Source organism: Boleophthalmus pectinirostris, unplaced genomic scaffold (assembly GCF_026225935.1).
Source record: "Boleophthalmus pectinirostris isolate CB_2022bp ecotype Guang Dong unplaced genomic scaffold, ASM2622593v1 HiC_scaffold_16, whole genome shotgun sequence".
In the NCBI taxonomy this organism is placed as follows: Eukaryota; Metazoa; Chordata; class Actinopteri; order Gobiiformes; family Gobiidae; genus Boleophthalmus; species Boleophthalmus pectinirostris.
Window position 1 is genome coordinate 8,560,964 of NW_026571095.1, and position 72,089 is coordinate 8,633,052.

General features: G+C 38.4%; 5 protein-coding genes across 5 annotated transcripts; 4 read left to right on the forward strand and 1 right to left on the reverse strand.

The window, feature by feature from the left end:
- The first annotated feature begins 7,590 nt into the window (after nt 1–7,590).
- On the forward strand, nt 7,591–9,237 carry LOC110159864 (5-beta-cholestane-3-alpha,7-alpha-diol 12-alpha-hydroxylase-like). Its single transcript, XM_020924471.2, has one exon. It carries the CDS (start codon nt 7,591–7,593, stop codon nt 9,124–9,126), a length of 1,536 nt encoding a protein of 511 aa, XP_020780130.2. The 3' UTR covers nt 9,127–9,237.
- Nucleotides 9,238–25,995: 16,758 nt separating this feature from the next.
- On the forward strand, nt 25,996–27,243 carry gjc2 (gap junction protein gamma 2). Its single transcript, XM_020922865.2, has one exon. The coding sequence runs from the start codon at nt 25,996–25,998 to the stop codon at nt 27,241–27,243; it is 1,248 nt and encodes a 415-aa protein (XP_020778524.1).
- A 2,297-nt stretch (nt 27,244–29,540) lies between these two features.
- On the forward strand, nt 29,541–40,441 carry iba57 (iron-sulfur cluster assembly factor IBA57). Its single transcript, XM_020923323.2, has 3 exons — nt 29,541–29,966; nt 31,462–31,790; nt 39,287–40,441. Exons 1-3 carry the CDS (start codon nt 29,641–29,643, stop codon nt 39,667–39,669), a joined length of 1,038 nt encoding a protein of 345 aa, XP_020778982.2. The 5' UTR covers nt 29,541–29,640; the 3' UTR covers nt 39,670–40,441.
- A 550-nt stretch (nt 40,442–40,991) lies between these two features.
- On the reverse strand, nt 40,992–45,585 carry jmjd4 (jumonji domain containing 4). The gene is made up of 6 exons (XM_020923668.2): nt 44,931–45,585; nt 44,693–44,858; nt 44,487–44,612; nt 43,515–43,782; nt 43,117–43,263; nt 40,992–42,050 (listed from the first exon to the last, which is right to left on the reverse strand). The coding sequence occupies exons 1-6, from the start codon at nt 45,181–45,183 to the stop codon at nt 41,712–41,714; spliced, it is 1,299 nt and encodes a 432-aa protein (XP_020779327.1). The 5' UTR covers nt 45,184–45,585; the 3' UTR covers nt 40,992–41,711.
- A 61-nt stretch (nt 45,586–45,646) lies between these two features.
- Nucleotides 45,647–58,974, forward strand: snap47 (synaptosome associated protein 47). Its single transcript, XM_055152163.1, has 5 exons — nt 45,647–45,887; nt 46,597–47,103; nt 49,061–49,563; nt 50,393–50,517; nt 57,040–58,974. The coding sequence occupies exons 2-5, from the start codon at nt 46,607–46,609 to the stop codon at nt 57,184–57,186; spliced, it is 1,272 nt and encodes a 423-aa protein (XP_055008138.1). The 5' UTR covers nt 45,647–45,887; nt 46,597–46,606; the 3' UTR covers nt 57,187–58,974.
- The last annotated feature ends 13,115 nt before the right edge of the window (nt 58,975–72,089 follow it).

Below are 72,089 nucleotides of genomic sequence, written 5' to 3' on the forward strand. Positions count from 1 at the left end.
TTGAGTGTCTCCAGAATGCAGGACCAACAGTAAATCCAGCCAAGTGTGCCATTGCCAAAAAAGAAACTCAATATCTGGGGTTTGTCATTGGAGGCGGAGTGGTGAAGCCACAAGTTCAGAAAGTGGAGGCCATCCAGTCCTGTCCCCTCCCACAGACAAGAACACAACTCCGGTCCTTCCTGGGAATGTCAGGTTGGTACCATAAGTTTATACCTAACTATTCTGCCAGAGCTTCTTTGCTTACAGACATGACCAGTCTCAGAGGCCCAAACAAACTGTTGTGGTCGGAGGAAGCCAAAGAGGCATTTAAAGACATCCAGCAGGCTCTGAGTGAAGACCCTGTGCTCCACTGTCCTGACTTCCAGCAGGAGTTTGTGCTACAGACGGATGCATCAGACAAGGGGCTTGGTGCTGTGCTGCTTCAGGGGCCCCCACAAGACCGCCATCCCATTGCCTTCATCAGTCGCAAACTCTTCCCTAGAGAAACTCGCTATTACACCATTGAGAAGGAATGCCTGGCAATTAAATGGGCTCTTGATTCACTACGCTATTACCTCCTGGGAAGACAGTTTGTCCTTGAAACTGACCACAAAGCACTCAAATGGCTGGAGAGGATGAAGGACACAAATGGCAGAATAACCCGCTGGTACCTGGCCATGCAACCCTACAAGTTCGAGGTGCAGCACATCCCGGGCAAGCAGAATGCCATTGCTGACTACTTGTCCCGCTGTGCGAGTGAGCCTTCAGAGGAGGGGGAGTGTGTGGTGGATACCTCTGCCACCACTCCATAGTGTCAGTATTATTTAATTTTCATTATTATTTACATTAAGTTAATTACACTACACATAATTTAATTCCGTTATTTAGACTTATGTTCTAATTTGAGTGCATGCATTTTAGTTAATATAAGTCTAATTTACTTACACTTATTCTTTTTGTTTTTTTGAGCACCGGACGGAGGACCCTGGGAGAGACCATCAGAACTCAGCAAAGGGGGGGAGCACTATTTAGTTAATTTGTTTAGTTTGTGTTAAGGTCACATTATTATCACTTATTTTCTGTATTATAATTATTTGCTTTTTTGTTTACTTTGATTAAGTTATTGGTTTAGTTAGTTAGTGTAATTCCTCCCTCTTGTGTTTAGCTTTAGTTGGTCCTCAGGTATTTAAACACACCTGTTCCTTTGTCTGGTTGGGTTAGTTTTGTTCTGTTCAGTTTGATTTTGAGTTACCCCAGTTGGGCCCAGCTTTTTTGTTAATAATTTGCCTAATTTGAGCCTTTGTTAAATTATATCTTTTTGGCTTTATTAAATTTAAATTTATTTTTATACCTTGTCTTTGCCTTTCTGTTTGGTCCACTACAACTTCATTAACAAATTCTTCGATTAGCAACAAATCTGAATTAAATTTCCAATAGCTTTTGTTGTGGCTGGATTTGAAATTAGGTTTTAGAACTAATTTCATTAGACAGTGGTCTGTTAAAGGAGCTGCAGCTATTTCTACTGTCTCAATGAAATTTAATATTTCAGGTGATGATAACCAAAAGTCAGTTCTTGACCTTGCCCCACCATTAAGTTTTATCCATGTAAATTGACAAGCATGTGGGTTTTTTTCTCTCCATACATCTGTAAGAGATTGACCGTCTATAAATTCTTTAAACACAGCATTATAATGGTGGTCATTATAGAATGAAGGGGATCTGTCAAGCCATTCGTCCGGTGCAATATTAAAATCCCCACCTAATAAAGTGAAATCTATATTGTAGGTTTGTTTGAAATTATGAATTATGTCTGCAATATCATTCAACAGCTGTTTGTTTTGTTGTAAATTATTGTAGCCATAAATGTTTAATAAAATTGCCAGTGACCCTTCCAAGCTAACAAGGAGTATAAGCCAATGTCCATTTTTGTCACATTTAGAGGTTACCACATCTCCTGGGAATCTTTGTAAGCAAATGGCCACACCTCCAGACTGATTGGTGCCATGTGAAAAGTAAATCTTCTCTCCCCACTGGTTTCTCCAAAACGATTCATCCTCTTCACAGGAGTGTGTCTCTTGTAAAAAAAACACAATGTGCTTTAAGTCCTTTGCAATACAGAAAAATAGCTTTACGTTTTACATTGTCTTTAAGACCTCTTGCATTTAGTGAAATAAACAAAAATTCAGATTTTAAATGAAGCATAAATAAAACAAGATATTTACCTCAACCAGGTAAAGAACAGTTTTTATAAACAGTAAATGAGTGTGTGTGTGTGTGTGGTTGAACCTTTTAAACATTTGAACCGTTCCTCTAAGTTTTAACCAACTTTCCCTTTAATGATGTTAAGCCCTGTGTTCCTTTGCGTGTTCATTTAGATCTTCTGACCGTCTATGAACCCGAATGGCCCTCGAAAGTACGCCTTCTTGCCAGCTTTTTTCGCTTCTTGAATCTTCGGCCACAGCACTTCTCTTGCCTGTCTGGCCGCTACCGTTAAATCTTCCGTAAAGTGAACCCCGGCCTCTTTACAGATAGTAGATTCCTTGGTCAGTTTCCAGATGCCAACTTGGTGCTGTCGCTTCACGAATTGGATGATTACCGGGCGCGTCCTCTTTTCCTCCTTCCTCCCGTTGCGGTGAACAGTGTCCACAGCCTCTTCCATGATCCGCGCCCAGTGCGGTGCCACTTTCTGTAGAAGGTTGACCACCTTCTCTCGTATATTTTCATTCGGCTTTTCTTTCATTCCCTTTATTCTTAAGTTCCAGTGCCTGCTGTAACTTTCTTGTTCTGTTGTTGTTTGACGCAAAACCAGATTTTCCTTTTCCAATATCTCCACTTTTGTTTCTAGCGCGGACACTTGGCCTTTACAGTCTTTTAGCTCCGCGGCGTGAAATTCGAGTGACTTAGCCAGACTACTGACGATGATGCTGTTCTCTCTCAAAGCTTCTTCTTGCTTCTCAAAACGAACAGTCAGCTGAGTTATTGCCGACATTATGGCTTCAAATGATGAGTTTTCATTGGGTTTTGTCCTTTTGCCCAGAGCACCTTTGAGTGGTGGAGATTCAAGTTGCCGCTTTTCTGGTCCGGCGCAAGTGGTTTCCATGGCAGCGTAGTCGTGATGGGCAAGCCCGCAGCTAGCTTTTTCGGATCCGTTACGTCTCTTTTTTTAAAAAGTCTTTTAAGCGTCAAACCAATCTTTTCTGTTGAGAAAGTCCGTTCTTTGATATAGCTATTTTGAGGAACTTTGTTCAGAGCTTTGAAAGGTCCCCCGCTCAGTCCGCCATCTTGCCGGAAGTTTTGATGGCTAATAAAATTAACGTTTAAACAATTATTTACATTTAAATCCTCAGACAACAAGTGGGTGCTGCTTCTTTCCTTTCAGGACCCAATAATAAGTCAATGGTGTGTCCGCACAGCGAATCCAAACCGGTTTAGCCGCGGATCAATGCATTGATCGTACAAATTTAACAAGTGTTGTTTTAAAAGTACGGATCTAAGATTATTTAACTGCAGATTCTCTCTGTAACAGCAGGCTACCCAAGGGGTTAGGTTTAGCAACAGTCAGAAAGTGAATACGGAACAAATACGCAGCAATTCCACAAAGCTGGTGGACTACGGTGCGGATTTGGTGGACCGATAGCAGATCTGCTGCAGATCCTGATGCTAGTAGGGTAATTATTTGGACATATCTGCAAGTATCTACAAGATGCCATGTTACATGGTCCCTCTCTGGACTATATGAAGCCTAGAGGAGCGGCCATTGTGGAATTTGCTTAAAGATAATGTAACACCTAACTTGGACTGGCAATATGTGCAACCAGGCCAGGCCCCCCCCCCCCTCCCGGTCTTCAACTTCTACTGACCCAAAATGCGTGATTGTAACACCTCCCTGTACGAGCCTGGGCCCACCCAAATGTTAACAAGCCCAACCAACCCCCCCTTCTCCAAAATGCTCCCGTTCATATCATATAATACATCCATCAAGAATTTCAGACTTCCGGTCATTGCGCAGTGCATACTGGGAAGGATTTTCCCAGTATGCATCATCAAACCACCATATTTGTCTTTTCTAGTCTTTTGAACCCTGTCACTTTTGTTTCTGGTTTCAATATTATCATATTTTAGTTTTGGGATTCGGACATTGTAATTGTGTGGTTGTTAGATGTCCTAATACTGGAAAACGGCTCGAGAAATTTGTTTGTGAACTCCATGAATGCAAAAGGGAATCAGATCTATGTGACTGCAAACCTCCGTTCAAACTGTTTCCCTTCAACAGCCATTGCTTGCCTGGCAAGTTGATAATATCACTCTGATACATTGGCTCACACACAGACTAGCTCCGCTTGCAAACTAACCACGCTTGTGCTAATTCAACAAACTCTAACTTTATTTTGTATAGAAGTCCGGTGGTATTCTGAGTCGGGGATGTAATATTATATGTCTGACATGTAGCAGGGGAACTTAAATGAAATTTGACATCCTATATAGCAAAATCAGCCGTTTTATTCAGCGCGTCATCTTTTCAACTTAAATCGACAGTGGCACCTAGAGGGTTAAGTTCCGCTGTGCGTAAAAGTGAAGCTGTACCGGAACTTTTCACATGTACCTTAAGAAGAAACAATAAAATCCAGACAGATGTATTTGCAGTTTGACAGGGAGCAAGAGACGAGGGAATGATGAACCCACTGAAAACAAGTTTATTGTCATCTTTCAAAAAAAAAAAAAAATAAAAAATGTGTGACCACCCTGCAGTAACTCCACAACCCCCCTGCTGACAACCTCTGCTCTAATATGGACATCTGAGTTGGTCTGAGGTTGTTTGGAAACCAGCAAGGCAATGACTCAGTCTGCCTTCAAATGACAAAAAAAAATCTCTAATATGTACATCTTGGGTTGTTTGAGGTTGTTTGGAGACGTTCCCAGCAAGTTTTGAGCAATTTTAAGTGAGGGATATACACATGTAACATGAGCTTTGACCACCAGAGGGAGACAGAGTGAGCCATGAGTAAGTATATACAGTATGTGTATGTATGTATGTATGTATGTATGATTATTATTATTGTACATAATGCTGATAATAATTGCATTCTGTTGGAAACTTGAGCCACTTTTAATTAAAACAAAGAAAATCTGTTATTGGAAATTGAAAATATATAAATTATAACATTGACTGATGACACTGCCACAACAAGGGGCAGAGCACCAGGCAAGTACTGCAAGTTGTGACATGAGCACAGATGTCAGAAGCAAGAGACTTTGCTTTGACTAGGACATGTTGTCATGTTGTGGTGAGATTCTATCATACACATGCGTCTCATGGTAACATTTCCTCATACACATTAGCTGTAGGAGAAAGAGGGAATCATTCTGATTCATCTTTTGCACAAGAACACTTGACCAATAAGTTAAATAAATAAGACAAAATTTAAACTTGAGCTATAAGTTGTATAATAAGAGACTAGCTTAATTTCTCACACACACACACGCATGCACGCACACACACACCTCTTCTGTTAATGAAATTAATTCAACATTTACTGATTCATCATCAATGAAAGCTGTTGAAAAATGTATCTTGGTTTATGGCTTGACGCCTCACTCTCATTCAGCACTCATATACATACAATTACCATTTTAGTGGAGAGGAGATTGGCGCGATCCAAGCAACCAGAGCGTAGCAGAGCTGAATTGAAGTCAATTTTATACAGATGTGAGGCATTTGCCTGACCAGTCAGTCCGTTCTACTGTATGTTCTATTTGAATGAGACGGTTCAATCAAAGCCACTAATTTGTGTCATGTGTCTCTCAAATCTGAAGGACATCTCCTTTTAACATTCAGAACAAAATATAGAACTTATTTTACCTGAGTTAAATAATAGTTTGGTGCTATGATTTTTGATTTTGAGCAAATCCTTTATGTTGTTTTATTCGTATGTCTGACTCCTTTTATGTTTTTTTTTCTCCTTATCTTTTAGCAGCCATATTGTTTTTTGACGTGAATGGAGCACACTACAGATTAACTAATATATCCAACCAATATATCAAGCTAATATTTGGACTTTTTAGCATGTCGGCCTTGAATCTCCAGCACAGGCTAATATTTTGTTCTGGTGACCAGCAGCCTAGAACTACCCATATAGCTTTATTTGAACAGAGATAACTGCTGAAAATGTGACTACGCCGCTCTCTTACGGGTTTGTGGTGAAATCCTGTCGGTGAGTTTTTAGTGTATTTAAATTAAATATTTTGGAGGAAAATTTTTGACCATACATATTGGCCCAAAAATATTGGCCGAGCTTATCTGTTAACTTTGTAAAATGAAGCCCTGTTCTGACATTTCAGGCTCTGTGATTGGATGAGCTAAAGTGCCTCTCGTGTACGTCACTCGTGTTTTAAAAAATCCAACTGAAATGCACGTGGCAGGTGGCAATACCTTGCAAAGATGGCAAATGAATGAGGCCCTGTCTGCCCACACATGCCACTCACCCGCACCTTAAAAGTGCTGTGTGCCTGCTTGTCCACTTGACTGGACTTCAGTGCAGTTTTGCCTTGCCTAGATTTAGATGCATGTCTCTCTTGTGTATCCTCTTCATTTGTGTAATTGGTAGTTGAGACACTAGAGGTCACCTTTTGGCAATTTTTGGTGACTGCCAACTTGGTTTGGCCTTATGCATTTATATACACACACACACACACACACACACACACACACACACACACACACACACACACACACACACACATATATATATGGGTCTGTTACTCATAGTGGGAAAATAAGGCAGACTCTTTTTTGAGACTGGTGAGAAATCAAAGCTGCTTGTGATTACCTGCACAGATTCACGGAAGAACATGCAAATCTCACACCAATATGATGTCAGCAGTGAGAACAATGCATTCATGGTTTTGTGCAAAATCATTGCTTGCTCTGATGTAGAGTGCATAATATCCTTTAACTGAATAAATTATGTTTAACTTAACATCAGTGCCTCTGTTAGTGCAAGTCTCTGTTAGTGCTAAATATTTAGTCATAAGCTTACTCACTCAGTAAAATATATTATTCAAGTAGGGCATCTGAAACTTACTCTGAGAAGGTACAATTTTATTAAAAGGTTAATTGAGAAAAGTAATTCAGTACTATCCACCTCTGCATTGCTTTCACAAAGCAAAGATTACGGTCAAAACATACATAATTTAAAAAGTTAAATAAATTCCATAATATGCATGTAAATACCTAACCATGTTTTAGTTTTTATTTTGATCTCCATTAGTTGTGTAAGCACAGAGAAACTACAGAGAAAATACTAATAATACCAACAACAAATACATAACAACGCCCAGCACCTATTTTGATATTACTGCTAGACTAGAGAGAGAATAGTGTAATGGTGCAATAACAACCCCTTGCAGGAAATTTCCACAATAAATACATAAATTGAAACTTCAATATACTTTTCAGGCATCTTGGATTCTACAGAAAGTGTATGACAATGTAACAATGACTCAAGTTTCCAGGAAGCCAGTACCTCATGCAGCGGGAGGAGCTATTAGTTGTTATATGTATGTGCCTCATCCTCAGACCAAGTAACTCTGTGCTAACAAGAGCTATCAATCATGGGTCTGCTGCTGCCTTTGCTTCTGTGTTTTCTTGCCTGTATTTTTGGTGGATTGTACATTCTGGGGGTTTTTAGACAAAGACGTCCAGGAGAGCCTCCCCTAGATAAAGGTTGGATGCCTTGGCTGGGTCATGTCCTGGAGTTCCGGAGGGACACTGCCAAATTTATACAGAGAATGAGGCAAAAACATGGTGATGTTTTTACAATACAGCTTTGTGGCTTTTATGTGACCTTTCTTCAAGACCCTTTGTCATTTGGAGCATTTGTGAAAGAAAGCAGAGAAAAACTGAACTTTAATGCATTTGCTAAACAGTTAGTTTTCAGAGTGTTTGGCTATAAGGCTTCTGATAATGATCGCACAATTAATGACATAAATAGTCAGAAGCACCTCAAAGGTCACGGACTGCAGATGATGACAGAATCTATGATGAGTAATTTGCAGAATCTCATGCTGCACAATCTTGGCTCTGCTGCAAACCAAAAAACCTGGACAGAAGATGGACTTTTTAATTATTGCTACAACATTTTGTTTAGAGCTGGTTACCTGTCTCTGTACGGAAACGCAACATCAGAGACCGAAGGAGATAATGAGAAAGCCAAGGCTAAAGACAGAATTGAATCGGAAGCCTTGTTTAATGAATTTCGTAAATATGACCAGCTTTTTCCTAATTTAGCTTATGGTGTCCTACCCCCAAGTGGAAGAAAAGAGGCTTTCAGATTGATGCATTACTTTTGGGACGCTCTATCCGTTAAAAAAATGAGAAGCAAAGACAACATTAGTGGCTGGATACGGGACACTTACAGTCTGCGTAGGGAGGAAGGTATGACAGATTCAATGATAGACAGATACATGTTTACACTACTTTGGGCATCTCAGGGCAACACTGGGCCTTCATCATTTTGGCTTCTTCTCTACCTTATGAAGGACCCAGTTGCAATGGAGGCTTTGAGGAAAGAAGTAGATAAAGTTCTTAAGGAGTCTGGGCAGGAGGTCCGACCTGGTGGCCCTCCAGTCGACCTAACCTACGAAATGCTCACAAAAACCCCAGTTCTAGACAGTGCTGTTGAAGAAACTCTTCGTCTTGTTGCAGCACCAATGCTCACCAGAGCTATCCTTCAAGATATGACCCTGAAAATGGCTGATGGTCGTGAGTTTTTACTCCGCAAAGGAGACCGCATGTCTGTTTTTCCATATGTTTCTGTTCACGTTGACCCTGAAATCCACCCTGACCCATACACCTTCAAGTATGACCGGTTCCTCACTCCAGAAGGTACCAAGAAAACAGATTTCTACAGAGGGGGAAAGAGGGTCAAGTACTACAGCATGCCTTGGGGGTCTGGGGTGTCCATGTGCCCTGGTCGCTTCTTTGCCACCAATGAGCTCAAGCAGTTTATTTTTCTCATGCTGGTCTACTTTGACATTGAGCTGATCAATCCAGATGAGAAGATACCACAAATCGATCACAGGCGGTGGGGATTTGGAAGCATGCAACCAGACAGAGAAGTCAAGTTTCGTTACAGGCTTAGGTACTAAATGCTGCATATATTTCTCATATTTTTTCAGTAGGGGTTGATTTACATAAAGTATTGTCTAATAGTAGTTTAAGACAATTGTTAACAGCAACACATTTGTACAAAGTACACAACAATTAGTTAGCCAACTCAAACTTGTACATGCTTATGTTGCATATTCATTTCATGGTTGTACATTTTGTATTTGCCCTGTGATACAACAATTCTGATTTGTTCTTGTACGTTTTGTCAACTGGATTGATTTTTAAAATAACCTGAAAGAAATGTCTAAAATTATCCTTGTATTATCAAAGCATATCCTGTTGGAATTGTATGTAATACTACTGCATGTCATTTTTTTCCAGCAACACACTGTTGAAGAGTAGACTGCCAAGTTTACATTGATTTTGTTTTTTCATTTAAGGTATGACTCTTCTTTACATACTTTTGGAAACAAAATTATAAAATTACATATCTAAGCGTATTGTACAGCAGTAAGCTGGGGTTTTCTAAACAAAGTTCTATCATGATCCACTAATCTATGGAACACTTACATGGATCAGTATTGGATTATGGAAGATAGGTTTCAGGCTATCATGCTGACATGATTTCCAGTCACTATGTTTATGTCAAACTATGAATCTAAAAATAAATTCTCAAAACCTTATTCAATAAAGTGACAGTTCTTGGAGATTTACAAATGTTTTGCACTAGAATTTGACTATGCTTGCTTATTTTTTCCTCATATTAAAGTTACATATTTGCGTCATATTGCCAAAGCATATTCCTTGTTTGTGAAGCTTTGTTCACCAACAATGTCAATAAAGCCTTTCCGATTCTTCTTCTGTTTCTGAATGGGGAGTGTGGCTACAATTTTTTTTTTTTTTCAATTAGTGTCCTTTGTTAGATATGGAGTGATATGTAAATCCTTTATAACCTTCTGCATATCCTTCCGTGACGTTATGCTTATGGAACCAAAGCCTGTACAGTGAATGTGTTAATGTAATAAGCATGCCCTGACCGTACACCCAGGTTTGAAATGCCACCCATGTGCCGTTTAGCCTTGAACATAACCTTTGTATTCTGTAAAGATAGGCCTTGTAAATACAAAACCCCCCTCATGCCCTGCTACTTGACTGACCCACTTTTACTGTACATTATCAGACACACAGATCATCAAATGTTTACGTATGTACATATGCACAGTACTATAACCAGGAAAAGTGTCAGTTCAGGCCATGTTGCATATATATGTATACATTTTACGATATTAAAAGTTTGCTCTGAAACATACCTGGATGCCTGAGGAATTACACAAATATTAGGAGATGATGCCTATTATATTATTTAGCACACAATTAAAATTAAAAAGTTTATTTTGCAAGTATTGATAAATAGTATGTTTTGTAACTTTCTATCTAAGGTGGGAATCATAGCCATTCATACCCATTCCATGGGCATGGCAATCCAAGCGAATGGAAAACAATAGGGCCTTTGGAGCTAGGATGTTGGTGTCCTGTCTGTACTTGGTAGTGATGAAAATGAGTCATTGTGTGACTGCTGAGCAGAGAAGCACGGAGGACATTTTTGTCAATTAATTACAGGAAGAAATTGTAATATACTAAAAGATACCATCAACTGGTAAGCTAAAAAGTATGTTTTCTCTTTAATAATCCTCTGAACATGGCTGGATGTAAGTGTCAAAAATTGTGTGAATGTGCCGTGCACTTATACAAGCAATGATTATGACTAAAACTGCCAAACTGTTTTAGAAGGAAAATGTATGATTGAGACAAAGTCATTTAGTTAAGTTAATTTCATGTGTTTATTTCCAAACCATTGCTAGCCTGTTCAACCAATAATGTGGCAAGGAGTATGAGACAATTAGATTAGTGAAATGGAATGCTCTTTTACAATGAATCCAGTCAGGCTGTATCAACAATATAACTGATATTATAGTTTGATAATAACACCTTTCAGTTATGCCATATCGTCAGCGCATCTTCATCTAAATCTAAATGTTTTTCTCTGTATTATATATGAGAACTGTATAATCCATGAAGCCTTGTTGTGGTTTTCACTTGTTAATACAGTATTGCAAGATGCAAACATCTTGATTTAAGTTTGGTCTTGATATAATTTCAGTCTTGCTTTTCAGTCAGCAAGCACAGAAACATTTACAAACCATCCACGAACAAGAGTTGTTTTTGTCCATGTAATCAAATAGAGTTCTCTAAACTTTTTAACCATGTTATAATGTTCACTCACCAATGTCATGTCATTTGAATTGATTCATGCATGTTTGAGTAGTCCTTTATTTTCCTGCATTTCAGGCTTGAGTCCCGTTTCTATTATTAAGGGGTTTCAATCTTGTGGTTTACTAAGAGAAACATGTAAAATCATGATCTACTCATGTTATAGTTTCAAATATGTCTTCTGTAACATCATCAATCCAGGCTCCCTGGAATCTCACATTACAATAAGTTAATGATGGATTTAGTTCTATATAGAGCCTTCCACTGTTTATAAACAGGATGGCTGCATTTTAAAGGCTGGTACCATTCTTAGACCCCAGGCTGAGCCTCATGCTTCGCTGCTTCTGGTGCTCTGTGTTGTGGTGCCCTCCAGCTGAGCTGTGGGTGGGTGCTCCTCTGGTGGTCGACTCGGGTGTCTCGTACTTTGTCCGGGGGCCATGGCGCTCCGTGCCCACTGCCCAGCTGCTCTCTCTCCACATCCTCTCTGCGCCCAGTGCTCTGTGCTCTCCATGTCCTCTACGGGTAGCCTGAGGCTCCATGTCATGGCCACTCTACCTTTCATGCCCGTTTCTCCATGCTCTCCTCAAAAACTCCCTGACAGTTTGTCCCTCTTCATTTTGTCTGTATCATTTTTCTCACTAAGACCCAGGTGTGCTGATTACTTGGCACATGGCATTGTACCTAACACCTAAACAGGACCGTGAACATTTGTATTGATCACAGATGTGTTGTTTTCAGATGATCTTAAAACTTTTTTGTCTGTTTGTTAATGTGTGCATTGTTTCACCATAAAAATTGCTGAACATTATGCCAATAGAAATGCATTAGAACACTCCCAGCATGATGCTGATTAAAGGTTGTATGGAGGATTTTTTTTGTTTCAAATTGTCAATGATAGATTATAGAGGTGCAGTAGCCTTGTAATTATGATGACCAAAAAAAAGAGAATAAAAATTCATCAACTCTGGACATGGTGGGGCTAAACATTTGCCAATAGATAACGACACTGCCTCGTTATCTGTTAGCTGACAGGCTGTCAATCAAACTCCCTACGTTTCTAGCGTAAGTGACTTGCCTGCGCGCTGCCGTTACGTGGTTTACGTACGACTGTCACACAGTCCACAGACGCAAGACGCACAGACGCTGTTTACTCCACCAACGCAACAGTTCTTAGCGGCTTTTTTTTTTACCTATATCTTCCTCGCAGTTAGCACAAAGTTTGTTGCAATGGCGACAAGAATCCAGTTAGCCACAAAAGAAAGTCCGTTTTTTTAGGTCGCTGAAAGAAGAAGACAAGGGGAAAAGCAGCGAAGCCAAACTAAGGTGATTCTTGGAGATTCATTCCAGCGATGGCGCGACTGAAGCAGTCGGTCTAAGACTGACGCACTGGTCGCCAAATTACTCCTGGACAGGAAACTTCTGCTTATTATGAAAATGTACTTTATTTCCAAGAGCTAGACAAACGTTTTTCAGGACACGAAAGCGATATCCTATGTCTGAAAACGTAATTTTCAAGGCAAAGAAAGAGTCCGCTTGCTGCTGCGTGTTGTAGCTAGTTCATTCGCACTGAATCTCCGCACACTCTTCTCTGCACCCCTTTCCTGTCCCCACTGCCGGTTCCGCTCTTCCCCCTGCTCCTCACTTCTGTGCGCACTGAATCTCCGCGCACCGCTCCCCTCTCCTCTCCCCTCTCCCTGCTCCCTGCTCCGCTCTTCTCCCTGCTCCTCACTTCTTGTTCGCGAACGAAATGTCCGCACACCCGCTCCCCCCGCTCCTCACTTCTCCGTCTTGCCTAACCAACACTGTAGTTAGTTGTTTACAAGTCATGTGCAGCGCACCGGCTGTAAACAAACCTGTTTCTGGCGTAAGGAGGAGGCGGGAGGAGACGTTTCTACGTAGGAGCTGTAGGGGAGGGGGGGTGGTTTCACACATGCGCAACATTTGAAAAAGGACAAACAGTCGCTGGATTTTTCGTTCCTTGGAAAATCCTCTATACAACCTTTAAGTATCAATTAAACTCCCGGACATTTGACAGCATGATTCAAAACCTTAGTTCTGCAGAGCATTACTACAGTAGTTAGTTTTGTAGTGTGTAGTTGTGCATTCTTCTAATTGTTGGCTTGATCCCTCAATCGAAACAATGAAATAGCCCTGTTACTGCAGCCACTTGTGATGTCAGAGGGAGGAGAGGTCAGGCCAGGTAGATGAACCCATAATTTTGGAGCATGTGCTTTACACACCCTTTCCCCAACACAACAAACTGTCACAGGTTTGCCTATTGTTTACATGTTTATCCCCAATTCAACTCCATTTCCCAGCCTGACCTAGCCCAGCTATTGCTTCTTCCCTGTTTTTTCCTGCAGCTGCCACTCATTCCCTAATCATAGGGAAGTCTATATAAACTCCTTCTGCCCATTCAGTCTTTGCTAGATTGCAGACCAATCAAGAGACACTATCCAGCCCTGTATCTGAACAAATCCCGTTGTTGCTGTAAGCTGTACCAAATGAACTAATGAAATATGAATGGTGCACGCACCCAGGAATCTAGGAGGAAAGAAGGTGTAAGAAATTGAGACCACAGTTTGAATAAGAAAAGTGAACAAAGCTGACATTTATTGAACAGGGTCAACACCCCCAAACATTACTGTTTCACCCCTATGTGAATCAGTCCCCCATTCAAATCAAAATAAATTGTCCCTTTAAAATAAAAGTTTCAGAGTTCTGAAAAAAATTATTGTGTTGCATTTACCCGGGTATTTTGAATTTTTAATAAAAAAATGTTGGTGGCCTTAACAAGGCCTTCAGCTGTATTACGATGAAAGCCAGGTCCACCATGGAAAGATGTTAAGGCATCCAGGAACTCCTTCAGGCCTGGATCCAGTGATTCCAGCGTCACACCAAAACAGTCCCAAGTTGAATCAGGTCAACAACAACAGCATCAGCAGGGTAATAGTTATATAATTCTTATAAAACAAAAATCAGACCTGAGTCAAATAATTTCAAACTACATCTAACTGGATTACAGTAGATTGCAGGTTCTTAAACAATGTGCAGTATTCAACATGTGCACTAGCTGTGCACATGGTAGTGTAACAACCCCTTTAAAATTTGTTTCTGTAAATAAGTTCTGCTTTGTACATAGTTACACATTGGTTCTTATAGTATGTCCACAGAATCATGTAAATAACAAATTTTCACAGAATCATGAAATCAAGGTCAATGTATAAGTAAGCAATTACTGGGGGGTTGAGTTCTCTCACAACACACTGAAAAGCTCTGCCACTGGTCTTGCTTAATTTCAGTGTGCTTATGGGTACCAGCCACCCTTGTTTCCATCTCAGGAGAAGGAAGCACTATGTCTTTCTTTTCAGGTCTTGATCAGTTTTGGTTGTGAACTAAGGCTACGTTCAGACTGCAGGGCTTAATGCTCAATTCCGATTTTTTTGTGAAATCCGATGTTTTTGCGAGGTCGTTCACATTTCCAATTAAATGCGACTTGTCTGTGACTTCAGTGTGAACGTTAAACGGCCCGAAAGTGTCCCGCATGCGCACTGGAGGACACGATGATGTCAACCCCATGCGTCAACCGCAGCGAGCGTGCTCTGTGTTTACGGAAGTTGTCCAAACATGGACGCGAGCATTGAGCACCTGGCGATTTTACAGTTCCGGTTTCCGCCTGCTTCAGCGCAGAATAGTGACGTTTGTCGCTTGTTGATGACGTGTAGGTCGGATGGATGCGCTTTGGCCGTTCAGACTGAAGTCGCAAGTCAAAAGATCGGATATGTATCGGATTCAGGAGCACATATCCAAGTGGCCTGGGTCGCATTTGAAAAATTCGGATCTGTGCCGTTCAGGCTGTCATTAAAAGATCAGCTACAGGTCACATAGAAGCCAAAAATCGGATTTGGATCACTTCAGGCTGCAGTCTGAACGCAGCCTAAGAATCTTCCACTTCGGGATGACTGCAAGAAGCTGGCACCAGAATTAATCTGGCCCTTCGAAATAAACAAAATGGTCAATCCAGTGGCTGCCCACGTCAAACTGTCCAGAGCCATGCACATAAATCCAATATTGCATGTGTGGAAGTTGAAACCTGTCTGTGAAAGCCCTCTTGCTCCTGTCTTGCCTCTACCACTACTGACTCACCTGACTGATGGGGAACCTGCATATACTATGTGACATCTCCTGCGGTCCAGACACTGTGGTCAAAATCTCCAACACTTAGTTTATTGGAAAGGCTGGTCGGGAGAAGTGTTCATGCGTGCCTGCCAGCTTCATCCTAGACCCTCTTTTTAAGGCCTTCCATGAGCAACATCCTGACCAACCTTCTGTACTAGTAATAATTACGGCTGGGTATCATTAAGAAATTGACGATACATATCTCGATACATAGGCCACGATACGATACATATCTCAATATATTCCACTTTCAATTCAGTACGATATATTTCAAATCAATTCGATACAGTTTAATAAAAAATAATGGCTAAATCATGGCTGTGATACTAAAAGTCTTTGTTCACATGGTCTTTGTGAGTGTTTGGCTTTGACTAGAAATATAGTTTTGGGGCCCCACTCAACAAATGTTGAGAAATGGTATCAATCTAGTATAATCAATTAAGTTCATCAAGTAATTAATTAATTAAACAATTGTTCTGAAAGTTTCCAAATTCTTGTCCATATCAGTGACCCATATCTGGAAATAGCATCACTATTCACCAAATCAAATTGTGGTTTATGAATATTTATTGACCAAGATAAACAGAAGCATTTAGATATGAAATATGCAAATGAGCGTAGGCTACTCTAGATTGTTGTCTAAAGATGGGAGTGTTCATGAGGTCTGCACTGGTCACAGATTAAGGCCAGTTAAATCAAAACACTATTGACTACAAAAATGCAAATATTTAAATTTGGAAAAATATGGAAGCTTCACTTCCGATCAAATCAGCTACAGTAATTTGATCAAAACACATCAAAAGACTGGCACAAATTTGGAAAAGAGAACTGGAAGTTTTAACTTCTGGGGCGTTGTCTCTCTAGAATGCTCTTTGTCCAGTAGAAAAGATAAGGAGCTGCTCTGTGTTTCCCTGTTTCTCTGTCCTCTTTGGTGAAGGGTCCAATGTGAACTGTTTCCTTGAACTGTCGTTGAACTGCTTGGGGTCTCCTCAGTACCAATCTAAATCCTGTTGTAACCACTCACTTAGGTTTTAGCAGGAAAGGCTTGGTTAAAGTTGTGTGGGGGATGAGGAGAGGTCTGTGAGGTTCCTCTCACATTTGCATTATGAACCATTAACAGTTTTAGTATAAGCACGAGTTTATACAGTCCTTTACCTGATCCACAATATCCCCATGAGTATTAAAGGGGCCCGGTCAAGCAGAAGTAAACAGCAAGGCCAAAAATTCAATCTGATATAAAAATGGATTCAACAGATAGCATATGTACTCTAGTTCATGAAACTGTTTACATTTTTTCTGTACCATTTTTAGTTCTAAAGTTACATACGTTTTAAACAGACCATTTATGAAAGATGGAACAAAAATTATTTCCCAAATTTCAAAGACCTGCAAATCATGTAAATAAATTGATGTATTTCATCATATCTTCTGTTATTCGATCTTTGAACTGTTGATGAAGGTACATGATTTTTCAAAAAAAAAAAAAAAAAGTATTTAAAATGATAAAAAATTGCTTTGAAGGACTGACATATTTTATAGAAATAGTTTCCTTTCATTTTGAAGTAATATTAAAGTATTCGGAAGAAAAAGGCTGACAAATAATGCAAACTCTTGCACCTTCTACTTGCTTGCACAATTTTCCCTCCGTTACTTTTCCCTCCGTTACCATGACCTTTCTTAATAAAAAATCTCATTACTCAAAAAGTAAGAGGTTTTTCAACTTAATCTTGTACCATATGGTAGAAACTATATGAAGCAAATATTCAAACCAGTTTGTTAAGGATATGTAAGTGAGAACCAAGAGTTATTGCTGTTTGTATTTATTGCCCAAAAGATTTCATTCCCTCCGTTACCGACATGATTTTTTTAATTTTTTGTCAACAACTTGAAAGAATATCACAGGTTTAACTTTACCCTGTTAGAGTGTTAACTCTTTCCTACATTCTAATACTTTACTTATTTCAATATTCCCTCTAGTTTCTGAATAAGAGCTATTTGAATGTAAAAAATCTGCCCCCGTTTCCCTCTGTTACTGCTTAACCGGACTCAAAGATGAAATGAATGGAAAGAGTCCAAATATGGAAAGAATGAGGGAGTGATTGTTCCAGACAGCAAAAACACAAACACTCAAAACTACTAAAAGTTGCGCTAGCAGAGAGTGAGTCCTGATTGGTTGAGAAGTGAGGAGGAGTGATAACTGATTGGTTGAGACAGAGGCTGTTGCTGAGGCTTGAATGTCAGAATAATAACGTAAAGATGAAATAGTGAAAACTCAATAACTAAACTAACAACTTAATGACAGATTACAAACAACACACAATATGCATAAAAGTACACTCTTGTTAACATACACCACTCCTCTTCTTTGTGTGAAGAAAGTCCTTTAGCTGAGATTGTTTGATCAGACAGTGGTGACTTTTATTTGTGTCTTGGTTATCGCTAGTTTCAGAATTTACTTCAGTCAGTTGGTTTCTTTGTAGAAGAAACTTAGTAGATCTTGTAGATCTCTTTGAGGAGAAGTAAGAGATTGTCTGTCCTTGCAAAACACAAGTCTCTTATCTTAATTTAAGTGACAGTTTCAGTGTCCAGAGAGCTGAAGGGAAGCAGGGGATGAAAATTTCCTTCTTAAAGTTCTGATACCATAGCAACAGTGAAGCAGGTGCTTCTCACAGTTTCTTGGGTCAGCCTGTAATACTACACTTCAGAGGGCTCTTAAGGTTCTCTTAAGTTTCTCCTTGATTCCTGTCTTGATTCTGCAGGAAATGGGTGAGGAAGTCCCACCCACAGAGGAGACACAGGGAGGAGAAATAATATAAACTCCTCACTGAGACCAGAAAAGATTGATTATTTGATCTGATGTCTGTCTCCTGAAGCCTCCCTCAGGTTTACTCCTTCATTCAGTGGTTTTCTTTTGGACACTTAATATGACTCATTTGATTGACAGCTGAAAAATGGAAGATTGGGGAGAGGAATCAAGAAGAAGGAAGCGAGGAAAGAGAAATGAGATGCGGCTGTGGAGCTGGTGAAGTTGTCGGCATCATGCTTTAGGCCTTTTCTCATCTCAGACGCTTCAGTGGAGTGCAGCTTTAGTCAAACTGGCACGGGACGCACTGGGCCTCGGGGTAGGATAGACTAGTGTAGGAACTGGGAGGAAACATGAACAAATGAGATGGGACTGACACAACTCTGAGGCAGCCTAGCAGACAAGCCCCGACTGCCACACTCCTAACAGGGCTTTAATGATGGCAGCTCAGGCCCAAAACACAAGCAGCACGTTGTCTTGGTCTGGTGTCTTTTCTCAGAGGGAGGTGAGAGCAGGGCTGGGCCCACAGAGCCACGTGGTCTAGGGTTGATCTCTTACATAAACGCAGACCTCCACAGCCCCCCTCCAGTCTGCTTGCATCAACTTTGTTCAGTACAACATGCGTATGCAAAATCTGCCCGCCATGACATTAGTGTTGGCCAAGGAGAGCTGTCGAGATGTTTGGCTCTCTGCATTACATCACTTCAACAGCAAAAAACCCTGCAGCTGCCACTGACCTCCTAAATGCAACTATGACATGAAAGAGTTCAATACATGTCAAACAGAACGTAATACACAACTTTGGTAGACATACTTTAAAGGTACACTATTTAACATTTTTATTGGGGGTCCATTTGGCATGTTGCCTATATGACCTGTAACTGGTTTTGACTCCATGAAGACAGAAAGGTTGCACCTTTGCACAATGCACCTTTAAGCTCCCCTTGTCTTTTGTATATTAGAGACATAAAAAAAAAATAAAAAAAAATTGAAATATGACATAATTTGTAAGCTTTACATTTATAAGCTTGTTATACTAATAATCATGTTATAACAGTGTTCTGTCACCGTAAATTTACTCAGAGTTAGATTCTTGCATGTTGTGTAATTCAGCATTGTTCTGTATTTGAGGCTTGGTTGCAGATTGTGTTACTATAACGACACTTTGAAGAGGTAGCACCTGATAGTTTTGTAGTTATGAACAAGAAGTCAATGAACCTGTGCTTATTGTTAGTCTGGTTTAGACCAATATTATTACAATAAACAAAATGTAAACATAATGATTTACATATGTTATATTTTATATTAAATACCACAAAAAGCACAATATGTCACCTTTAAAAGTGACATATTATGAAGTAAAGCTCGGTTTAAATGGTGTAAATACCGAAGAGAAAAATACATTTTTATTTATAGTTTTCTTATTAGTGATTTTCTTCTTTTCTTTTTTTTAAAATAAAAAATAAAAGTTAAAACTTAATTAAATAAAAATAAAAGTAAAAATATCATGATCATATGTACATGCAATGAATCCAAACATATCTTAAATATGTTTTTGGAGATTGCTATTGTTGTTGTAAAAAAAAATATTGTAAAACAATTGTTTTTCTTATTCTACATGGCCAATAAGCATTTTAAATGTGACTTTTGAAATTTGAGAATGACATCTAAACATAATCTCAACATAATGAATATTAAATATCTCAGAATGCCAGTCCTTGCTACAATAGCAATGTCAGACTGTGTCTCACAGGGTGATGGCTCTGGGCTCTCCAATCAATATTTATCATCATGAAGCACAGTTACCCACAGCAAGGACCGCCCCAAATGTCTGAGGACACAGGGACACAGGGACACAGGGCACAAAACTACACCCACCAGATCTGTCAATGAAAGGAGATTCAACAGAGCTAGAAGAAAGCTACACAGATTTCTGAGATGAACAGCACATAATTCATTGTTTCAATGCAAATCATGATGGGCATGTCAGACTAAGAGCAAAAAGTGAATGTGAGAGAATCAAGTTAAATCATTTACAGGACTATTTCAGCCTACACAGACTAAATCAGATGATCCACATCTGTGACTATTTTATCTCAACACTTTGTAAAGTGAGGAGTGTTTTGTAGACACGTGCTTATTGGTCCCTAAGGCTTAGCACATGTCTAAAGCCAAAATGGCTCTCTCCAGCAGCCCCCCTCTCTGTGCTGTATTTACTGCTATGCTACATCTCCTCTGTGCCACACACAGGCTGAGCTTATGTGTGCATCCTGTGGTCCCATAGACCTTTAGGCCCCTACAGCCTATTCAAACAAAAGAAGCTGAAAATGCAGACATGCATAGTATATGTTTTGAAATGTCAAGTAAAAAAATAAAACATTGTATTAATATGGACATGACTGGATAACACCATGGCAAATATCTTATAACTTATAACTGCAAAAATCCTAAATAGCATGTCTTCTTTGGGGAGGCCCTTCTCTCTGCACTGCATGTAAAAGTGAATATTATTATCACTGCAATAAAAGCCAGGTCAGCATGAGACCCTTTCTCTTATCTGTCCACCAACAGAAAGAATTGTCTCTCTGACCTAACAGCCTTGTTTCCTTTGGTGATGGGACCTTTGTTTATGACATGACTCTTAAATGGTACCATCTTATCTATCCATTGTCTTTGACGTCCCTGACAGTTACACAAGGACAATCATGGGTGACAGAAGCTCAGCTGATAAAGTTTGTCCACTGATCTGAATGTTGGCAGTTCCAATCCTGCTCTTAACATAAACATTACTGGCACGCTTTACTGTATCAACTGCAAAAGATCAAAACACATTTAAATAGAGCTCAGACTGACTTGACATATTGGAAATGCTTCTTCTTAAAATGTACCTCAGCAGATCATATTGCAGAATCAAACCTATAGCTGTAAGTATTAAAGTGGAAGGGATTCGTCCCTACCTGCCCACTGCTGTAATTTGGACACAAGCCTGAACCTCACTGTTAAATATTATGACAGAGAGAAGATGGAGTGTACCTGTCGGACAAACGGATCTGCTCTCAGGTCCCCTGGCTTCTGTCTAAGTGACACCTCTGTCCTTAATGTCTGAATTATGTAACTGATAGCGATACTGCATTTAAGGGTGCATTGTGTAACCTTTCTGGTGGTGAGTCTGTCAAATGTTTCTTCCATGGAGATGTTATTGATTTGTCTGTAATGGCAGTATGGCATTAATCTTTTTCTATCTTCATTAATCTTTTCTATCTTCATGGAAATCAAATCAGGCCAATTTACAGGTCAGAGCTGTGGAGAGACAACCCCACTCAGTCAGAATATCTGTTTTTTTCATTTTAATTAAATGTAAGGTAGAGCTGTTTCATGTCATACTGTAGCACATTCCAGGCAGAGCAATGACATATCCATAAAAACAAGCCGGTGACGGTCCTCCATCTGAAAAGTTACACAGTCTACCTTAATGTACAGCATCTAAAAAGCTCTTTGGTTACTTGTCTATATCCTGTTGTGATAATGCCTATATTGAATAGTCTGTACAGATTTGTGTTAAACTTGATTTCAGTACTAACAAAAAGACTGACCAATCTCTACTGAACTAAAGGTCAAAGGCAGCTGTTAACTTGAAAACTACAGATTCATGACATCACAAGGTGGAACAGAGGACTGTGAGCTGTGGAGATGTTAACAGACTAATAATAAAGGATTACTGAAACATGTGGGGATTAAACAAAACCCAACTCTGGTTATTTTTTGGATGAGGTAACAACATTATAACATGAACAAGAGTCAATTTTGTAATATAGGACCTTTAAGAGGTATCAAACATTGATCTGTAGCTACAAGCACACTGTTATTTAATAGACTTGAATAGATTTAATGGCTATTAGTTGCACCAAGTCTTTGACCCGAATTCAATTTCTCACACATACTTCGATCAAGCAATCAATACATAAATAAATAAACACAACTATGAGTAAACTAATGATGACGGGACACTGTTTTTAAAAAAAGCTTATGAAGTTTTATTTTACATGCCCTCTTTTAAAGTGCATATGACAGATTGATGATTCAGATTTTGATTTCTTTTGGTTCAAGATGCATTGATGCTTTTCTGGAAGAGGATCCGCCACCTGCTTTTCCCCGTGATGAATATGTCATTGCTTTGCCTAAATGTTCATAGTCTTGCAATCAACTTCTCTATCTCCATGGAGACAAGCAAGCAATACCACCGGTCCAAGTTATGGGTCAGATCTGTGGAAAGGCAAGCCCACCCTCAAGTATGAATGTATGTTTTTCAATGCATTTCTGAGCAATAAAAACACACATATTACTGAATAAATATATGGTATGTTTAATGCCATACTTTGGAATATTCCTGGCAATCCTAATTTTTGGTTGGGTTCTGCTTGTTTCTACGGATATGTCATTGCTCTGCCTGGAGAGTTCCCCAGTTTGACATTAAACAGCTCTTCCTTACATTTATTCAATTACAAGTGGTTTTATAGCTCAAACATACCTAGAAAAACAGGCGTTCTGACTGTGACTGGGGTCGCCTCTACATGTAACTTGGTCTGGTTTGGTCTCCATGAAGATAGAAATTTAATGAACTTAACTGTGTTTTGGTCAAATGAGTAGTCTAATCTGTCATAGGCACTTTAAACTTGGATAATGCAATTTTTTTTTAAAGTTCTTGCTACTTGCTTCACACAGCACACTTCACAGCAGTGCATATATGTTACTAATGGTGCACATGACTGTAAAAGGGGGGTGGGGGTGTACTGTTATTCACATGCTCCCCGAGTCAAGTCTTCATTTCACTGCTCGCTGCTCAAGTCTGAACTCTGAGATCAGGGTCATTCGTGGCTAGAGGAAGTTTTTTTTTTTACCCTCCCCACTACTCCGACACAGGGCTGGGGTCGTAAAAGACAGACTTGAATCAGATTGTAAGCTTTACAGAGCAGAGGGACCGCAGTTTATGAGAGTGGGAAAAACACAGAGGGGGAAAAAAAAGACAGGAAGTCAATAATGGAGGTAATGGTTGATGAATTGGTCTGGAGAAGATATGGATGGAGATACTGAATTAAAGTGGAAAGTGTTCAGGTAAGAACATTTAATCAAGTTTTGGTTTGGATGAAAATTTGTACAGATTCTTGAAGGATTTGTGTAGTATTAAGTAAGAATTAAGTGCAATATCAGTTATGTTTTCAAAAATGTTATTTGTTATGTATAATGGCATAGATTTACCAGAGCTCATTTTGGCTTATAGGGTACTTTCATATTTTTACCACATATATTTTTACCAAGTGTAGTTTACAGTATTACATAATGTTCTTTCGATGTAAGAAATTTCCCATCCTCAGTTCAAACGTTGTAGGGTAAGTCAAGCATATATAAACTAGATTTGGTGCTATTTTACTATTTTATATTTTTATATCTGTATTTATTTATTTATTTGTATTATTTATGAAGATATTTTAAGTATTGCATGTAATAGTGTATAATTTGATAATAGATCATGTTCCATTTAAAAAAAAAAAAAAAAAAATTCTAAGTTCCATTCTAAGTTAGTCCATGATACATACATAGTATATTTAAGAGGGACAGCTTTTCTGTGTGGAGTTTGCATGTTCTCTCCATGCCTGCATTGGTTTCCTTTGGGTGCTCCAGTTTCCCCTACCTCTTAAAACAAAACAAGAAATAGGCTTCTGTTGGGGACCAGGACTTCCCTGAAATGGAGATTCCAAATCCCAGCACTATCCTGGTTAAATACAAATAAATAAATAAATAAAATAATAATAATAATAATAATAATAAAAAACACACACATAGAAAAGATTAATTTTGCATTTATTCCAATTGTGTTGACTCCATTTAGTAAACAAGTGTACCCTTAAACCCTTTGCATTTTGAGCTTGCTATTGCATATAATGTTTTCACATTAATAGACAGTGAACTTTGAGTAAAGGCTGATTTGGATGGACGCTGGTGAATAACATTGGCACTGGAATGTTATTCCAACTCCCTTTTGGTCTCTAACTGTTGTACGCTCAGTCTATATAAACATAATATGCCCATGGAATTATTACCCAGGCATCATACTGACATGGTGACAGCAGAGAATATGTTGATAAATTAACAGACATGACTAGAGGCTTATAGTCCTTGCCATAGTTCAACAAAGCTCTGATGCTGTCTTCCCCCTGATGACACATCCTTGGCTGAGGAACACTAGTCTGCCAGTCCTGTCCATGAGATCAGCCTGCAGCAGCCCTATCTGTGCTATGGCAGTGAATGAGAAGCCCATGCAGCCTAATTCACATTACACAGGCCCTGATGACTAGCACACTGCTGATCGGACAAGGCTGTGGTGCCATGAGATACACAGCAGGTTCCTCTGGTGCTTCTCTCACAATGGGCTTTTCATTCATTCAAGCACCGGCGCCACTATAGTTTGGTAAAAGACACTGACCTGCATCATTCTGTTTCTCAAGAGAATTAGACATATTGTTACATGTTTACATGGCTTATTATTGTGATGTAAAAGGCATAAATTAAAGTATATGAACTATGTTTCCTCATCATTCGCTTCTTTAAACTTGAATTTTGATGTTGTTGATGATGTATGAGTAATGTGGTGCATTGTCCTGCATTTGAGGCTTGACTGCCTATCTATATCTGTCCATCTACTTGAAGTTGCTGTACTAAAGGAAATACCAAGTTTATGGTATAAAAAGTAGAACAATAAAGAGCCAAGAAGATCTTAATCTTTAACAAAAACATAAACATATGAACATAAACATGTTGATTACCACATCTACACTTTCCAATTATGAGGCCTAATGTGAGGTTTGAATAAAAGACATTTCAAGGTCATATATCATATCAGTCATATCAATAATGACAATAAAACACTGGAGGTCACTTGCGCTATTTAATAGTCATAAAGATCTAGATAAAAATAAAATATAAATCACTGCACTGTAATTGAACTCAAATAATCTCTGAAACTGAGATTAGATTAGATTTGTGTTTGCGTAGTCACGTCTCAATGACAACAACAGTACATCATTGTGCTCTACTTTCTATTGTCCTGTTGTTTCCTAGACAACTCTCTGACCCATGTTGTGATTGGCCACAGACAAATCATGTAATCACACCAATGTTTTTCACTATTATTTCACAATAATACAACTATGAAATACATAAATATATTCATCATATTAATTATCTATTATAGTTTACTATTCCTCTATTCGCAGCATAATCATACCATCTTTCTATGTATTCTAGCTTTTATCCACCTCTTCGGGACAGTCTATCATTGAGTAATATTCACCATATTTGGAACACATAATCAGCATTTTCTAATAAAACAAAGGACTGTGAGAATTAAATATATTTTGTAATTTGTAATTTGTTTTTGCAGGGTCATCAAACGTGGTGGGAAAGAAACTTAAGCACAAGTAGACAGGAACTAATGGGGCCATCTTACACTCAAGACAGCTCTCTGTGCAATGATGTAACTTCCCCAAGCTTCTGGTAGGTGTTGACTGTTACTGAACTTTTTTGAATCTGACAAAAATGGGCTTGAATTTATTTTTTCACTTTTTCAGATCCTTGTTATAAATATTCCTGGAGCAAGATGAGCTGGAGTTTCCTCACTCGTCTCCTGGAAGAAATCCACAACCACTCCACCTTTGTGGGGAAAGTTTGGCTCACTGTGTTGATCATCTTCCGTATAGTGTTGACTGCAGTGGGTGGAGAGTCTATATATTCTGATGAACAGACCAAATTCACCTGCAACACCAAACAACCGGGCTGTGACAATGTTTGCTATGACGCCTTTGCTCCGCTCTCACATGTCCGCTTCTGGGTTTTCCAAATTATCATGATCTCCACCCCGTCCGTCATGTACATGGGATATGCAATTCATAAGATCGCTCGGACCTCAGAAGAAGAACGGCAAAAAAGGCAAAGAATGGAGCAGCGCAAAAAGCCACCTCCTCATTCACGATGGAGAGACAATCAACATATAGAAGAGATCATGGAGGAACATGTTGATAGTGAGGCTGAACCAATGATTTTTGAAGATGCACTTGAGATGAAAGACTTGAGGCCTGAGTGTGCAATAGGAAAAGTGCAAGCCAAATATGATGGCCGCCGGAGAATTGTTCAAGAAGGTCTTATGAGAATTTACATCCTTCAGCTTACGTCAAGAGCTGTTTTTGAGGTTGCGTTCTTAGCAGGACAATACCTCCTTTATGGCTTCAAGGTTAATCCCTCATACGTATGCAACAGGATTCCATGCCCGCACAGAGTTGACTGCTTCATTTCACGACCTACGGAGAAAACCATCTTCCTTCTTATCATGTATATTGTAAGCTGCCTCTGTCTCATCCTGAATGTGTGCGAGATGCTACACATAGCAATTGGCACGTTCCGAGATTCCTTGTGTCAACGGAAAAGCCGAGGGACCTTAACGCCATACCACTACCCGTTCCCTCGAAACATCCCATCATCTCCTCCTGGCTACAACCTCGTCATCAAGTCCGACAAACCTGGACAGATTCCTAATAGCATCATTCCTCATGAGCAAAACATGGCCAACTCTGTCCATGAGCAGCATTGTGGGAGTCCGGATGAAAATATACCTTCCGATTTGGCGAGCCTGCATCGGCATTTGCGAGTAGCCCAGGAGCAGCTTGACATGGCCTTTCAAACGTATCAGACCAAAACTACACAACAGACATCGAGGTCTAGCAGTCCTGTGTCTGGAGGGACCATGGCAGAGCAAAACCGTGTGAATATGGTTCAGGAGAAGCAAGGAGCAAGGCCAAAGTCAGCAGATAAGACAGCTGGTAAAAATGGAAAAACGTCAGTGTGGATTTAGTGACTTTAATTTTATTTTATTTTTTTTGTAATCATGGTATTTAAAAGGACCTCTTGTTGTCTCTGGGGAGCACAGTTAGTTAGTTAAAAAGGAAAAGTCTTACCTGCACCAGCAGCTGTAACTGTTGTAGGCATGTTTCACCACATTTAGACCATATGGGTTGCACTGATTTGTTATTTAAAGTAGCTCCTTTTCTTAGCAAATATAGCTACCACAACTGCAGTTTTACCCTGACTATTGTTTTTCTCTTTCTGAAATATTTTTAGTAAAACAAAAAAGACATTACATGTCAAAAATATGTAGTTCCGTTCAGTTGCTCCCCAATGCTCTGTAACTAATTTATTAATGGTAATTTAATGACCATTTACTGACAACAGAAGGAGAGACTAAGATCATAAAAGACTGCAAAATATAGTTTTATGGTTTTAGTCCAAGGTTTTGGATGATAAACAATGGGCTTTTATTAGCTAAATGGCACTGACTGGGGTTTATTTGTAACATTTATCTATACAGGGTTTCTTCTTCAAGTATTAATACTTAACCATAACATGAAAACTTTGTCCAGTTGATTGCTGTTGAAATACTGAAGCAACACTATTTAACTTTATGGAGGTAGCAAGTCACCTGCATTATTCCATGGAATTAGAAATTTAAACATACTTCGGAACATTCTCCATGCAGATAAATATTTTATGAAATACTGTGGAAAATTATAGCCAAAGAAACAACATTTACATGGAGACAAGCAGGACAAGGCCAAATTAGAGTAAAGCCTGTGGATGCAAGTCTGCTCACCAAAAAGACACATGTATTTCAGTGGAATAAAAACATTCATAATAATATAATAATAAAAACATACTTTTATTTTAGTCTATTTAGTTTGGCTCAAAAGTTACGCCGTGATGCTTTAAGTCAAAGCATGCAGGGTATTTTGGGTTCTTTGAGTTTATGTTCAAGATTTTCCCTTATCCGTTTAAATTCTTGACCAGATCCTGTTATAGTCTCACATTGTATAGATTTGACCATTTATCTTTTTTTCTCAGCGTGTGAGCTTTCTCCCACAGAAAAAAAGTTCCCTTGTTTGTTTGGTTATTAGTCACTCCAGGTGCAACCACACTCAGTGGGGCAGAGGCAGAATATTGTGGTAAATAACCATTTTTGTTTCATTTTATTCATAATATTGCACATTTTTAATAAATGGAGAAAATTAACATATGTATATATAGTTTTGAAAACTGAAAAATTCTCATAATTATCGCCTTATCGCCTGAGACACAGCAATGAAAAAGTCTGGACATGACACTGATTTGCAAAAGTATTAAATAAGTCAGTGTGTGACTCTTTGACAGAAGATTTTTGGTTGCTATTGTGTGAATGTTACAGAAAGACGACGTGAAGAAACTGTTGCCCTGCGTTACTGACAGTGTTTGAGCTCTCCTGGGGATGCCTTCTTTATAAGTTTTGAGTGAAGTGGGCAAAGCACTGTTACTACTGCAAACTACTGACAAAAAAAAAAAAAAAAAAAAAAAAAAAAAATCTACAAACTGTGACTTAATAAGTTTTTTTTGGTGTACTATTAACTTAAGTGTGAAATATCAACCCACTGTGAACTGCACAGCTGAACTAGGCCTATGTCTGAGAGAAAAGTGACTGTTACCAAAAGATCATATACATGGGTAATATATTGGGTAAGTACTTGCAATGTTTGTTTGTTTGTTTTACTGCAGTGCATCAGGCCAGTGTATAGTGTTAGACTCATACATTTTGTTAAAACACACAAAAATAATCTATGTTTTAAATAATATTAGGATCAACATACTAGTCTATACTTGCTTTCTAAGAGGAATAGATAGATGCATGCTTTATAATTGTGAACAGCTTTCACATCTAGATCTAGATATGCAAAAGACAAAAGTCTTCTTTCAGATCCATATCCAAGCCTGTGATTTTAGATTTTCATCCTACAAGTGCCTTCCTTCAACAAAGACTGTTTCATTTATTCAATAAATATATTTCAAACCTGTGTTATTATATTTTGTTTTATGTATTTATTAAATTAATTTAGTAGATTCTCCAGCATTTTATATCAAGAAGTTTTACCAGTTATGTTAGTTATATATATATGTTCAATAAATGTATGGATTTCTTGTTGATTAGTTGTCTGACAGAGTGCACACCGTTTCTTTTCTTTTTTTTTTTTTTTTTTTTTTTTCCAATTATTTATTATTTTTTTGTGTGTCACGTGCGCGACCGGTGACGTCACCGGTCGCGCACGTGACGTTGTTTGTGTGAGATGCATTGTGGGATGTCAAAATGGCGCTGATGTTAGTTACGTATTCGTGCACTTCTGTTATCGAGTGAAATCTCTGTTTTTCCTTTCATCTTAAATGCTAAATCATGGGTGTCTTATCCTTCATCAGAGGCACAATAGTCTCCGGCCGCTGTTACCTGTTTTACACTAAAATCCCCCCCAGCAGCGGCCTTGGTATCCGCAGGAGGTACAGCGAGGACACGACCAGCTGTCCAGACCAGCCGGGCCAGTTGGTGTGTTACCCGCTGGCTCACCGGGCCCTGGTGAAGATCCACGGGCAGGACACCGGGTCGTTTCTGCAGGGAATCATCACTAACGACATGCGCGCTCTGGAAGAACCGGAGCGACCTGTCATCTACTCCCACATGTTAAACGTGCAGGGCAGGACACTGTACGACATCATGCTCTACAGGTAATACAGTACTTTAATACAAGAGCTACTGCAAATGTCATCTTCCGGATATGAATGGTATGGCTCTTAGTTGTAATTTCATTTTCAAAGTCCCCATACTTTCCAGCCATATAATAAAAATCTATTCAAGGTATCAGGAGTGATCAAGTAAGAAGCCTCTCTGTGAAACATATTTGTGAGTGTGTTTTGATTAATTAAAGCCAAAAAAACAAACCAAAAAAAAAACCCCACCAGATTTGACCATTGTTTGGTTTGGAACACCATTATAGTGGTAAAGTATTTTTCATAAAAGAAATAGTTGACAGTGCTACAATATAACTAAGATAAAGCATGTTAGTTTTGAGATGAGAAACAAAATTTTAAGAAAATAGAAATGTGTTAATAAATAGTGCTAATAAATAGAATCTTTCCAGTGTAAAGGTAATGGTGTCACACTAAACTGTCATTGGTGTTATTATAATTATTTACCAAAATATATAATAAACCAAACCCAACCAAACTTTTATGTTATGAGTTTCTTGAGTTTTTTGAGTCAGAAAATCACCTTACTTTGATAAAGGCCCATTTCTTTTATTTCAAAATGAAAAAGTGAGCTAAGTTGCTTATAAACACTGACAGTTGGTCCTGGTAGGTGTGGCTTTTATCTGACTCATGCAGAAGTCTTCATAAAGACTTTATGTGTAGGGCCTTAGACAGATCTGGATTTGAAACTGTTGCTAACATTGAACATGAATTTGGATTCATGCATCATAAATTGCATGATGTGCCAATTATGTAACAAAGTTGTAACTGTGAGCCTCCACCACTATTTTGCAGTAAATATCTCAATCTGCTTAGAAAATACCATTGTAGTCATTGTGGTTAATCTACAATCTGTGACCATATTTGGAAATCCGAGCGCAAAACCAAAGAGCCAATCAGGAGCAAAGGTCTTGAAGGTAATGCCCCATCCCACTCACACTACCTGGTTTGGAAGAAGATAGCTGCATAGCAACAAGGCTGTCAATTAAACCTGTTGCTAACGCTAGCTGGAGCGACCTCGAGGAAAGAAGGTGCCTCATTGGTCTGATATAATATTCATATTTTTATTTAGGGACAAAATAGTGAAATAAAAACACCAGGATCATGTATAGCGATTTAATACGAACATTTCAAGACCAAACTGACAAGGCTCACTGCAGCTGTTACAGAGAGGAGTGAGCATTTTCCAACAGAAGTGAATTGTAACCAGAGTTTGAAGGAACCATTTCGCACCCATCCTCACTTCCTATTTAGAATGTGGCGGCTAGCTCGTTAGCTATGGTCATTTAAGACTACAGTCAATGGAAAATACTATTATACCACTGTATAAAATTATCTTTAGTTTAGGCTAGCTTTTCTAATTCTATCAAACTATATATAACTATATATATTGAAACCAGCTTAATTGATGCACATACTTTACTAATAATTAAATTAGTTTTCATTTAATGTTGCTGTTTATATTTCTTTGCAGTCTAAAAGAAGCAGATGCTCTATGTGGTGTTCTCCTCGAGTGTGACCGCACAATCACAGACTCCATCTTGAGACATTTGAAGGTGTATAAAATCCGCCGTAAAGTCACCATCCAGCCATGTCCTGAACTGTCTGTTTGGGCTGTGTTACCTGGGCACAGTAAGCCAGAGCTCCTGAGCCCAGAGAAGGCTGTGGTGGTGGGAGCCGATCCCAGAACAGAGCAGATGGGCTGGAGGTTAGTGCTGGACAATATTCAAGAACCCGAGAACGTCATTGCATCATGTCACAAAGGAGATGTCCAGGAGTATCACAAGCACAGATATACAATAGGTAAGGTCTTATCAGAAGAAAACATACATTATATAAACTTTACAATACAAACATTGGTATGGCTACATGATAAGCCTGTCACAATAGCACATTTTGAACCATGATGTATTGTACAGAGATATACTGTGCTGAATGAGAATATAGCAGTTTTTAAATAGACCCTTAATCAACCTTTGCAGTTTTGTTGTAGTGCAACAAAAATACTGATGGGCGCTTGCAGGATTTTTTGGGAAGGTCCGTACAGCCAAGTGGATTACAGATCCTCCACTCAGTCTGCACTCTTACACCTGGCTCTTGGGACTTAAGAGGTCCACGTCTCTCTTTCCTCCTCTCCCATCTGATGTCTGTATCTTGGATCGATAGAGAGAGACAGACAGATAAAGAGAGATGGATAGAGTGAGTGCGTTTGTGCGTACCCCTACAGGTGCCACTGAAAATACCCAAAATCTTTCCACTTTTACAAAGAAACTATACACACTGTTAAATATTAAATATACTGTTCCAGCCTTTATATTGAACAATAAGTTGATATTGTTATTACAATGACCAGCCTATTGCACAATTTAGAAAAAATCTAAATTGCAATTTTCACAGAAAATTGCAATTTGATCTTCAATATGTTTGACCCTCATGTATAGTTCTGGACATTTTACGCACTTTTGTCTTTTCATCTCTCAATAATTTGTAATGTTCATCCAAATAAGCATGAAATTTGGTGGAGTGGTGGCTTTTTGAATGATGTTTCAGCTTTCAAATTCAAATTGAATTTGATTGTTAGGCACATAAATGTATTTAGGCATCCAGTTACAATTTTTCTTCATTGTTATATTTTACTTTCTTTAGACTCATTCTTTTCAGGCACATCTGCTCTAAATTTTGGTATAAAATATTTTGATATTTTACATTATATATATATATTATATTTTCAGTGTTGGGAAGGTGACTTTTAAAATGTATTCCCTTACAGATTACGGTTTACATACCCCAAAATGTAGTTTGTAACATAATCCATTAAATTACTTAAAGTGAGTAACGTAATCTGAATACTTTGGATTACTTGATATTGTCATGCTTTTTAAAACGACATGAATGTAGCAACCACATCCTGAAAATTCTTGTCTGTTCTCTTGTTGTTCTCTTCAAATTGTCTGTTGACCCAAAGTCTCCATGAATAAGCAACTGTTTGCTGTAGAGAAGCAAAGACTAGAATCTGTTAGGATTAGGACTAGGATGTTAACATAAAATGTTTTGTCTCCTAAAAGACAATAACAAGTTCAGTCTTTCCTTAACCAAATTAAAAAAGAAAGAGAAAGAGAAATTATTTTTATATGAGATCACCTTAAATTATGTCCAACCTACTGTTAAGTGTCATATTGTTTAGACATGGTTTAGTCCTGGTTTTAGTCCTGGTTTAGTCCTGATTTTAGACTTGGTTTAGTTCTGGTTTAGTACTGGTTTAGTCCTGGTTTTAGTCCTGGTTTAGTCCTGATTTTAGACCTGGTTTAGTTCTGGTTTAGTCCTGGTTTTAGTCCTGATTTTAGACCTGATTTTAGGCCTGGTTTAGTTCTGGTTTAGTCCTGATTTTAGACCTGGTTTAGTTCTGGTTTAGTCCTGGTTTAGTCCTGATTTTAGACCTGGTTTAGTTCTGGTTTAGTCCTGGTTTAGTCCTGATTTTAGACCTGGTTTAGTTCTGGTTTAGTCCTGGTTTAGTCCTGGTTTAGTCCTGATTTTAGTTTTGGTTTAGTTCTGGTTTAGTCCTGGTTTAGTCCTGATTTTAGTTCTGGTTTAGTTCTGGTTTAGTCCTGGTTTAGTCCTGATTTTAGTTCTGGTTTAGTTTTGGACTGGTTTAGTCCTGATTTTAGACCTGATTTTAGACCTGGTTTAGTTCTGGATTAGTCCTGGTTTAGTCCTGATTTTAGACCTGGTTTAGTTCTGGTTTAGTCCTGGTTTAGTCCTGGTTTAGTCCTGATTTTAGTTCTGGTTTAGTTCTGGTTTAGTCCTGGTTTAGTCCTGATTTTAGTTCTGGTTTAGTTCTGGTTTAGTCCTGATTTTAGACCTGGTTTAGTTCTGGTTTAGTCCTGGTTTTAGTTCTGATTTTAGACCTGGTTTAGTTCTGGTTTAGTACTGGTTTAGTCCTGGTTTAGTCCTGGTTTAGTCCTGGTTTAGTCCTGATTTTAGACCTGGTTTAGTTCTGGTTTAGTCCTGGTTTTAGTTCTGATTTTAGACCTGGTTTAGTTCTGGTTTAGTTCTGGTTTAGTACTGGTTTAGTACTGGTTTAGTCCTGGTTTAGTCCTGGTTTAGTCCTGATTTTAGACCTGGTTTAGTTCTGGTTTAGTCCTGGTTTTAGTTCTGATTTTAGACCTGGTTTAGTTCTGGTTTAGTTCTGGTTTTAGTACTGGTTTAGTCCTGGTTTAGTCCTGGTTTAGTTCTGATTTTAGACCTGGTTTAGTTCTGGTTTAGTTCTGGTTTAGTACTGGTTTAGTCCTGGTTTAGTCCTGGTTTAGTCCTGATTTTAGACCTGGTTTAGTTCTGGTTTAGTCCTGGTTTCAGTTCTGATTTTAGACCTGGTTTAGTTCTGGTTTAGTCCTGGTTTAGTCCTGATTTTAGTTCTGGTTTAGTTCTGGTTTAGTCCTGATTTTAGACCTGGTTTAGTTCTGGTTTAGTCCTGGTTTTAGTTCTGATTTTAGACCTGGTTTAGTTCTGGTTTAGTACTGGTTTAGTCCTGGTTTAGTCCTGATTTTAGACCTGGTTTAGTTCTGGTTTAGTCCTGGTTTTAGTTCTGATTTTAGACCTGGTTTAGTTCTGGTTTAGTCCTGGTTTAGTCCTGGTTTAGTCCTGATTTTAGTTCTGGTTTAGTCCTGGTTTAGTCCTGATTTTAGTTCTGGTTTAGTTCTGGTTTAGTCCTGGTATAGACCTGGTTTAGTCCTATAGTTTAGACCTGATTTAGCACTGGTTTAAACCTGGTTCAGTCCTGGTTTAGTCCTGGACTGGTTTAGTCCTGGTTTTAGTCCTGGGAGGACGTCGGTGTCAGCGCAGTAGCTATGGAAGGAAACGTGGTCCGCGCGTTCTCAGATTGATGACGATGATGAAGGTGTTTGTTGTGTTTGCGTGTGTTTGTGGGTGCGTCCCCTCGTGTGGCAGGTCACTATAGGACAGTACTGCAGATATCATGAGCCTAGCCTTTTATATTTGTTTTTTTTTTATATTTCATGTCAGGTGAAGAATTTCCAAGACACAAATGTGTTTTTACCTGTGCACTGCTGACTCTGTTCTACTGGCTCTTCGACCTCGCGAACGTTAACATGACGTTTACGTCGCTCTTACTGCCACGTTCTGTTTGGGTTTCCGGCAATGAGTGGAATTACCGAAATAAAAAAATAAATAAATGGGATGTAGCACAAAATGTGAAAACATAAAAATACCGCCTTGTAATCCACTTATTTCAGCAAAGTAACTGTAATCCAATTACCACTCATTGAAACAGTAACTGTAACTGAATACAGTTACTCATAATTTGTACTCTGATTACGTAACGGTGGTACATGTAATCTGTTACTCCTAAACACTGTATATTTTTTTATGATTTTAACCCTTTATATGCCATTTCTTATCATAAAAGGACCAACTTTGTGTTGACAAAAACATTTTGATATTTTTCCGATATAATAAATGTAAAATGTAATAAATTTGTGCTGTTTTATTGCAGCCTGGGGCAGATCAGTGATTGGCACTAACACAGTCTTTGCATTGTTAGGTTTTGTGTAATGTCAATTCATATGTTTGTACCATTAAACACAAAATGTGCACTGTTTTTGGACATAACCTTGATTTTGGTTGGACATTACACAAATTATAAATTAGGGAAATTATGTGTGTGAAATGCAAAACAGATTTTTTGATCTTTTTTATTGCAGCCTGAGGTGGCTTAGTAATTAGCAGCAACAGTAGTTTTGGTGTATTGTGATTTTTTTTTTTTTTTGATTTTTGTGTCAGATTACACAGTTTTAAACAAACCATATTTTTCCCATTGAAATGCATTATAATGATAAAGGGACCTCTCATCAAGGAGTGTCGCCAACTACGTGTTGTTTATATCAATTTTGGCTATTTTGGTGTTTTTTCATGCTCAAAAGTATTCTTCATCATGCACATCTATAAATGAAGATGATTTTGTGCTGATATTAGTGTCCATGTTTAGTGTGTGCTGTAAATTATGTATTTTGTGTTTTTGGCCCTTTTATGATAAGAAATGGCATTTAGCAGAAGTGTCTGAAAAGAATGAGCCCAAAAAATGTAAAATATAATAATGAACAAAACATTTTCATGTCACAGGCTATACGCAGTGACATCTTCAATGTCTTCAGTAAACCTCCAGTTCAAATTTCTTGGGGCAGTTTCGATTAGAACGCTCTGATGTCACCTGAACCCAGCCTATCGATTAGTTACAGGCAAATGACTCCTCCCTGATTTGAGGGCCTGTGAGGACGCTCCAATATATCAATATATGAATGTAAATTGCACTTAGTAAGAACACATTGCCCCAGGGCCAGGTGACAAATATCAGCCTGTTTATCTTATCTTTAAGAGCACAATGATAATTCAATTTGATATCTGATTTCGATTAACTCTCCACACCTATTCCTCATTCTTCATAGACACAATATTGAATAGGTAATAAATCTGTTCTGGTTGGAAGTGAGACAACAATTGACAATAGTATTTGGCAAATGAGCCAGTGTTTGTTTCCTGACCACTTAAAATGTTTTGCTGGTTATTCAGCTGAGATCCCCTACCTTCCAAACAAGATTTCCAGCAGAATTGTGATTTTCTGTGTTATTTCAAAAATATTATTTTATTTCATAAAAATTAGCTGGATTATATATAAGATTCTAAAATATTGGTTGATATTCAGGTTGGACCTTTAATCAGATGTAACAAGAATATTTACAGGTTGATATTGGATGAGAACATCGCATAATGTTTTAACTTTTAGTCATACAAAGCTGTTCAATAGTTATTAGAAGGATATCATTGCATAACATAATTGGATCTTTTCCGTAATAAGTTAACTGTGTTTTAAAGAACTAAGTGCTATTATCCATCCTACACTGGTATCTGGTTAATATCAAGATCGGCAGATACTTTAAGGTGCACTGTGCAACTTTTCTAGTGGAGCTTCCACTTCCTGTTTATTTCCATGGAGAAGTTATTGCTTTACCTGGAATGTTTATGGTATGACATTATCCATCTAGCATTTATTCATTACATGTGTTCCTATTGCTCAAAAATACAATAATTCCTTCTGTTAATATGGGCGACTCTCCACAGATCTGAGTTGTAATGTAGCGTAGTGCTGTTACCTGCTTATCTCGTGAGATAGGTTGAATCTATACTGTGAAACAGCCTAGACAAAGCAGGACCCTCGTAACTGATAAAGGTGGATCAATGCATCCGTATTATCACGTTTTGTTTAGTTTTGTTCTTGGTGCAGCAGAGTCAATGAGTATATTATCTAGGAGTTTGACCCTTGTGAACTTTGTCCTTATTATCTGTATAACAGCAAAGACTGTTTGACTTTAATAGTTCAATAATGTGTAGGAGCTGCAGGAACTTCATATGTATATGTATAAATGTATGTATGTATGTGTATATATATATATATATATATATAAACTATATTTTTATATATTTTATATATGTTATATCCTAAACTTCTTGAAATCTGTCCAAGTAAGTAGTGCACAAATATGTCTTGTATTTAGTTTTAGAATTAAGTTGTGTTTCATTTCTTTGCATTTTAACACTAAACTCTCAAATGCACAATGAAATGACTGTACCAATTTTCTTTAAAAAAATCTAGAATGTATTGGTGTGTGGTTTTCAAATTCTTCTAGATGGGGTCATGAGCCAGTTTTCTGTCTTGATTACATTGTATTTATTTAAGAAATATCCAAAAGATAAAATCACAGATGTTGAAATGGAAGATTTGGCCAACGACTTGCCCTTAAACTTGAATATTAGAGCATAAATCTGCACCTAAAGATGAGTAGCTTTAGTAACTTTATCTACCCCTATTTCCTTTAAAGCCACAGTGTGTAACTTATTAGCAAACAATAGACTAAAATAAAAGCATGTTTTTTTTTTTTTTGTGTATATTGTCTCAAGGGCCCTCAGCACTAATGTTGCGCAGCAAGACTGATTCTGACAATACTTGTGAGTTCACAAATTCACATGCTCCTTTTGTACGGTTTAAATTCGACTCAAGCAGTGCTCGGCTGAATTACAGGGGCTTCTACGCACACAGGGAGGTGTTTCAGGCAACATGATGACATCCCCAAGCACCAGGCCTACACAAACAAACAAAGCGGCACTCAAGGACAGTGAGGGTGGCTTATTTATTCCCTTGTGGATCAATAAAGTTTGTCTAAGTCTAAATTATAACGTCTTTAATGCACAAATTTGTATTGCAAAAATGCCTGAATTGTTTTATCGACATCTTCCCTCTACAGCACAATATTTGTTTTGATTTTTTTTTTTTTAGTGATTGGCTAAAAACAAACTAGTGGATGAGCAGTTCAGGGTGGTTCGCTTAATCAGCTCGAGGCCTTTTGCTGCAAGTCCCTCCTTTTTCTAAATGCTTCCAGTGAGAGCTGTTCCAGAAAGATAAAGTGTAGAACTTGGTCCAGAGTGATACACTTATCAATCTTGCGTGAGTACTGCAAAGTCAAGGGCATAACCTAATTAAACAATGTCCTCAGTTGTCCAAGTTAGGCTCATTACACAACATCACCATACACCAATGGCATGTCAATCTATTAAAGCAGAGTGATGAGAACATAACCAGTGTGTCTATAGCGCCCCCTATATTAAACATAAAACATCCAAAATTATCCAATTGTCACAAACCTTGTGGATTACGGATTCTCCATATCATACAAAAAGTAAATTGGACCTTCTTTATCGTTTGGACTGTACAAACATTAACGTTCACTATTTATTTTCGTATTGAAGTTTCCAAATTGAATTACTATAGAGACAGGAATTACTTTATGCAAAGGTATCTGGAAATTTACACATACAGTATTTAGGTAATTTCAATTGAAATGTCATTTACACCATAGCTGTAATATGCACACAGTTGCTGGTTCAGAGCTATGGACCCAACCAGTATAATGAGAGTAATGTTTGTAACTATTGTTCTCTGAATCCTGAATGCAAAATGCAAAGTAGTTAAAAACTGACGCAGACATTATTTAGAAACTCCAGTCAATAAAGTCAATTACACCATAGCTTTATTATGCACAATGTTGCTGGTTCAAAGCCCTGGCCATGCGTGTTTGTGATGCATACTGTTGGTGATGCAGGGCATTGACATTTTAAACTATCCTATCTAACCCTATTCAGTTGAACACACATTTGTTTTTCTGTCCCTGTGTTTGCCCTTCCCTCAAATGGCCTTATGTGTGCTTAGTGTAAACTGTTGTCTTTGTCCACAGGTCTACCAGAGGGAGTAGTGGATCTTCCTCCTGGCACGGCTTTACCTCTAGAATCTAACCTGGTCTTCATGAACGGCATCAGCTTTAGTAAAGGCTGCTACATTGGACAAGAGCTCACTGCCAGGACGCATCACACGGGGGTAGTTCGCAAAAGACTTATGCCACTTCGACTGTCCCCTCCATTTTCTGCCCAAAACCTGGAAGAAGGAGCCCCACTGCACACCCAAGGAGGGAAACCAGCTGGGAAGCACAGATCTGGGCTAGGGGACTTAGGTTTAGGCCTGGTTCGGACAGCTCATGCCAAAGAAGAGTTGGAGGTGAAAACAAGTGACGATAATGTAGTGACACTAAAGGTTTCAGTGCCGGAAGTGGTGGCCCGATGACGCAAAGCTCAAATGAAAAAAGTGTTTAAATTTTCACAAATTGACAGTTATGTAAGTATTCCAAGGTTTCTATTGCAAGGTTTCAGATGACACAACAACCTACTGGCCAATGATACTAAATACAGATAGGGGAAGTGCTAAAATTCATACTAAAATGTAGATTTCTGTTGTAATACAGTTCATTCTTGGGTCAAGTCAAAAATGGAAATCAGGTATAACATTTGTGAATTACCATTTGGATACTTCACAGCAAAGTACATTGTTATCAATAAGAAAGCGTCTCTTGCCCCCTCTGAGATTTTAGACCTATACATATATACATTTAGAATCTGAAAACCAACAATCAACACAAGCCTCAAGGAAAATATGTTACATTTCATTGTCAAACTGTGTGCAGTGTGTGTCTGAAATAAAAATCTGAAAATAAAATATCTAAACAGTGCAAAGTATGTTCTGGTAAAAGCTTGAGAGTGCGTTCATGCAGTGACTTCTGTCCTGACTGGTCTTAGTTTAGTCCTGATGTAGACTTGGTTTGGACTTGTTATAGTGCTGGTCAAGTCCAGATTTAGTTTTGGGTGTGGTGTATGTAAAGAAATAAGTGCCATTATCCATCCCTACATTGCTATCAGTATCAATTATTGGAAGATACTTAAAAGTCAAAGTATCATATCTATATTGGAACTAAAAAAGGATGGATCAGTGCAGCCCTACTTGTCATGTTTAGTTTTTTAGTTTTGTTCTTTGTCCAGCACAATCACAGTATAGAGGAATATGTTATCTAGGAGTTTGACCCATGTGAACTTTGTCCTTAATTAAATGGATAATGCAATGTATGTTCTTGTAAAGGTTTTAGAGTGCATTTCTGCAATCACTTCTGTCCTGATAGGTCCTAGTTGAGTCCTGATGTAGACTTGGTTTGGACCTGGTACCTGTTGTGATGGTGAAGTCCAGATTTTCTAGTAGTTCAGGGTTCAATAAGTGTAATTGGGAGGCAACCTGAAGTTCTGATGTGGAGCTATGGCGACCTCTGCTGCTGAGTTTTAATTAGTTTGATCTTAAATAAGCTTTTTTTCTCCTCAAAATCATTACTTCTCTTTACCACTTAACACTATACATACAACTTTTTAGAAGTGTCAGCTGCTGTTAGAGAATTAAGAATTTAAATTGTCTGCTAAACAATACCTGTGCATGTTCATTACAAGAGTTACAAAAATGGTTCATACTAAGGCCGTATTTGAGGCTATGTGTATTACTTCTGATATTTATTAGTTCTGCAAACCCCAAGAGGACCAGCACTGCATGAGAATGAAAATCGATAAATGTCAAAGTTTAAATATTTATTTTCCTTTCAGTGCAACAATCACAGCCAAATCAGAGCCAGAAAGAATTGAAACACATAATGTTCAAACAGCACCAATTCTCATGGACACATTGTCCATTTTTAAAGCTCAACCTTGGGAACCCACATCTAGTTTTGGAAGTAAGGTATTTCCCCATTTAGTTGAATAAATAAATAAAAAAGAAACCAGTACAATAATTATAATTATTGTTTGCCTTTTACCGTAAGTGGGGACATTTTTAACAAAGAAAGTGTGCTAAAACGTACCTGTCAGTGCCTAACAAAATGTGAATGGACCATAAAATTAACCTCAAAAGAACCCAAATATAATTTTATACCCTTTTTTGGGAGCTTATGCTTGATGTTTCACCCTCATATTAAGGTCATTTATAATTGGTCAAATACATTTTTAAATTAAATCAGAGCAATATACTCCAAAACAATTGCAATATTATCTGCTTTTCAACAGATCTTGCACCTCACCTTTTATGTTTCAAATAATTTATTAAGTTGAGAAATGTAAGCTTTTTATGCTTATTTGTTACTCCATAGCTGATTAACCCCTAGGGTTTTAGTAGATTTTTTTCATGTCAATATATAGGAAATTCACATCCAAAACCAGAGGAGACTGAGAACTGTTGAGCTCAAATGACCAATCTTTTCTGAGCAAGCTTAGATACCGTTCATAATAGTAGCTGCCGTGTCACTCTTGATAAAGCAGGTGCTGCCCTCTGGTGGACTGTATAGTGTCTTTAATCTGCTGTAACAGTGTTTCTGGTTGTAGGGTCATGGTGGAGTGATCTAGCCGTTTAAAGTCTTCGTTACACAGAAGACTTTCAATGGTGTGGGCCACTCTCTGGAGGTCAAAGGCCGCGTGGTAAGGCCCCAGGGTGCAGAGGGCTTCAGACTGGTGCCGGGGGTAGTCGGAGGAGGAGTCACCCGAGGAGCAAGAATTCAAAAAGGTTATACGGCTATCGGCGATGATTTTAAGAAATGATCCGAACTCTGAGAAATCTATCCCGGAACAGGCCTTCATGATCACCTACAAAAAATAAGAAGACTGTAGGGTTAACCTGATTAAAGGTGCACTGTGTAACTTTTCTGGTAGAGGGTCCATCGAACACCTTTTCTCCATGGAGATTTTATTGCTTTGTCTGGAATATTCCAGAGTATGACATTAAACAGCTCTACATAACATCTGTTCAATTAGGTGGTGCATTCAAGGTGGATTTATAGCTCAAAAATACCTAAAAAAAAAACAGGCTTTCTGATTATTAGGGGGTTGTTTGTCCACAGATCTGCCCTGTAACTTGGTCTGGTTTAGTCTCCATGAAGATAGAAAAATTTAATGCCACACTGTGAAACATTCCAGACAACGCAATTATGTCTCAATGGAGAAAAGCATTTGAAGGACCTTCCAACAGAAAAGTTACACAATGCACCTTTACCTGACTAAATAAAGACTGGGTGATACTGACAATAATTTATTTCTCAGTAATGTTGGTACAGAAATATCCCTTTGTTCCTTGTTTAAAAGATTCCAGGACAAGTTTCCTATATTATATTTTTACTTGTTCTGTTTTGTAATACAGGCAATATTCTAATTTTGTACCCCTGTCGAGCTGACGAATGCATGAACTGAAGAAGCTGCTTGGATGAGCTGCAAAATGTCTTCACTCAAAATACTTTATTCCAGTTGACAGAATTGACTGAATCTTTCTTTTGCTATGCCCTTTCAATACAGCTCTCTACTACTTTCTCTACTATGTTGTAATAGACAATATATCACTGACTTCTATAACAAATGAGAAAGAGGCAAGCATTGCGTTTCCATATTTACACACTTTGAATTAACAAGATAATTCTGATTAATCGTAACTGACTCATTTGTGTATTATCAGTCCTATATTTATATTTAAATTATAACCTTTTCTTATATTTTGTACTTTTTCAATGTTATTCCAATTGTATGCTTGATAACACAATTATAGCTTAAAGTGATCAGTTCATTTGTACATTTTTTCCCCAATACTTATTTTGCCTGGCATGTGCATGATACTATTTGATATATCATCTATTTGGACTAGAGAAGGGCATAATTTCCGTACCTGACAGTGCTGATGCCAGGAGTCCATAGTATTTCTCCACTCTTCGATTTCCTTTTGCACTGATGACAATTCATTTTGAAGAAACTGCCACATGATGTCAATATTGCAGCCATTTAACCAGTTATGATTGATAGATATTGTGTCCTCCTGCAAGAACAAATGAACTCATAAACATCATATTGAAATATTAGTTATAAAATTGTTTGGTAAGTTTTATATTTTTCTAAAAGACCCTCAAGTGCCATTTTATAAATGCTTTAACAATACCTGAGCAAAGCAGTGTCAGGCACTGAAGGAACTGCTTATATGGACAAAAGACCATAATTACTGTTCTAGAATGTTTATCTAATATTCTATATGAACCCACTGGAGTCTGAAATCAAGCTTGATTAACTAACCAGATTATAAACTTGATGGTGCCAACCACTTGGCACAAAAATAATTTCCCCAGCCTCTTGAATGATCTCTAAAGGCTGACAGGCTTCTTCAGAGTGTGGGTACAGGCTTTTGTCTTGCAGTTCTGATGAGGTTACATCATAAGCTAGGTTTCCATGAGTGTCTCTTAAAAACTCTTCTTGTCCCGGGGGATAGAGAAGCCATTTCTTTCTACCGCAGATGTTTGCAGACCAACTGTAGGAGCGGAAAACATCAGCATGGAAAGGGGTCCTGGACACAAAGACATTACAGTGACAATAAACCTGCTGGCTGTGTCCAATTTATACTTTCATATTTACTTCGTATAACTTATTTGGTTATATTAAAGGTGCACTGTGCAACCTTTCTGGTTGAGGTAACACTATTGCATGTTATCACTTTGTCTGGGTTAGGGTTGCCAGGAATGTTCCAAAGTATAGCATTAAACACCTTTCAGGAATCATCACTTGTACACAAAATAGATTTCCTATTTAAATATTTGTTGTGCCCTTTTACATTATTGTTTGTTATTCATTTATGTGTAATGAATAGCACATTGTAAATCACGTGCAATATAAATATAAGAATGACCTTGATCTAGTTCAAGGCCTTCTGATTTCTGATTTGATTCTGAAGGCGTCAACCAAATATATTATCTAATCTTTTCTGCCTTGTTTGACCTTGTTCAAACCAGGTATTGGCAACAAGTAAGTTACTAAACTGTTGGATTTCTGAAAAACTATGTTGTTTGTATTTCTCTTCTTAAATTGACCCAGTGAGAGACTGTGAGTGCTGTCAGAATAAAATGTATATAATTGTAGCTCTTTATCCATACACTCATAATGTTTTTTTTTTTAAATAAAATGCAAGTCATATGAACATTCCATTGATCATATTTGTAAAATGGACAATTATTATATGCCTGCAATATTAGATTATAATAAATATCTCAATACCATGAGCCTTTAGGTCCCATGTATACAAATCGGTAATCATCCACTTCAAGGTGATCCCAGTATTCATTGAGCCAGTCAGAGGAGAAGAAAACAGGAGTGGTGTACATGTTATGCTCTGGAAAATCTCTGTAGGAATTAAACAGAAATTATGAGTTAAATTCAATAATATAGGCAATTAACTGTGATATTGAGGGTAAACTTTATACCTTGTCATGTGCCAGTCTTTGAGATAGAGGCAACCTTTTGGCGAAGAGTGTCCATTCTGAATGTATTCCTTCCAATATTGTATAAATTCTTTAAAGGGCATAACTTGTTTGGGATTTGCATTGTATTCTTTTGCATTGCAGTTAGCTACAGGCACAGGCGTCTGGTCTATAAGACAAAAAACAAGATTGCCTTATGCACTTGCACAATAAAGGTAAATAAGTTATATAAGATAAATACCAAATTCTTGCAGCAGTTTCTGAAAATTAGGTTTTCCATCTTCAGTCACCCATTGCTTTCTACACTTCCACTCTTCAGTAAACCTCTTTGAAAACATACACGGGTGATTGGGAAGGAGATATTTTCTGAAGAATTTGGAATAGCTCAGATCCTTATCAATATAATCTACGAAATGTGAAGACCAAAATTGTTCATATGACTGTCTGGTAATTTTGACAAGGCTGCAGCAGTTTCGATACGCCTCTCTGTCCATGATGTAAACAACATTAGCTTAGCCCCGAGAGCTAGCACCGTTTTCAAAGCAGGACGGGCTATTAGACGCGATTTTTTTATATGTCAGCACATTCTTACCAAGTATAACGTTTAAGCCACACAAAGCAGCCAGGCTATTTAAACAGCTATCTTATAAATGCAAACATTAGTGCCAAAAGGAATCCACATGTGAATCAATCAAAAATGCCATTGTGACACTCATTTGGCTCCTTTCCGCAGTAAAGTACACGGCAATTTCATGCAAGAAAGCGGAAATGTTTTTTTAACTAAGTTTCGGAGAATATTGTTACGCTTCCTGGTAGTTTTAATTGTTCCAATAAAATAAAATAAGATAAAATCGTTAAAATGCTGCAGTGAGAGTCATCAATTTGACAGGCTATTTTTCCACGTCGGACCATAATCACGACCGTACCCTGATCTGACGTCACTTCCGTAATAAACACTCGTATCGTGGGCTACCGATTGCGAACAACTAAAGATTCAAGAATCCAATAAAACATAATGTTCTCTTGGTGAATTTATACTTTAAATCAGACACTTTATGAAAATAATAATTAATTTGACGACACGTGTAAGAAGGACGTATTAGCAAGCGTTATGCGGTTGGAGAGAGAGGGAGATCATCACTGAAGTGTACAACAAGGTTCATTTGCAGCCATCTGGATCTCCTGCTATTACTTTGTGGTAAGTATGACTCTGGTCACCAGAAGGACTCATAGTATTGTAATTTTGCGTTAGGAAATAGTGCTTATTAAGATGGAGTGTTCTATGTTTTTTTTTGTTTTTTGTTTTTTTTGCAACAAAGCTAAGTGGGTCAAGCAAGTAAAATAAAGCAAGGTAAGTTCACTATTGTGTAAAAGGAAGGACTGAGAACCCAAAGGATGTAAGTGAGATTTTGGGTGGATAATATGCTTCAATGATTTACATGTATTGATCAGGAACAAAAAGCCAAATGTAAATGGAAGACAATCAATACCAAGAAAGGGGCTCGAGCTTACTGTATCATTACTCTAATAACTTTTAGCTGCTTAATGTATAATCGTATAATTACAATAATGTGTCATACAACTGTTAGAGTTATAGTTGTCTTTTATTTTATCAGGAAGTCTCACATGATTGACAGTATAGATCTTCTACAATTCTATTTTAAAAAAATACATAATTATCTGGCTAGATAGGGACCTAAAATAGCATAATAGTGTTTTAACGTGACTACTGTTGCCAAAATAACGCTTTTGTCAGACTAAATCACAGTAAATCACACTGTTATTCTCCATAGATAACTTAACTGTGTATGTTTTCATCAGGTGTTTTTAAAAAAAATCTAAAATACTTAAATTTTTTTTAAAAAAAAGATAAAAATTGATTGTTTTTCTCTTATTTGTATTCACAGGCAGTCCAAAATGAGTAAAGACCTTGCTATTCACAGCTGGCCTGGCTCCTATTACCTCAACACTGAGAAGCGATGGGAAAGTGGTATATTATCACTCACTAGGACCATGGTACGTTTCACCTCTAACCAGAGTAAAGAAAGTCTTGCCAGCTTTCGACTCTCCAGAATTGTGGAAATCAAGATGGAGACTTCTAGTTTCATCTTCAGCACCCTGACCATTCTAGAAGAGGGCAACATGAAGCACTGGTTTGGCTCACTGAAACCTAATAGGCTGGTGGTGTTCAATGTTTTGGAACACTTCTGGAGAGAACGGCTGCTTTCGTCCAACACAGAGACCCGAGGTGCAGAGAGCCAGCCTTCTAAAGGGAGACAGCTAATAAATCTAATGGCAGGTGCCCAGAGAAGGCTGGAGGACACAGGGAGGGTTCTGAGTCATCAGGGTGAACAGTTCGATAACATGATGCAGGGACTGGAGAAGATGGACTCTGATCTGGATGTAGCCGATAAGTAAGTGACACAAGTTATTTTGTAGTGTGTTATTAACAAATGACAAATGTATACAGTTACTCTAATAGATCGACCAAGATGAGTTTTTTGTAGGCCAATATTTTGGGCTGATATGTTGATCTGATTTTGATTATTTTCCCAAAATTCTGAAATTTAAATATACTACAACTCACCCTCAGTCCTTTCTTTACCGCAAACCTATAAGAGGGCTCTGTAATCTGTTTTGTGCAGTTATCTCTTTCCATTCAAGTGTCAAAATAAAGTTTTATGTCCTCTTTATGTACCGAGGCAGCCAAAACTAAATATTGTCTTGTGCTGGAGATTTAAGGCCCATAGCCAGTACACTAAGAAGTGCAAATATTGGCCTGATATATATTGGCTGATATCTATATCTGTCTATCTCTGCTTAGACTTTTTGCTGTGTTTTTCATTCGACTTTTGAGTAGGTATTTGATTTGCCACTAGTGATTGAGAGATCTTTGCAGTCATGTGTGGCTCTCAGAACCTGCCTAATGGTGTGTGCTGAGTTTAATAAAGTGCACCATCTGGTGGGGTTGCACCTGATAGTTACTTCTTAGCCTGTGTTCCACAGTATAATATTAACAATCAGTAACTAATAAGATTTATATTAATGTTATTTCAGTGGAGACGAGATTATGCTTCAAGTTACAGGTCAGATCAGTGGAGAGGCTAGCCTTCTCATAAAAATGCTTGTTTTCAAGGTATTTTAAAGCAATAAAAATGCAAAAGTAAATAAGTGGTAGGTAGTTTAATGCCATACTGGAACACAGAAATAGCATCTCCATCGAGACATGCAAGTACAGGTACCCAAACCTGAAAAGTTAGTGCACCTTTAAGGATTAAAATGTTATTTATTGGCTTAGTAGTTTTTTCATTTGGACTGTGTGATAAGAATAACATGACCAAGTAGGACAGCATCAGAGAACATTAACACTGGAGCTTTCATAGTGTGATTAATTGAGTGTGTAGTAGTGCTCTGATACACTCACGATTTCTGCTGACTGCAACACCAACACCAACACTCAAAGTTGTTTATGTTTGTGTGTATGGCCTACTTTATTCCTGCACATCGTGTGGTATTTTTACTTGGCCATCCATCGAGGCAGTGGAGTTAGAGTGCAAGGTTAGACATTGGCAAATAGTCAACAGGAACGTATGACAGTAGCTAGGCAACAAGTGGCAAATGTAGCCACCATGAAGATCAATGGTGACAGTTTGCGTTTAACTCCTGAATTACATTTGTCATTAATTTTCCCCACTGTCTTTAGTTTAGGTTGCTTGGAGATGTTATTTCTTTGTCTGGAATGTTCTACAGTATGCATTATATCTATCTCCATGGACATAACAAAGTGATGCCACCAAGGCAAGTCAGACATATAATGAGAGGTGTGCCCGCTTATCATTTAGAATGCACATTTTTCTAAATATTCTTGATAAATAAAACATCTGTGTGTGGAAAAATGCTAAATAAATGCACTTAATGCCATATTGTGGAACAGCCCAGCAAAGCAATAATAGATCCATGGAGACAAGTAACCTCCACAGGAAATTTACATAGCTTTAATTTGCTTTAATTTGTTCATGTTTTGACTTAGACAAACTGTATTGATCCACAAGGGAAATGATTCGTACACAGAAGCTCACACATCAATACAAGACTAGCAAAAATAGCAAAAAATAACAAGACTGGTGTGAAATAAAGCATTATTATATAAATGTATAAGTACAAGTAAAAATACAAACTATAGAATATACCAATATTAATAAAATATATATCTCAGCTATATCTGCAAGAGTTTGTATATATGGAAACAGTGCAAAGATGAAGTAGTGACTGACAAGATACAGGGCTCTCTATTACATGCACGTTTTGATTTGATGGAATCATGCTGTCTTTCCCCGATAAAAAAATCTAAATTCTTGGTCCCTGTTCCAGACTTCTATCAGAGTTGGAGTCCCCTTCATGGTGGCCTTTTGGGAAACTCCCTTGGAAGCTTCAGCAGGAGGCGAAGGCGGAGGACGCAGCAAGGGCGGCTTCCACAGCAGCAGCAGCAGCGAACAGAGGCCCGGTGAGGAGCAGGGTCATCAGCAGTATCCCCGCTGTGGTCTCTAAGGGAGCAGACTCTGACCTCAAACCCGGCTGCCTCCTGGTGCTGGTTTCCTCTGTGGAAGTCCGAGACACAAACTGCACGCTGCTCCACCGATTTGAACGCAGCGAAGTGGACGAGATTCGAGTGCACAGTCCCTACGAGATCAGCATCAGGCAGAGGTTCATAGGGAGGCCGGATATTTGCTTCAGGTTGCTGTCGGCGAAGATGCCCGAGGCCATGGCGGTTCTGGAAATGCAATATAAAAAGAAGGTTGAATTTAGTCCCGAGTACAATGTGTTCAAGGCAACTCCTGTCACATCTCCAGCTGACCCACCGGGTGGGCTCCAAGGTAACAAGCTCAAACATTTATATTTTTACTTTCAGTATTAATTACAAATTGACATATGCATTTGAACATTTTAGAAGGTTAGTTTTAGTTGCATAATTTGTTTAAATGTTATTCACATTCTAAAATTGAAACTCCTTTTTTTTAAAAGAAAGAAAAAAAGGTTGGAAATATTCAGAATTTTCAGAAAGAATAATAAGTTTTAAGTAGTCTGAAAAGACAAATCCTTGATTATTATGTATAGTCTGTACACACATGAAAATAAATTGATGTTGATCTTCAAAAGCTGACACCTACTTTATAACTAATGCAATTTAAGTTTGAGTTGTAACTGCCACTTTGCTAGTACATCTGCCCACCCTTCCTACATTTATCCACAGGATGGCAGCAGAACAAAATGTTTGATATTTTCCCAGAGTAGAGCAGTGGCTGAACTAAACGTACCTTTGCCCACTTGTAACTGTTTCCCTGAGACAAACGTATGAGTCACTTCAGCCTGGATGCTCTGCTCACAACTAGGCCTGTCACAATAATTACTATGACTAATTACTATCGACTTATCGTTCAATACATGAATGCTGGAGCAATATTTTTTGGGGCCAGTATTTATCGTCCATACATTTTCCTTGCACTAGTCAGAAATTTTGGGTCATTTTTTGGTTACATAAGATGTTGCTGTAAGAGGTTGAATTTATAACTTATATGAGGTTTATCTATAATATTACAGCAATATACTGGACTTCAAATTTGTTATTGTGACAGGCCTACTCACTCACCATTTGTTTGTCTACTTTCCCCACAAACAATCCATATGCCCTGTGCCTTGTCCCAGGTCCGATCCGGGGTCAGGACTCTGAGCTGCCCGGAGAGGTCCCGGCCGGAGGAGGACTGTCCCAACTGCAGGTGCATGTTCAGCAGCAGAGTGTGAGCCAGGAGGAGGCGCAGGAACTCAAACAGGTGAGCCACAAGGAATCATAGTCACCCCCTACTGGTCAGACTCAGGGGTGGGCAGTGTGGACTAGGGTTGTCACGATACTAAAATTTCAAACTCTATTTTGCTACTAAGGCAATACTCAGTACCCATTCTGATTATCACAATGATAATGAAAAACACTTATTTAGACAGTAGCATGTCACTTTCAACATTGTACCGTATTTTTCGGACTATTAAGTCTCTCTGGAGTATAAGTTGCACCAGCCAAAAAATGCGCAATGAAGAAGAAAAAACATATATAAGTCACACTTTTTGGGGAAAGGTATTTTATAAAATCTGAGACCAGGAACCGACATTTCACCTTGAAAGGCAAGTTACAGTAATACCAACAGAATAGAGAGCAACAGGCTGAATAGGCGTTAATATGTTAATATGTGACATATTAACAGTTATTCAGATAATTATAGCATAAACAACATAAGTTTACCAAACTCATGATCTCACTCCAGATCACTAAATCCACTGAATTCTTCATCCTGTGTCACTTCTGCGCGACCTCTGGAGATAAACCGTAGATCCATGATGTAAACAGAGCACTGCTTCCTCTTCTGCATAGCTGTTGTCAAACTCAGCAGCAGTTCCAGTTAGAATTATTCCGGCCTTTCTGAATCCCGATAGGATGGTTTCGGCTTTGTTGATTCATCCAGTGACTTCTAGGAAAGTTACATGTCGCACCCTCCCAGTTACTGTGAAGCTGTGTTCTCCATCCCTGCTTTCCGCCCGTCCCTCACAAGTTTCTCACTGGCACCAAACTTTCTTTCTGCTGCTTGATTACCGTTTTCGGCTGCATATTTCACTATTTGCAGAAAGACAGCGGCTTTATAAACAGGAGGCATGCGCAGCAGAGTGAAGTGAAAGTGGTACAGGAGTAATAGTAGCAGCAGATACTGACACACAAGTCTAGAGCGCCCTCTTGCGGCTGTCAGTCTGAAAATTTTAATATATAAGTCGCACCAGAGTATAAGCCACAGGACCACCCAAACCATGGAAAAAAGTGCGACTTATAGTCTGAAAAATACGGTAGTTTATATTTAGTTAGTGATGTAATGTGATAATAAAGGGTTAATTTATGTGTAAATGAAACAAAACACAACTCCAGGTATGCTTTTGATAAAGTAACAGTATTCTAACATGACTTAAAGCTCACAAGAATCAATTTTGTGTAATATAGGACCATTAAATATAATGTCTAAAAATAATTAAGACAGATGCGCCAACAGAGCCTTTTATGTTAAGTTACTTCTTGCCTACTCGAGTCACAAAATGTGGTTACAACAGGAAAGGATAATTTACCACACCGAATCACCATATGACAAACAATAAATGTACAGAATAATAATGTACAGAAATTCTAATACCAATTCCTAGGTAGCACTTGTATATAAACATGGGTGGAGTAGCCAAAAGTATCGTAAATGTGGAAAAAAAATACAGCAAAAGATTTATTATTAAATCTTTTTACATTGGAAACAAGCTGCCTCATGTCTGACCGCTGCTTTAGCAACATGTATTTTGATCATTTTTTCCCAAACCAAATTTTAATATGATTTTCACTTGACTATATTTGATCCGGTCTCTTTTAAATGCTAGTTGGTGAGACCTCAAACCAAAGGCCGTACAGGTTTTACGACGGGAAAAGAGGCTTGGTCAGTTGTTTGGACAAACTCAACGGTGTCTTTCCACTCACAGTCTCGCAACACTGCTCACTGGCCTGGATGTGGTGGAGACGCACAATATAAAGCTAACAGCAACGCATGTTAAATAGCACCAATTGTATAATTTAGTAGTGTTTCTTAGGTTTCTTAAAGGTGCACTATGTAACTTTTTGGTTAGGGGTCCGTCACCTGCTTGTTTCTATGAATATATCATTCCTCTGCTTGAAATATTCCACAGTATGACATTATATAGATTTAACTTACATTTATTAGATTATACGTGGTTTTATAACTCAAAAATACGTAGAAAAACAAGAATTTTGACTGTGAGCGGGGGTCGCCTCTACACAGTTCTGTAACTTGTAACTTGGTCTGGTTTAGTCTCCATGAAGATAGAAAGTTTTAATGCCATACTGCGAAACCTTCCAGACGAAGCAATAACATCTCTATGGAGAAAAGTGGAGAAAAGCATTTGACGGACACTCAACCACAAAAGTTACTCAGTGCATCTTTAATATTTGACTAATTTATCGTTCAGTACATGAAAGATAGAACAATAATTCTGGGGGATTTATCGCGAGTAGGGATATAACAATAACTGAAATATTGTGATATCGTATTGTCAAAGTTCTCACAGTAATATCGTGCACCATCACAATAAATCAAATTATAAGTCTCTTTGCTTAAATTAAAAGTTATGGTGCAGCAATAGCTTAAAAAAGACAGAGAACTATATAGACCATGATCATTTGCTCCATTTCAGTGCAGACTACTTGAAGAAATAACAGTTCTAAACAGTCTTCTCAAGGCATTTTAAGAGGAAAAAGTAGCATATTCACAGTTTTGTGAATATGCTATTTGCATATTGTGAGATGTATATATCGTGAAGATATTGTACCAAGAGATTTGGATATTGTTATATCCCTAATCGTGAGCCTTCCTACCATATCATGAGCTTTCCCATGATATCGCAATAAATATCGTACCGTGAGGATCATACCGTGACGATATTGTATCGTGAAACTTGGATATCGTTACACCTCTAATCGTGAGTACTTTTTCTTTGTACTGGTGGGTTTTTTGGAAGTTTTTTTTTTGCATTATAGGTAGGGTATTGAAGGTTGGATTATGAACTAAAACTATAAGGTCTAATTACTTAAGTGTGGTATTCTGTTATTTAAGTATAGTAGTAGCAGCTCGTTTTCTAACAATATTGTACATTTAGAATATTTTTGAGGGATAATTGTGCTTTATGGTTTGGTTTCCATGTTATCCTTTATCATCTATATTTACTCCAGCAATATATCGCACTTCAAAATGTGTTATCGTGACAAGCCTAGTGTTTCTCAATCTGTGGTACGCAAGCTCATTCAGGTGGCACTTGGACGGCTCTTCAGTATGTAGGTTTCAATTTACTCACTTTTTTTGTTGTCCTATATATGATTTTGTGTTTAGAACTACAGTGGAAATGATGTAGTCCTGGTTTAGTGTTAGATTAGGCCTGGAGTAGACCCGTTGTATGATTTAGAGCTGGTGGTATTGGTGGTAGAGACGAGCAAAGTTAGGCCAAGTTATAGGTTTGATCTGTGGAGTGGCAATGAAATAATGCAAGATTGATATATTTAATGTCACACTATGAAACATTCCAGGCAAATCAATAACGTCAAGCAAGTTGCAGACCCTCCACTAGAAAAGTTACAAAAAATTATTATATTTATTTTGCATTTTATTTAATATAATAGAAGTATATAAAAGTTGTATAAAGCCAAACAGATATGGCTGGAAAGTGTGAAAGTTTCTGACTCAAATCTCACAACAATTTAAGCTTGCTGCTACTGAAAGGGGAGAGCATTAGCAATCGAAGCACCAAACCATTACTTATTTCAAGTAAAAGAAGTGATATATATAGTTCTGAATGTTACAAGAATTTCTAAGAGGAGATGTCTTCTGAATTTGAAAGATGTGTGCTTCAATTTATTATTATTTTTTCACACTCTTATTGTCCAGTTCCAGTCTGGATTCGATCAAAATATAGAACGGACCGGCTGGTGAGGGAAATATATTACTTACATGGAATATTTGTGAAAATTCCTTGGTATGTGGTAACTAAACGGGCATACATTTTTTACAAATTTTAGTACTAAAGTTTGAATTCTAGCAGCATTTCCTTCTTTCCCATTGCAACACAAACCAGTGCCTTGACGAAGACACTACATCTCTTGTTACCCTTTGACATTTAATTAGCTGTTTTATTAAATCTCCACAGATAATATAGGCCCGTATGATGTTAACGTGAGCCGCCTTGGGTCACTGCCTCACATCTTAAACACTATTATCAATGACAACACTGAGTCAGCCATTTATTCTGCCTTGTCTATTGTGCTTATAAATGGCGCACTGTGAGGACTTGATAACGGCTTCCAACTTCAAAGCCCTCCAGTTGGGCCCTAATGCTACGGTCTCGCACACACCCTGCTCTTAATGTAATTCATGTCCAGATTGCAATCTACAGCCCGCCGCGGAGACTTAAGTGCTCTGGCAAATATTCACTTTTCAATCTCTGTAGTACGTTTTGTAACATCAACTTTAACCAGTGCAAATGGGGTCACTCGAAAGGATGACGCAGCACTTTTATTTCCTATTTACGCGTTCAATTTTAAAAGTGCACTTCATAACTTTTCGGTTGGGGGTCCGTCACCTGCTTGCTTCTATGGAGATGTCATTTCTCTGCTTAAGAAAGTTCCACAGTATGACGTTAAGCAGCTCTACCTTACCTTTATTCAGTTATAGGTGGTTTTATAGCTCAAAAACAAACAAAAAAACTGCCTCTCCACAGATCTGACCTGTAACTTTGTCTGGTTTGGTCTCAGTGATGATAGAAAGGTTTAATGCCATACTGTGAAACATTCCAGACAAAGCAATAACATCACCATGAAGAAAAGCATTTGACAGACCCTCCACCAGCAAAGTTACACAGTGCACCTTTAAACAAAACTTGGCGATTAAGCAGAGTTTTTTAATACATTTTTACCTCTAGCCTAAATGTTTGAGTTAGACGCTTTCTATGCGACTTGGGTTTCCTTGGCGATTTGTAAGCAAAAGCTAAAAATATTCTGCAAGGTGTGATGGCGTCATTGTAGCCCAGATTAAACCATAACATATTATTGACTGGTCCAACTGACATCATCTCCCAGGCTGTGTACAGTATGTGCGCGTGAAGCAAGACATAATATTAGTTTTGAAGCCGTGGTGGTGGGCTATAGACTGATTTTATTATGAGGTTTGGCTTGGCACATTGTAATACATTTGGGGCATTCCATCAACCATAACATATACAGTAGTTGGGCATACAGGGAGCTATAACGCGCTATTCATGGTTTCAACTTCCAGTTTTTTTGCAACATTTTGAGGACTTTCTCTGAATTTGAAATGTGTAATATTTTGTTTTAAATTGTTCATCATATGGCATAAGATATAATTGATATAACAGTTCCTCCTGTTTGTTTCCATAGAAATTTAGTTTCTTTGGCCAACGTGCCCACAGTTTGGCATAAAACGTATCTTTCTCCTTGGAGAATGTTCCGAAGTATGGTTTTACCTTTCCATTTCCATGAAATCATGCAGGTGACACGCTGCCTCAAGTTACACACTATGGCTTTAAAATGATTGTGACAGATGATAAAATAATAACATTCACATTGTTGCCATTTACCTTCCTGGTGCTGTTTTGACTAGAATGTAATTTATATTTGTTCCATTATGGATGTTTATTAGGGATGTAACAATAACCGAAATATTGCAATATTGTATCGTCAAAGTTCTCACAATAATATCGTGGATCATGACAATATATCGAATTAAAAGTCTCTTTGCTTAAATTAAGAGTTATGGTGCAGCAACAGCTAAAAAAAGAGGGGACTACATAGACCATGATCCTTTGCTCCATTTCAGTGCAGACTACATGAAGAAATAACAGTTCTAAGCACTTTTAAGTTTTAGTTCTTTGGATTAAGTCTTGTCAAGGCATTTTAAGAGCACATTAGCATATTAACAGTTTTGTTTGCAGCCTCCACAAAATATCTCAATAAATATCATACCGTGAGATGTATATCGTGACAATATCCTACTGAGAGATTTGGACATTGTTACATTCCTAATCCTGAACCTTCCCACCATATCGTGAGCTTCGCCATGATATCACAATAAATATCGTACCGTGAGGTTCATACCGTGACGATATTGTATTGTGAGACTTTGATATCGTTACATCCCTAATATTTGTAGATACGTTTAATACCAGGCATAGTAGTAACATTTTTATGGAGACGTGCAGGTGGTAGACTCTCCACCAGAAAAGTTACACTGTACTTTTTTGTTGCAAATTTGTGAGTTTGCACCTTCATTTGTCTCCATGCCGCCGCATGTTTTTTCTGTTCAACTGTATTTGCACTTTTTTTTTCATCAATAATCTTTTAAAAGGTGAACTAAGGCAACGGTCAAAAATGTATGTCAAAACAAAATTAATATTAGCTGAAAACTACCATCAAATTGTCCGCCAAAAATCACTATCAGTATTTTCTTTAAATATTAAGCATGAACAGAAATATTTTTATTACAGCAACTTGAGGACACTGCAATTATTTCAGCTTCTGTTCTTTACTATATGTGAAATTTGAACTGGGAAGTTGGAGCAAATGTGTCCTAGTCTGATGCCAAAGCTTTCAATTGTCAAGAATGTGTACGTTTTGTTCACTTGCGTTGCGGTTGCTAGGTCTAATTGGGTCAGAGAGCACGAATGTAAATACAAGTGTGTACTGTTTATTTTGCCAGATGCTGCAGCAGTTGAAGAGCCTGGCCCTCGAGGCGGAGACAGAGCTGGAGAGGCAAGATGAAGTCCTGGATGTTCTGACCAACTCTGCCGACAGGACCACCATGCAGATAGGGAAGCACACCAACCGCATGAAGAGACTACTCTGAAGGCAAGCCCGCAAACTCTGTCACAGTGTAACGCTGTTTACTGGTCAAAGTCGTCTGCTGTAAAATAAAAGTGAAGAATTAAAGGTGCACTGTCTACATTTTCTGGTGGGGGTCTGCCACCTGCTCGTCTTAACTGAGATGTTATTCCATTATCTGGAATGTTCCACGGTATGACCTTATACATATTATTAACTCAAAACTTACTTTTTTGAGCTTTAACCATGTTATAGCATGGCCTCACAAGACAGTCTTTTTGAAATTTTCCAGTATTGTTAGGTCTATTGTGCATTTTTATTGCTTCAAAACCCCTTGAATACATGCATTCCTACTGTAAGGGCATTGGCCTACAGATCTGATCTGTAACTCGGACTCGGGACATCATCTGCACAATCATGCATTTTCATTCATAAGAAGGCAAACAGGTGGCAGACCCAAATACCAGAGTCACATACTGCACCGTAATGAGTTAATTAGGATAGGTCTAATTCTGTTTCTTCTATCTTCTGTCTCGGTCAAAGATAAACTGCCTTATTGGGATGGGTAGACGATATTGACAAAAATAGTATCTGTTTTTTTGGATTATCCTGATGTTACTCAGTTGATATTGATGCCAATTATTCAGAAATATGCCTAAATAAGCCTGTAAAGGTTGAGGTTCAAGTATTGCAAAAAATGAATGGACTGTTTTTTTTTTTCATTTTTACATTTAAAAAAAATAGTTTTATATATACTTAAACTCAGTTTAGCATGAACAAAAATTTTGACATTAATTTTTGGATATCTCCTTGTTCACAGAGACAACAGGTGATAATGTATTTAGTATGCCTTTCGATTATGAAGAAATACAAAAGGAATGTGAGGAATCCGTATGTAGTTGCTTGTTTATATGAATTTAATAATAATTAATAGATAGAGATGATTGTCATTTATAAGCCAGGTTTTTCAGTCAAGGTAATCGTAATGTCACAATAGTGTCTAAGTATCATTTCATAAAGCAAAGATATAAGATGAGAGCCCCTCATAGTACATATTACATTCTTAGCTAACTGAATTACCTACATTTAAAACACAAATATCCCTTTAAACGTTTTATAGTGCATTCAATTAGGAGTCATAAAAGTCATTTGATATCTACTGTGTATTTTAAAGGTAGGAGAGGGTACATTTTGCCTTGTAATTTAACTTTTTCTTATTTATTTATTTATTTTTTATCTCAGTATCAGAAAAAATTTGGAATTGCTTTTGGTTTGATTGAAAGCCAGAGAGATTACCTTTGCAGTTTTGATTGGGATAATGAATTTCACAGTTCATGTAGGATACGTCTAAAATAGAAATAAGACCAATTCTAGTTGAATTTCTATGAAATTACTTTTTTTTACACATTTTACAAATTTCTGTTAAGTACTGTGAAAAAGGAACAATTCTACTGTATTATAGCTATTACAATATCAGAGTCTTCATCGGAATCACTTTAATTGTGTGTCCACATTTCACTGTGCATTACTGTCAAATTATTTGTGTCAAATAGGCTATTTAAATGGCACGTGCAATTCTGTTAAGCGAAAATACTATACAAAACCTACGTATTGTATATAAGCTTACAGCTCCTTAAATTTTATACCAATGCACATCCAAAGAAGGCTGTCATCTTTTTGTGTTTTTGTGTGTATGTAAATGTTTACAATGATAATTTAATTTGTGCCAACTGCATTTATCCCTTTTTGGATATTTTGGTTGTTTACTTCACCGTTTGTTGCCTGTACATACAAATAAAATTAATAAATTGTCTATATAGTATTTGTTAATTCATACATGTATACCATTTACCAACTGAGTGTGTGCTGCCTCCAGTGGCTGCTGCTATTTCAAGTATTATGTGACATCACACTGCACTGTGCTAGTTAAAGCCAGATGTTTGTAATTAGAAAGTGTGGATACCTGTTAGATCAATCACACTGTTCCTTTTATGTCCAGATCCTCCTCTCTTCACTTTCCCCTTTAATCCTCCAGAGCCCACCCCTGCTCTCCCATTTACACAGCTCTCACAACAAGAGAGACTTAAGGAACTCAAACTCCCTTTCATTTCCAATGGAAGCTGAAGGGAGTCGAACTGAAGTCAACTCTATTCAAATGTGGAGCAATATGGATGAGGGAATAGCCACTCAGCAGACACCTTTTGACACAATTGACAGGCTCCTACTGAGCCCTGCTCTTGGTTAATTTCCTATGGAGGGCTGGAGACAACACGAGAGAGAACTGAGCACAGGAGAGCCACTTTATCTGTCTTGTGAACATAGTGTTAGTTCTCCAGACTCTGCCTCTCCTCACCTCCAGACTTCACACCTCCACATCTCCAAACCCCGCCCCTCATCACTTCCAAACTCTGCCCCTCCTCACCTCCAGACCTCACCGCCAGACCCCTCCTCACCCCCAAATCCAGCCCCTCCTCACCTCCAGACCTCACTTCCAGCCCCTGCCCCTCCTCACCTCCATAGCCCGCCCCTCCTCACCTCCATACCCCGCCCCTCCTCACCTCCAGATCCAGCCCCTCCTCACCTCCATTCCTCACTTCCTGACCCCACCTCTCCTCACCTCTAGACTCTGACCCTCCTCACCTCTCACTCTACATAGGCACTACCCAGTCTACCTACCTCCTTGAACTGTGGAACTATGTGATCTTAGGTGTTCCTGTTGTAATTCCACTTTAATCTTTCTTTTTATTTTCTATTTCTAACTTTGGGCCATCATATTCAGATATTCAGATATTGGATTAATATCGGGGCAGTCTGCACCATACTGGTTGTATCTACAGGCTATTCCAAGGTTTTTCACAGACTTAAAATGGGCAGAGACGGGGAGACTCAAGATTTTATTGTCATTGTCAAACAACAAAATATACCAACAAAATACACAGTTATAAATCTGAGCTGAGAAAGTTTACATTACATCGCAAGAGGTAGAATCATTAGCAGGTGACAAAACGGTGACAAAACGGAAAATGACTTGTTATTCATAGGTTATGGATTGTAATGTTATGTGGAAAATGAGGAAATGTGGAAAAAACAAAAAACCAAAACAGTTCTAAGTCACCCAAAAAGTAGTTCCAAAAGCTTGAATAATGCAAAGGACCTTTAATTATCGCATCCGTTGCCCACCCAGTATGACGCAAGAATCAAGATCTGCTGCTTTATCTCAGCCTCACTTCAGTTTGTATTTTATAGAAAAATTATCACTAGAAAAAGGTTTGTAGTGCCTCCACAGTTTTATTGCATGTTTTGAAATTATAATGGGCAAAGGTTTTCAACTGCGAAATCGGTAGTGTCTTGGCAACGAACGACAATTAAATCCGAAAACCAACAAAAGTTATTGAGTGCAAAGAAAATAAAGCATTCGTCTGTGGGAATAAAAATGAGCCAAGTTTAAGCCTAAATTATAACATGGGTGTAAGGAAAAAATGTTACGCCAATCACTGCAGAAAGAGGAGAAACAAGCAAATGAAAACTGGAAATGGATGCTCGCTGCTCTGTGCTGGTGGTCACTGTATTGCTTGGTGTATTTTGAAGTATTCTATTCATATTTTGCAGCCGATGACGTCAACATACTGAAGGCACTACTTGTCTGAAGAGCACTGTGTGCATTGTGTGTCCATGGTAACTGCTGTTCTGTGTGGTGGATACTTCTGCCACCACTCCGTACTGTTAGTATTATTTCATTTACTTTAAGTTAATTACAGCACATATAGCTTAATTTCATTAATTTATTTAGACTTATATTCTAATTTGGGTGCACACATTTTAGTTAATATAAGCCTGAATCAATTACTTATACTTGCTGTTTTTTTTGTTTGAGTGGCCAGACGGAGGACCCTTGGCAGAGACCATCCATGCCGAACAAACGGGGGAACACTATTTCGTTTTTACTAAGTCCGTTTGTCTAGTTCAGGGGTCTCCAACCTGTAGCACGGGAGCTTCTGGTAGCTCGCCAACCCTTTCCTAGTAGCTCGCCAAGGGATTTCTAAATTACACGTATTGTCCTGAATAAGTAAAATTTGATTAATTAAATGTCTGTTAGCATTGTACATGTATTATTTTGATGCCTAACTTTGTACACACTAATAAATGAATAATGGTTTATGTTTTATAGGCATCTAACTGTATGTCATTTAAGGCTTGCGTGGCTCTTCAATATACATCGTTTCTTGAGACCGCTAAAAATAGTAGCTCTCTGGCATTTTCATTTTGTAAAGGTTGCTCACCGGAGGAAAAAGGTTGGATACGCTTGGTCTAGTTTGTTTAAGGTTACTTTATTTTCACTTATTATTTTCTGCATTATACAGAAGTTAGTAGTTTTAGTTAATTATGTAGTGTATTTCCCAACTCTTGTGTTCAGTTTTAGTCGGCCCTTATGTATTTAAACACCCCTGTTCCTTTGTCTGGTTTGGTTAGTTTTGTTCTGTTCAGTTTGATTTAAGTTACTGGAGTTGGGCCTGTCTTTTTGTTAATGATTTGCCTAATGTGTAGCCAGTCTGGCGCTACCTAGTGCCTCCGCTCAATTTCATTTTTCTCCAGCGACTGGGCCAGGAATACACTAGACGGTTTGCAAGAACCCCGGAAGTTGTGCACCGGCCAGTCAGTGAAGAGCTGTGAACCCATGACGTCAAACTCAAGCACCTGTCTGGGTCCCAAAAGCGAGATCGAGTTGAGATGGATGTAGACGAAGCCATACATTCTGTGTTGGCAACGATTCCCGAGATTGAGGATCTAAAGCCGGATCCAAGAGACTGTTTGGTGAATTTTATCAAGGGGAATGATGTTATTGCCTTTTTCCTATGGGATTTGGCGCATTACATACACCACAACCAAATAGCAGCGATTGGTTAAATAAAAAAGTACCCACCTACCGTTGAGCGAATGAATCCTAATGCTGCGAGGTCAGACTGTTTCTAGGAAGTGAAACTGGCTGATGAATCAGGCTACGTAATGTGAGCCTTTGTTAAATTAAATCTTTTTTTTTTTTTTACCATTTAAACTTATTTTATACCTTGTCTTTGCTTTCCTGCATGGTCCACTAGATGGATGTATCTCTAACATTCCACCATAGAGATACATGTAGGGCACCCCCAGCATGATGTCACTGCAAAGTATTTAACATCCTTTTTGGCACTTAGCCCTTTGGCATCAGCTAACCTCCCTGTCAGCTCCTGTTAAGTCAACATAAAACATGATTCAGTTTGTTTGGCCACTCCAAGTCCCTGATTGTAAATAAGGAAGTTTGACAAGATCATTCAGTATCCATTGTTAAAAGGCCTATTTTGCACTATTTTCGGATCTGTGTTATAATGTTGTTTCCTTGTCACAAACATATCTGGAGTTTTGTTTTGTTTCATTCACACATGTTTAACACACAAACCCTGCATATTTAGGCTGAGTTCTTTTCTAAAACAGAAAACACTGTTTTCCCTGGTTATGTGGTTGTATTTTAAACTCCATGCAACTTCACTAAAATCATGTAGATAATTTCATCCCTGGAATTGCTAATCTCTACTGGACAAAAGGTAAAAGGTGTCTATTAACTTTAAAATGACCACTGCATGACATCAAAGGGTGGAACAGAGCATGTGAATAAAACATACACAACTCCAGGTATGTTTTTGATGAGGTAACAACATTAAAACATGGCTTAAAACTCACAAGAGTCAATTTCACATAATATAGGAATGTAAAAACACCTCAATTGCATAAGTTTACTTTGAATCGGATTGCTATGTAATTCTAACATAACTTGTGCCATTTCTGGTAAAACCCACACAAAGGAGACGTCTAGTTTTGACATGGCACGCACGCCTCTGCTTCCACTGAACTTATTTTTGTTGATTTAAGTGATAAACATTGAGATTATGGAAATCCCAAACTCCGGCAGCAATACCGCAGGGTTATGTGAATTCCAGTCGCACAAAAATGAAAAAAAAAAAAAAAAAAAAAAAGTTGAGGAAATAGAGCTCACAGTGGCGTGGTTTTCAAGCAGCCTTGCAATGGGAGGAAGTGGCGGCAGTGGCGGGCGACCACAGATACATGAGAGCCGACTCTGCCTAACTGCGGATGGCATGGAGACACGAGGGATTCTGCTGGCCTTGGCTTCCAACAGTGTTTACGTGATCGGGGTTTGTGGTTAGCGCTGTCTTTCAAGTAGCGTGTCTACATCGATGGTCAATCAGTCAACTCCTGCTTGGCTCCAGGACCAAAGCTGAGGCATAAAAAGGGGCTGGTGTGGGCGGCGAAGGGAGACAAAGCACTGAAAACTGAAAACAGACAAGTCGTAATTCGTAAATTCAGCTGTCAGTGTGACATATTGTAATTTGTGCTACGTAGCTTCAAAACAAAGTGGAGTTCCCACCAAAGAGCAGAGTGTCTCCCTGCGCTCAATGGCGGATGTCTCCTGCAAGAGCCAATGTCCTGTCTGTATCGTGTCAGTGTCTCGTAAGACTTCAGCAGATTTCAGGTTCTCTCGGGGGCCGGGCTAGTTCTATCAACCAAGTTTGAGTAGATGTGTGGCTAATGAACTACTGCTCATTTACGCACATGGGTAAAATGTATCCCCCTCACTAACGTTAATTTAGCCTCATAACTTATTTGATCACACGGCGATAAACTATTTTAGTGCAGTGACAATATCGCTAGTGTAGCAACTTCATGTTAACCCTAGATCCACATGTAAACTGCACAGACAGCGACACTTTCGGTACTTAGGCTGCACATGCAAAACATAGGCCGTACATATGAATGGACAATGTGTAAAACAAAGAATCCTTCCGTACATTAGTTGCATCTTTTTTTTAGCCGCAGGGTTCAAAGTGTGAAAAAAAATAGCAGCTTATAGTCCGGAATTTATGGTACATGCTACAGGTGTATTGCATAAACACGTTTCATTCCACCATATATCCAACAAAATTTGAGTATGCTCAAAAAGAAATGGCTAAACAATACAAAAAAATGCTCTTCACAATATAAATCGATACAGCAGCCCATGATAACAAAGCTGTAACACCAAACTTAGTATCGCAATATTTTGATATTTTTGCACAATGCCACTGTATAAACAGTCATTTTCTGCTTTCACATAGACAGATGGAGTGTGCTTTTTACATATTTCCAAAATGTTATGTCTAGAATCAAGATTGCGCCATAACCATACTTTATATTTGACCTACCACCATCAGATTTAAGCATATTTTTATTCACCTCAAGACAACATACCTTTTTGAAAAGTTCCTTTCAAATTTGATTTATACATTATCGTAACATAACCTGTGTCATGCTGGTATGATGTCAGTATTTACACAATTCCACCATCTTTCCACACCCGGCTGTGAAATGCAAACCGAACCGGGCTGAACTGAACCGTGCAGACCATATTTAAGATGTATTGACCAAACACGCCGCTAGCTCATGTCTGTGTATGTACAAACTCGCTGCAGCCTCGTGTCCTGGCTGGACTCTAGCAAGCGCAGGTGTTGCTGGGTTTCCTTTTGCTCTGGGAGTCTCTGGTTTCAGGAAATAAGGGCCTGTTGGTTAATGCTTGAACTGGGAGAAAACGTTCTTGGAAGGAAAGGTGCTTGAGTCCGACCAGGGGGTTTAGAGACGCCAAAAAACAACTATCTGACACGCCAAACCAACTGTGAGTTTTTAATAATATTACTTACTACGGATTACAAAATGTGTGTTTTGAGCACAGATTAAATACAGTTCATCAAATAAATATAGTAGCAATAATAGTAGCGTAACAATATCAAATGAATACTTAAAGGTGCACTATCTAACTTCTACGGTGGAGGGTCCGCTACTTACTTGTGTCCATGGAGATGTTATTTCTTTCCTGGAATGTTCCACAGTAGGGCATTAAACATATCAGCCTTGTATTTATTCAATCACAGGACTAGATCCATCTCCAACTTTGAACCAAGATTATTTTTGGGAGTAGTTAAAAGTGCATTATGTAATGTCTCTGGTGGAGAGTCCGTCAAATGCTTTTCTCCATGGAGATGTATGGCTTTAAATCTTTTTATCGTCATGGAGACCAAAACCAGACCAAGTTACAAGTCAGATCTGTGGAGGTGCAACGCCACTCACTGTTAGAATGCCTGTTTTTGTAAGTATTTTTGAGCTATAAAACAATAATTGTATAAGGTGTAGGGTAGAGCTGTTTAATTTCATACTGTGTCTTCATGGAGATGTTATGGAATGTTCCACAGTATGGCATTAAACTATCGTCATGGAGTACACAGAGCACGTTTCACACACATACTGCTTATGCAATTTTTATTTTATTTTTTTTTACTAAGAGTACTATTGCTACATTCTCCTCCATCTGAATGTGCACCTAAGAAGAGAAACTGCAGGAGAAAAAAAATGTTATTCTGTTATTTTATTTTTGTGGAGCAGTACTTATGTGTAATAGTCATTTTCTGCTTGTACAAAATTCCCTGTTCACACATTGTTTGGGTTCCCATCTTCTCTCGAATAGTTGAGTTATAAATGTTTTCTATGCGGTTGATGGGTACTTTCCCAGATGCTGCTGCGTGATGATATCATATGCTTTTGTGCTTATGTTTTCTTTGGTTCTGGAGACACTCTTTGGGTTTCTGGCATTCCTATCACAAAATGTCTGCAGTTAACAACTAGGCAGCCAAAACAAACCTAAAATTCCCATAGAGCCGCCTACCTGAACTCTGTCTAAGTATCAATGTACACACAAAATATTTCCCTTTATTAAAATGAAGCTGAAGCATGCCATAAATTGAATGAAGACAATATTATTCACGGTGTTTCTTTCTTCTTATTTCTGTCATCCGACCACTGCAAGATACTTTTGGTCAAATGTTCTAAAGCCAATATAGGAAAGTAAATGCACTGTCTCTCCCCTTCATTATCCAGCTATGTGCCATATCCTCTTATACACTACGTCCACTGCAGAAGTAAAACCATCAGCCTCCTCAGCCTCGTCACTACCCCTGGCACCAATGTTTTTTGGTTTTTTTTAACCATATTTTTTGGACTATAAGCCGAAGTATAAGTCGCACCAACCAAAAAATACCTAATGAAGAAGAAAAACATATATAAATTAATTTTATCACATCAGAGACCAACAACTGACTGATTTCAGAGATATAGAACAGAGAACAACAAACTATTAATGTCACATATGAACAGTTCTTCAGATAACTATAGCATAAACAACAGAACAGAACAAGTTGACCAAACTCTTCATCTCACTCCAAATCACTAAATTCATTTGATGATGAATTCTTCATCATCAGTGTCACTTCTGAGCAACTCGGCGACCTCCGGAGGTAAACAGAGCGCCGCTTCACCTTCTGTGTAACTGTCGTCAGACTCAGAATCAGTTCCAGTTAGAATTATTCTGGTCTTTCTGAACCCCGACAGGATGGTTTTGGTTGTCTTTATAAGTTTGTTTAAATTAAATATTTTCATTGGTACAGAAGTAATGGTGCATTCAACTAACATGATACAGACAGGACAGCGGCTCTTTCTGCAGGAGACATGCACAGTAGCAAGAAGTGACAGTTGTACAGGAGTAATAGAAGTAGCAGATACTGACACACAAGCCTGTCAGCTGTGAAAATTGTAATATGCAAGTGGCATATAAGGAGTATAAGACCACCCAAACCATGGAAAAAGTGCGACTTATAGTCCAAAAAATACGGTATGTCCTAGATTGTTCCACAGTATGGCATTAAATGTATCTTACATTTATTCTCGTTATTTAATTAATGTGTTTTCATAATTAAAAATACCTTGAAAAAAAATTAATATATAGCTACCTTTTCCCTTTTATTCAGTAGAGATTGTCAATTTCATGGCTGACTTACCCAAATGATTCTAGTGAAGGTGTATGGAGTTTAAAAACACAGTGGAGCACTTGCTGTATTACCACATGACATCACAAGGTGGAAGAAAGTGTTTTCCGTTTGAGAAAAGAACCCACCTTAAATATGCAGGGCTTGTGTGTTAAACATGCATGAATGAAATAAAACACAGCTCCAGGAATGTTTTTGATGAGGAAACAATATTGTAAAAACATACTTCAGAAAATGGTGTAATATAGGACCTTTAATGTGGAACACTCCAGGCAAAGCAATGACATCTCCACTGAGACAAAGCGGATGACGTTACATAGTGCGCCTTTAAGTCTCTCCTGGTTGAAATAAGATCACACTTTTGGACAAAGTCATTTTTCAAACACCTAAAATAACCCCACATCTTCAGAATAACGAGAACTCAGTAACAGTTACCACCAACACAAATGTATTCATGAGAAACTTGTATATGTGGAAACTCCAGGGGCTGAACATGGATACGAACAACTATAGGTATCTTTGATTTTTCCAACTTCCGCGACTGGATTATGTATTCATTAAAACCCCATCTATACACTTCCCCAAGCAGGTTGTCAGGCCCGTAGCCAGTAAGTACCGCATCAGTACTTTTTACAAGCGGGCCCCCCAGAAACCTGCCTCGCGACTGTTTTTAGTGGCGAGCAATGCAATGGAAACACTTGGCTCTTACAATAAATTACCCACCCAATGATGCCACACAGTGTAGACCCCCGACTAGTTTTGTCACAGATTTATATACTCTATGGTAAACCCTCTTTAAGTTCGCAAGGGTGGCGGAAACCAAGCGTAATTTTGAATGTTCGGGGAGGCAGATCAGAAGAAAAGAAGTGATGATTTTATTGGTCAGTTACTACCGTGGTTCAGAATATTGCTGGTTGGATTCAGGGCTCTTAACTATACAAGTTGTAATGTAGAAGTACACAAAACAAAGCAGCATTAGGCCCCATGTCAGACTGTTTTCTGATCTATGTTATTACAATATTCCTCATCACAAACAGACCTGGAGTTGTGTTTTGTTTCATTCACACAACACCCTGCATATTTATGCTGAGTTCTCCTCAAACTGAAAACACTCTGTTCCACCTTGTGATGTCATGTTGTAATATAGGAAGAGCTCCACTGTGTTTTTAAACTCCATACACCTTCTCTAGAATCATTTGGATGATTTGAGCACTGCAATTGCCAATCTCAACTGAACTAAAGGTAAAAGGAGCTCTTAACTTGAAAACTACAGCTGCATGACATCACAGGTGGAACAGAGCAGAGATTTTGGCTTTGGAGATGTCCATCCATCCATCCATCCATTTTCCGGTTCTGCCGGGTCACGGGGGCAGCAGTCTAAGCAGGGACTCCCAGACTTCCTTCACCCCAGACACTTCCTCTAGCCCCTCCGGGGGACCCCGAGGCGTTCCCAGGCCAGCCGAGAGACATAGTCCCTCCAGTGTGTCCTGGGTCTTCCCAAAGGCCTTCTTCCGGTGGGACATGCCCAGAACACCTCCCGAGGGAGATGCACTGGAGGCATCCAGAACAGATGACCGAGCCACCTCAACTGGCTTCTCTCGACGTGGACTGAGCTCCTTACCCTATCTCTAACCCAGCCACACTGCAGAGAAAACTCATTTTGGCTGCTTGTATGCGTGATCTCGTCCTTTTGGTCATTATCTAAAGCTCCTGACCATAGGTGAGGGGAGGAACGTAGATTGACTTGTAAATCGAGAACTTTGCCTTTTGACTCAGCTCTCTCTTCACCACAACGGTCAGATACAGTGACTGCATCACTGCTAACGCTGCACCAATCCACCTGTCAATCTCACGCTCCATCCTCCTCTCACTCGTGAACAAGACCCCGAGATAAGTGAACTCTTCCTCCTGAGGCAGAGACTCTCCATCCACCCGGAAATAATGCAGGATTATTCAAACATGTGTGAATGAAACAACACACAACTCCAGGTTTGTTTTTGAAGAGGCAACAACATTATACCATGACTAAACGCAAACAAAAGTCAATTTTGTGTAGCATAGGACCTATAAAGTTAACTATCTCCATGGAGACGAATTGGCAGCGCCACCAGGTCAAATTACAGTAATTATGGCAAGTATCAGCCTAAATATGCAGGGTGCGTGCATTAAACATATGTGAATGAAACAAAAGACAACTCCAGGTATGTTTTTGATGAGGAAACAACATTAGAACAGCTCAGAAAATAGCGTAATCTGGGTTTTTAAGGGGTTAGGGTATCAGTTACTAAGCCTGAATCATTCCTCAAACTTTGTTCATTATAAATTAGTAAGTCTTTGCTCATGCTTTATTTATGCTAATTATGCCACTGGAAGCGCCCAAAAATAACATTTGACATTAACATTGTTCCTGCAGCAGCCCCGTGCTCTGATTAAAGGATGTGTGCCCCCCTCTCTCACCTCGGAGCACGGGGCATTTGTGGGGATAAAAATAGACTTTGTTGGTTACTCATTTTCTTGCTAAAGTAAACAGCCATTAGAGGAGCGGGCCAGTGATCTTAGGGACGACGGCAGTGTCCATTGTTTATATTGCAGCTGCCTGATTAAAAGGGACATCCCGTATCGCCATGGCCACGCGCTAATGACTGTTTCTGTTACTGCACTGGAGTGGAGTTTAAGGCCGTAAACAGTAAAAGAACTTGACCCCAACTTTTGATTAACGCTCTTGACCACTGTTCTGTTTTGATGTATTGTGTGTATGCACAGTATTTATAGGTCTCATGTCAGAGGTTGACCAGAGCAAACCAAAATGAAAAGGAAGCAGTTCAGAGGTTTAGAATTAGACGTTTTTGATCCACAAGGGAAATTATTTGGACACTGTAGCTCACATATCACAATATAATATAATAACAAAGAGCAAAAATATAAATGGAAACAATAAATTCAAAATAAGCAGCAAAAATAGCAAGATACCAGTGTCAAATACATAATACACAATTATATAAATGTAAATGTACAAGTAAAAATAAAAGTAGGCGAGTAGGAGGCAATGTTGAGTATCCTGATAACAATATGCAGACAGTATTATGTCAGTCTTTTAATGTATAAGTAAGAGGTTTAAGGGCTAAAACACATGAAATCACTGTAAAATTACCCACAGCACTGCAGAAATATCAGTTAATACCTTTATAGGTGAGTTTCAGCTGACGTCATTGTTATTAAAAGCCCTCGTTGCATGCTGGGAAATATTTTGGTCGGAGGCAAGAAACACGACAGCGGTCAAACACAGTGCGTAACCTCGCGTATTTATCCCCGATAATGGTAAATTCTTGCTGCATTATCGGATGCACAAATAAAAGCACGGAAGAAGGAAAATGTCTTTTTCGTATTCTGAGTGAAAAGAACCGCTAACGGTGAATTAAACGGCTTTCAAACATTCGCAGAGCAAACGTAGAAGATCCTAACAAACCGTGGACTCCAACAAGTTCAACAACACATCGAGACTCTTGGAGGATTTCATCTTTTCTGCTGTGAATGGCCCAGGAGTTTCCACCAAGTCATTGTGGATATCGCTGAAGTGAATATTTGCCCAGGTAGTTGGCGATTCTGACCAGAAATTTGGTTTGGTCCAACCTTTTGTAGGGGTTGAAAAGGGTGATTTGCGTCCGTCGATGCTTATTACCAATTTCTGGTCAAATGGTCTTAGGTCCTCTGCCGTTAGAGTGGATAAATAACTGGGATCAATACCCTTTATGTGCTTTCTCCCTCCGGTCCGTCATGTTGAATTAGTGTTTCTTGCCGCCGACCAAAATAATTCCCAGCATGCAATGCGCGCTTTTGTCAACAATGAAACTCGCCTATTTGAAGATCTTGATAAATCTTAGCTAAGCTGGCGCCACCTAGTGTCTCCACTCAATTTCATTTCTCTCCAGCGACTAGGTCAGGAATAGGAATACAGTAGATGGTTTGCAAGAACCCTGGAAGTGCAAGTCCAAGCACCAGCCAATCAGCAAAGAGCCATACATTCTGTATTGGCAACGATTCCTGAGATTGAAGATTTAAAACCGGAACAGAGAGAATGTTTGGTGAATTTTATCAATGTGAAAGACGTTATTGCCCTTTTTCCTACGGGATTTGGGAAAAGCTTAATATACCAGTTAGCCCCGTTAGCGACGCATTACATATGTGACTACCAAATAACAGCGATTGGTTAAATAAAAAAAAGTACCCACCTACTGTCTACAAAGTGAATCCGGCTGATGAATCAAGCTAGGTAAATCTAGCATTTAATCAAAACAACATTATCCACCCACTTCTACCTAATAGTAATAATATTTAGATAAATGCTTTTAACTTTTACTAAGGTTTCTAGACCAAAAATTTAAATGCAGAGTTTAAATTTTTTATAGTTGTTTTAAAGTGGCATTAATTTGCACAATACACAAATAACACAATAATAAATATAATATCTGGCTTTTCTCTGCAAATAATATGGAACGGATTTCTACTATCCTGTACAAAGAACATAATGTATTACTTAGATACTAACAAAACATAGCACACTTATTTTTCCATCCAATGCTCCATTCTCCATATAACTGCAAAATATTCTATTCTAACAGCCTCCCTTTGCACACGTTGCAATATAATACCTCTTCAAATAAGTGCCCATCACACATATTCCCTTGTATTGGTTAGATGTAATCAATGTGAAATCTTTCTCTCTCTAATTCAGATGCATTTTTACACATTATTAAAGCAGAACCAACACAAGAACCAGCACAGAAGCCGAGCAAGCAACACGAGTGATAGCTTTGTGCGAAAAAGCATATTTGGCATTGTAATAAAAGTTATTTAGTTTATGCATCATTTCAAAGGGTAAACACACTCCCTGTCTCAGTTGAAACCATTTTAAACAAATCTGAGCTTTACTCATTTCTCTGTGTGGTTATGAGTTCTCACATTGGCTTCTGTCATATAAATAAACACAAGAAGAGCCAGTCTTTTAAACGGCTCCTCCAAAAGATTCGAA

Excerpts from the sequence above, each read along its gene's own strand:
- LOC110159864 (XM_020924471.2), top strand. The coding sequence starts at position 7,591 with ATGGGTCTGCTGCTGCCTTTGCTTCTGTGTTTTCTTGCCTGTATTTTT.
- gjc2 (XM_020922865.2), top strand. The coding sequence starts at position 25,996 with ATGAGCTGGAGTTTCCTCACTCGTCTCCTGGAAGAAATCCACAACCAC.
- iba57 (XM_020923323.2), top strand. The coding sequence starts at position 29,641 with ATGGGTGTCTTATCCTTCATCAGAGGCACAATAGTCTCCGGCCGCTGT. Across the intron at positions 29,967-31,461 it reads TACGACATCATGCTCTACAG|TCTAAAAGAAGCAGATGCTC; the intron begins GTAATACAGTAC and ends ATTTCTTTGCAG. Across the intron at positions 31,791-39,286 it reads CAAGCACAGATATACAATAG|GTCTACCAGAGGGAGTAGTG; the intron begins GTAAGGTCTTAT and ends CTTTGTCCACAG.
- jmjd4 (XM_020923668.2), bottom strand. The coding sequence starts at position 45,183 with ATGGACAGAGAGGCGTATCGAAACTGCTGCAGCCTTGTCAAAATTACC. Across the intron at positions 44,613-44,692 it reads AAAGACTGGCACATGACAAG|AGATTTTCCAGAGCATAACA; the intron begins GTATAAAGTTTA and ends TAATTCCTACAG. Across the intron at positions 43,783-44,486 it reads ATGGGACCTAAAGGCTCATG|GACCCCTTTCCATGCTGATG; the intron begins GTATTGAGATAT and ends CTTTGTGTCCAG.
- snap47 (XM_055152163.1), top strand. The coding sequence starts at position 46,607 with ATGAGTAAAGACCTTGCTATTCACAGCTGGCCTGGCTCCTATTACCTC. Across the intron at positions 47,104-49,060 it reads GATCTGGATGTAGCCGATAA|ACTTCTATCAGAGTTGGAGT; the intron begins GTAAGTGACACA and ends TCCCTGTTCCAG. Across the intron at positions 50,518-57,039 it reads AGGCGCAGGAACTCAAACAG|ATGCTGCAGCAGTTGAAGAG; the intron begins GTGAGCCACAAG and ends TTATTTTGCCAG.